This window comes from Rosa chinensis, chromosome 2, assembly GCF_002994745.2.
Source record: "Rosa chinensis cultivar Old Blush chromosome 2, RchiOBHm-V2, whole genome shotgun sequence".
Taxonomy (NCBI): Eukaryota; Viridiplantae; Streptophyta; class Magnoliopsida; order Rosales; family Rosaceae; genus Rosa; species Rosa chinensis.
In genome coordinates, this window is record NC_037089.1 from 64,141,091 (window position 1) to 64,212,074 (window position 70,984).

The following is a 70,984-nucleotide window of genomic DNA, read 5'->3' on the forward strand; positions in this document are numbered from 1 at the left end:
CCTTAATCTAATAGAAAAACACATATATCATTCAAGTGATTCGCAATATTACATAAATCATCAAGACAGTTATACATTACGTGATTCTGCGAAATGCTTCAACATTCTCTTTTAGCGTGAACTGGTCCTCAGCTCCCCCAGTATAGAAATCATAGTACATTTTTGGAAGGACTTGCTTAGCCAATTCTTGGAATTCATTGACATTTACAGGTTCAGATGCCATTTATCCCTGAAACCTAAACATTAATCAAACCTAATCATCAAGTTCCAGGCAATCTATCCCAGACAATATCACATGTTTATGTCAAAAACTACTGAAAGAGAACAGATCTCACTCGGTAACTCTCGAGTTTGATGAATCTTACCTGAACCATTCCATTGCAATCTTAAAATGAGCACTTTACAGAGAAATACAGGGAGATCGATAAAGAGTATATCAATCAGGTTGAATAAACATTCCCACAATTGACTTCTAGTTTACACTTTTGTTCTAAAGAAAACAGTGCAGAAATAAAAGCTTCAATTTTATACTTCATAACTAGCTCAAAACTAGCTGGGAACTTCTTCAAAACAATTAGAAAGAAATCATAATTACCATAAGTGGAATATAAGAGCGTTCATGCTCACATGGTTACCAAATAAGCTCAAATCAAACCAAAAGAAGCTACAAGATAGCTATGACAGAAGATTTAGAAAACCCAATATTCTTTTGTTCTTCAGAGATGAAAAGCCACTGTACCTTTCACAATATGATATTTCTTGATCAAATAAGTGTTGAATTTCAGATAGAAAACATACAATTATACCTTTTTTCTTTTTGTTTTTTTTGTGAGTGTGTTGTGGGGGTGATCAGTGTTGATATATTTTTTTTGTCACTGTTGATATGAAGTACTATATTTTGTGGGGACTGAGATAATTGAATCCAACTAGATCCTATCCAGAGCGAGTACTCGCTTTGAAATTTCAGAGCGAGGTTAGGGTTTAGGGTCACTTTTCGGTCGCATATCCACATCTCAACCGTTAAGTTTCTAGGTACTAATGTATAGATCATCTCTGCAAAATTTCAATGAAATTGATGGTCTTTAAGGTATCTAACTCGCTTAAACCAATGGACGAACTGAATCTGTCAAACATGAACCGTATTAGCTTTAAGGCTGTTATCAATACCTTAAACACTATCAATTTAGCTGAAATTTTGCAGAGATGATCTATACATTAGTACCTAAAAACTGAACGGTCGAGATGTGCATATGCGACCGAAAAGTGTCCCTAAACTCCAACCTCGCACTTTAATTTCAGAGTGAGGTTGGAGTTTAGGGTCACTTTTCGGTCGCATATCCACATCTTGACCGTTCAGTTTTTAGGTACTAATATATAGATCATCTCTACAAAATTTCAGCCAAATTGAAGGTCTTTAAGGTATCTAACTCACTTAAACCAATGAACGAACTGAATATGTCAAACCTGAACCGTACTAGCTTTAAGGCAGTTATCAATGCCTTAACGACTATCAATTTCGCTGAAATTTTGTAGAGATGATCTATACATTAGTACCTAAAAACTGAACGGTCGAGATGTAGATATGCAACCGAAAAATGACCATAAACTCCAACCTTGCACTTTAATTTCAGAGCGAGGCCTTGTTCTGGATAAGATATGTATATTAGATAAAAGTTAATCAAACACATTATGAGGTTCGAGACGGTATACTAAGTGCCCAAAATTAACCAATATGATATATAAATTTTGTTTAACAAGTAAATTAATGTTGGGAGCTTATTTCAGGTCTACATTTAACACATAGTACTTTTGGATAAACGTTTGCAGATTTCCCAAATTGGATAATGACTCCATTTCTTATTTTGATGCTTGAAGGAGTTAAAGCTGGGAGCGGAGTCTTTCACATTCTGTTCTCACGTGGCTCCTGGTAATATCCTTAACACTAGGACAGCCAGAGAGAGCCATAGTGAGCTCTAACTCATCCTTCAACATCTTCATGACCTTTCTCACCCCATTTTCTCCATTTGCTGCAAGGCCATAGATAACCGGCCTTCCAACCTGCACTAACACATTTACATTACAATTCTCGCAGGAAAAAATGTATAAAAAGATTGATAAGCTAGATGATTCAAACAGTAGTGGCATGGAGATCTTTACAAGGACGGCTTGTGCACCGAGGGCCAATGCCTTGAAGACATCAGTTCCTCGCCGTATTCCTCCATCAAAAAGAACAGGAACTTTCCCTCCAACAGCTTGAACCACCTGAAAAGATGATAGCAAACAGGTATATAAGCAAGCTTTCTTCTTACTTAATATTGGCACAATTTTTTGTCTTACAAGTTGCATCATGTAAATACAAGGATGTATAAACTCCAGATAGAGTGGCAGATTATAATCTCTACATAAACAAGAACAGAGAATATGCATAACACAACAACATTGGTCACGCAGTGAAAACCTCAATTGAGATCAAAAACACTGCGGGGCTCTAACTCTTGAGAACCCAATGATTCACTAATCAAAACAGATTACACATTAACTCTGGGATTGCAATGACTGCTGCAATCCTTACTGGACAGACACACCAGTTGTTTTACAAACTGTTTTCAACATGGAACAAAACAGAGCAACAAAGAGACGACTCTTTTACAACCAAATGATTGAAACTCAAAGCTGTTTCAATAATCAGAAGAACCACAGAACTTGTATATTTATACAAGAAAGAAATCAGCAAGAATGCTTCAGCTTGGTTCAAGTAAGATCACCAGATGTAGATGCACTTACTTTCATCTTAGACAGCAAAGACTTCATGATTGCATCGAGTGGACAGCAAGACGAGATGGGAACCAATTGCTTCCCACTTCCGTGTTCATGATTGGACAGCAAGGCGAGATCGAAATCAATACAGCTGCTTCCTCCTTTTCTTATTCTTTGACAACAAGGTTGTGAAGATGGAAAACGTAGCTGCTATTTTCTTCTTATTCTTTTTCGACCGTGAGGATGTGTAAAATGAAAGAGAGCACATGACTGAAAGGAAGAAGACTAAAAGAGAACCTGCAATTTTCTTCAGCTTTTGGTATTTTGAAGAACCGATCTGATTTTGATGTTCATGCTTAAAAAGCATGTCTCCCACCTCTCCTCTTTTCGAGTCTTTGCTTAGAGCAACAGAAACCAAAGATAGCAAGCTTTCTCTTGGTTCACGCCTTGACAGCAAGACCACTATATGATGTTTAATTAATCCTCCATGCTGTTGAGGCTCTTTGACCGCATTATCTTCATAAAGTAATTAAAACAATTTATGCATGTTTGGTCTCCGAGTGCATGATGAAAAAGCAAAGCAACACACATGCTTTCAACAACTTTTCTCAAGGAATTAAATAAAGTACTTTTGAACTTCACACATGGTTAATGTGGTAGAGTTTTGTGGCCGGTGGAATGCCAATACTTTAATACTAACAATCTCCCCCTTTGGCATTCCTAACCAAAACTCTACATCGCTGACAAGCTCCCCCTCAAGAAGTACTTGGAGAATCCTTAGTTCCTGAAACATTTTTTTTTTCACTCAACAAGAAGTGCAAACATTAGTTCAACCCATTAACATGTCTAGCAATATTGTCCTTAACAAAGATCATGATCCCAAACAACTTTCTCCCCCTTTTTGGGATAGGGATGCCAAAGGTCGAGTGCGCAGCGGAAGCTATGTAGAAGAAAGATTACTATATTCCGAATCAGATAGAGCACATCAAAATGTCTTAAGTACCGGAACTCCCCCTCAATTTATCATGTTATGAAGAATTCAATAATGAAATGCAAACACACAATGAGTGGGTTCATATCCAAGAGTTAAGAACAGATTCAATTTGCATAGCTTTTCAGACAAGAGTACGACCACAAATCCTTAATCATGAAAGCAACAAGATAAGGTCACATGAGTAAACCATTTTTGACAACCACAAGGTAAACTGGAAGATGATCGAGTATTCTATACCTTTGTAGTGTGAGTGAACATAACTCAAAGTGGAGTGTGTAGCATCATTAGAATCCTTGAAATCAGAACACACACACGACGAGAATAAATGAACCACATAGATATTCCCCCTTATATCTCCGTGTGGGCACAATTTTTTTTTTTAATTTTTCTTTTGCCTTTTCACACAACATCAAGTTTTGCACAAGTAAACTAAGACTCATGTAACGAGTTTTATGCCAGCAGCTCCCAAGTCAGATGACTTTAGGGTACTAGATGTAACAAGGACATCCCAAAGGACATATCAACTCGAGTCAATAATTTTACATTCCACCGGGGTGGCCAAACCATTCCCTTTTCTTCCCAAAACCTCATATCGTTCGTCACGACCAAGACCTGTTTACTTTGGGAATAGCCTGGCCATGCTCCAAAAATATTATACCTTTTTAGCGAGGAGCAATAATAACATTTTAACAACTTCGTATGTGTGAACTAAGAACAAGTCAACCAAAAATGTTACTTACCACCACAAGGAGTATGTGTGCATGTGATCATACAAAGTGATAGAGAATATTTTGATCATGCTCAAGATTACAGAGTGATGTAAGAATAAGTTCAAAACATGCTAATCATCTCATCACACTCATATTTAAGGAAGGGAGTAGAAACCTTATCAATCTAAGTTCAAATGAAACTGATAGACACTACGGGATACAAACCACACATGCAATCAATGCACCTATACAAATATGTCAAACAATGTGAATGCATGCCAAGATATAGTTAAATCAGGGGAGAGTTGCAGAACTTAGAACACCAATTGCGCTTCTAAGTGATTCAAAACGAGCAGTATCCAAGGGTTTGGTGAATAAATCAGCTAATTGATGCTCAGTTGGAACAAATGCTAATTCAAGTAAATTCCTTTCAACCAAATCTCGAATAAAATGATATCTCATGTCAATGTGCTTAGTGCGTGAGTGTTGCACTGGATTCTTGGAAATATTTATAGCACTTGAGTTATCACATAAGATAGTCAACTTACCTTGAGAAAACCCATAATCTCGAAGCATTTGCTTCATCCAAAGCATTTGAGTACAACAGCTTCCTGCAGCTACATATTCGGCTTCAGCTGTGGAGAGAGATATACAGTTTTGCTTTTTGCTATGCCAGGCTACCATGTTGTTTCCAATGAAAAAGCAACCTCCAGAAGTGCTTTTTCGATCCTTCAAATTTCCTCCCCAATCTGCATCAGAATACCCAGCAATCTCAATATTAGAATCAAATGTAAAATAGACACCACAAGTGGCAGTGCCTGAGACATATCTTATGATACGCTTAACAGCTTCCAAATGAGATTCTTTAGGATTTGCCTGAAAACGAGCACAAACTCCTACACTATAAGATATGTCAGGTCTACTAGCAGTGAGATACAGTAGGCTACCAATCATACTTCTGTAAAGAGTTTGATCAACAGACTTACCTGTTAGATCCTCAGTAAGTTTGACACTTGTACTCATAGGATTTGTCACAGCTTTGGCATATTCAAGTCCAAATTTCTTAACAAGATTCTCAGCATATTTAGTTTGACATAGGAACATACCTGTCTTCAGTTGACGAACTTGAAGTCCAAGAAAGTAATTTAGCTCTCCACACATGCTCATCTCAAATTCACTTTCCATGATGTTAGTGAATTCTTTAACATAAGAATCAGAAGTGGAGCCAAATATGATATCATCAACATAAACTTGTGCAATCATGACATGTTTGTTGTCTCTTTTAATAAACAAAGTTTTATCAATTGAACCTTGAATATATCCTTTGCTTACTAGATGAGTAGACAAACGCTCATACCAGGCTCTTGGAGCCTGTTTCAATCCATACAGGGCCCTTTTGAGTTTGTACACATGATCAGGATTGCTAGGATCTTTGAATCCTTGAGGCTGTTCAACATATACTTCTTCTTGTAACACACCATTTAGAAAGGCACTTTTAACATCCATTTGATATAATGTAAAGTGAAGATGACAAGCAATTGCAAGAAGAAGTCTAACAGATTCAAGTCTAGCAACAGGAGCAAAAGTTTCATCAAAATCAAGTCCTTCAACTTGTTTATATCCTTGGGCAACAAGTCTAGCTTTGTTCCTAGTAACATTACCATGCTCATCACTCTTATTCCGAAAAATCCATTTTGTACCTATTACATTGAATTCACTGAGCCTAGGCACAAGATACCACACATCATTCCTAGCAAATTGATTCAATTCATCATGCATGGCATTTATCCATTCATCATCATTCAAGGCCTCCTTAACATTCTTTGGTTCAATAAGTGACACAAAACCACAATGAGAAATTATGTTAATGTTCACTTCATTTTCAGTCAAGAAGCATGCAAGAGCAGAATCAGTACTAACCTTGGTTGCAACTTGTCTGCGGGTTTGAATCCCTTCATGTACGTTCCCAATGACGTCCTGAGTAGAATGATCTTTTTGAACTTGCTTGAAGCCCGTTCTTAGAACTGGTGGATGATCAAAAATAGGATCATTTGAGGAATCATCCGTTTCTTCATTCAGTCCCACATTTACTCGGCTTCCTGAGGGTTGATCCTCATCTGGATTAACCTGAACATTACTCACAGCACAATCATCAATAGATACATTATAGGATTCCATTACAGACATGGTTCGCTTGTTGTACACCCTGTAAGCTCTACTATCCAAAGAATAACCAAGAAATATGCCTTTATCGCTCCTAGCATCAAATTTACCAAGATATTCTCTATCTCTATAAATATAGCAAGGAGATCCAAAAACACGAAGATGACTTACATTGGGTTTCTTACCTTTCCATAGCTCATATGGAGTTTTGTTAGTACCTGGTCTCAAGAATGCACGGTTTGCAGTATAGCAAGCAGTGCTAATCGCTTCGGCCCAAAGGTTTGGAGTAAGTCCAGCTGAGTGTAGCATCACTCTTCCCATGTCTAGCAATACCCTGTTCTTTCTCTCAACTACACCATTCTGTTGTGGGGTAATTGGAGCTGAAAACTCATGTGAAATTCCATACTCAAGAAAAAAATTAGCAAACAAAGCATTCTTAAATTCAGTTCCATTATCAGTCCTAACTCTAACAATGCATAAGTTTGAGGAATGTTTTTCATTTGTTATTCTTTTACACAATCCCTTAAAGCTTTCAAAAGTATCACTCTTCTCTCTAAGGAAATTCACCCAAGTAAAACGTGATAAATCATCAACTACAACCAAAATGTATTTCTTACCACCCATGCTTTCGGTTTGTGAAGGTCCAACAAGGTCCATATGCATAAGTTCCAATGGATGAGTTGTAGTGGATGAATTAATTGCTCCATGTGAGGCACGAGTTTGCTTACCTACCTTGCAACCATCACACATCTTGTCTGGCTTACCACTCAGAAAAGGCATACCTCTTACACTTTCCTTGTGTGAGAGTTTCAGCAAGTCTTGAAAGTTTACATGCCCCAGACGCCTATGCCAAAGTTCAAGAACATCATCCGATGTCTTGGCTTTCAAACATGTCTGCACTTCAACAGATTTATTAGCACGTACATGATAACAATTATCTTTTGAACGCAAACCACCCATAATATTTTTGCCATTGTTATCAGTTACAATACATCTTGTTTTATTAAAATTTACATCCTCATAATCATCGGTTAATTGACTAACACTTATGAGATTTGCATGAAGCCCTTCAACAAACAAGACATTTTGGAGATTAGGAATACCTGGTGTATTTACCGTTCCCTTACCCATTACCTTGGCCTTTTTCCCATCTCCAAACGTGACTGATCCGGTTGTGAATTCGCTTGAAAAAGACACAAACCAACTCTTTTCACCGGTCATATGTCTTGAGCACCCACTATCAACATACCAGACATCACCTTTCTTATCAGCGAGTGCAGTCAAGGCCACGAGACAAGTAGCTTCCACATATTCAAATTCATTTCTAGAGCTGCAAGAGGAAAGCAAACACGTGGCATCAATGTATTCAGAAGGTATGTCACAATTATCAATCTTAGCTGAGAAGCATTTGGGTCCTTTCTTGACCCAAGTTGATTTTGTCTTTGTTTCCAGATCCACGGGGATTGAAGCCAGCTTTGCAATCCTGGCGATTAGATTCAGACCTTCTTTCAACTCAGCTTGCAATGAGGCATGTGAGTTAATACCCATCGTTTTCCTCTGATTTTGAGTAACACTACGAAGCATATTGCACCTAGGACGTATGTGTCCTAATTTTCCACAATAATGACAAGTAGGAACAAAAAATTTTGAGTTATGAGTATACCTGGGCTGACGCACAGAGGTGTGCATGTCAGAACTTACCGAAAAACCTTTCTGATGTGATTGAATGGCTTCATGAGGTTCTGGTCTTACAGTCAATTTGGTGGCAGACTTGTTGTCACTAGTGCTTTGTGCCTGACTTGAGAAATTTTCACCTCCCACACTTTTTACAAACACCAAGGGTTTGCAGGACTCACCATTATAACCTAATCCTTCTTTATTACCATGAGCTTTGCCAATTCCCATCATCTTAGAAACCTTTTCTGACCCTATAGAGAATTTGTTGAAACTTTCCTTGACTTTAAGTAGCTCATCCTGCAATTTCTCATTTTCAAAAGTTAGTGAAACATTTAAACTACACTGAGCTTTGACTTCAACCTGCAAGATTTTAATTTTGTTAATAAGATCATCATGCTCCTTGTCCCAATCTTGACTCTTGACCTCATTCTGCGAAACTTGAATCTTATCAACGAAGTTAGAACGTTCTTTGTCCCATTCTCTTAAAGAATTTTCAAATTTTTGCTCAAGTTTTTCTTTTTCCAATCTTAAGAATGTAATTTCTTCTTCAAGTTTGTAATTTTTTCGAAGAACAATTTTTGAAGCATCATACAATTGCTTACACTTTTTATTAGTTTCTTCATCAAGATCCTCATCTTCTAAATCAGAATTATCAGACAAATCAGTATGAATAGAGGAAGTAAGAGCAAGATTTACCTCTTCAGAATCCGATTGAGATCCTTCATCACTATCACTCCATGTGGATTTTAAAGCTTTGTTATCACGTGAATTATATCTCCTGTTACCACAGTTAGCAGCAATATGTCCAATTCCACCACATTCATAACATTTAGGTTTGTCAGGAAAACTTTTCTTTTGAGCAATTTTGACAAATTTTGAATTTTTGTCAAAACGATTATCAGATATTTGACCTCTTTTTGAGTCAGAAAAGTTCTTTGAATTATTTCCAGAAGAGTTTTTATATTTCAGAAAGTTTTTGAACTCTTTTGTTAATAAAGCTAAATCCACAGAATTATCAATAATATCATCTTTATTTTAACGGAAGAAAAAGCAACATCTTTTACCTTTTTATTCGGTTTGAGTCTCATCTCAAAAGTTTTGAGATTTCCCACCAGTTCATCAAGAGAGTAGATATCTAGATCCTGAGCCTCCTCAATAGCAATTTGTTTGGCCTGGAATTTTGGAGGAAGAGATCTAAGAAACTTCTTGACAATTCGGTGCTCCTCAACTGGATCATCCAAGCTCCGACATTGACTAGTTACATTGAGAAGCCGAGCATGAAAGTCGTCAATTGATTCATCTTCAGCCATTGACATATTCTCAAATTCCAAGACTAGCCGTTGAAGTTTCTGCCCTCTAACTTTTTTATTTCCTTCATAGGTGACTTGGAGAAGATCCCATGCTTGTTTGGCAGTGTCACAGTGGCTAATTCTCATTCTCTCATTCTTGGATAGAGCTGTGAATAATGAATTTCGTGCCTTGAAATCACAATTTCTGTCACGAACCTCCTCCTCAGTCCATTCCTTTCTAGGCTTAGGAATTCTTGTAGAACTCACATCTGCTTCTTTCTTGGAGTCTTCTGCCTTGGTTGGATGTTCCCAACCAATTTCCACTATATTCCACATATTTTCATCTTGAGAGTAGAGAAACGCCCTCATCATAATCTTCCATTGTGAGTAATCTTCTCCATCAAACAAAGGTGGACAATTAATGGAGCTAGAGGCTCTGTCACGTTGATGTTCCATCCTTGATCACGGATCAACTAAAACTCTTTAGAACCCGCTCTGATGCCAATGGTAAATACAAGGATGTATAAACTCCAGATAGAGTGGCAGATTATAATCTCTACATAAACAAGAACAGAGAATATGCATAACACAACAACATTGGTCACGCAGTGAAAACCTCAATTGAGATCAAAAACACTGCGGGGCTCTAACTCTTGAGAACCCAATGATTCACTAATCAAAACAGATTACACATTAACTCTGGGATTGCAATGACTGCTGCAATCCTTACTGGACAGACACACCAGTTGTTTTACAAACTGTTTTCAACATGGAACAAAACAGAGCAACAAAGAGACGACTCTTTTACAACCAAATGATTGAAACTCAAAGCTGTTTCAATAATCAGAAGAACCACAGAACTTGTATATTTATACAAGAAAGAAATCAGCAAGAATGCTTCAGCTTGGTTCAAGTAAGATCACCAGATGTAGATGCACTTACTTTCATCTTAGACAGCAAAGACTTCATGATTGCATCGAGTGGACAGCAAGACGAGATGGGAACCAATTGCTTCCCACTTCCGTGTTCATGATTGGACAGCAAGGCGAGATCGAAATCAATACAGCTGCTTCCTCCTTTTCTTATTCTTTGACAACAAGGTTGTGAAGATGGAAAACGTAGCTGCTATTTTCTTCTTATTCTTTTTCGACCGTGAGGATGTGTAAAATGAAAGAGAGCACATGACTGAAAGGAAGAAGACTAAAAGAGAACCTGCAATTTTCTTCAGCTTTTGGTATTTTGAAGAACCGATCTGATTTTGATGTTCATGCTTAAAAAGCATGTCTCCCACCTCTCCTCTTTTCGAGTCTTTGCTTAGAGCAACAGAAACCAAAGATAGCAAGCTTTCTCTTGGTTCACGCCTTGACAGCAAGACCACTATATGATGTTTAATTAATCCTCCATGCTGTTGAGGCTCTTTGACCGCATTATCTTCATAAAGTAATTAAAACAATTTATGCATGTTTGGTCTCCGAGTGCATGATGAAAAAGCAAAGCAACACACATGCTTTCAACAACTTTTCTCAAGGAATTAAATAAAGTACTTTTGAACTTCACACATGGTTAATGTGGTAGAGTTTTGTGGCCGGTGGAATGCCAATACTTTAATACTAACACATCAGCAATATAAATCAATTAGGGAAAAGAGTCCCCACCTCTTCCAGGACAGAAATAGTGGCCGGTGTGTAGTCTAGTTGTCGTGCTCCATGATTAGAGACAACAATCCCGGCAACACCAACTTCCACAGCCTTTCTTGCTGAAATGGTAGAACATTAAATTTTCGAAGGGCTTAGTCGAACTAATTTATCCCATTTACTATTAGGACTTGTCAAGTTATAGTCATGAAATGAATTGAAAGTCAATGTTTCCTAGACCTTTTCCCTTTATACGTTTACTATACTTTTCCTTCAGAAGTTGATATTTACAGAGGGTAATTAAAGATATATAGCCACAGATACCAAGAGATGGAGCCTTAATTAGTTGATCTTACCATCTTCATGAGTGAGGATACCCTTGACTAGAATTGGCAAGTTTGTAATAGATTTTAACCATCCTATTACGTCCTGCATATATTGTTCCAAACCAGGAATTCAAGAATAAGAATCGGTAACGTAGGCACTTCAAAAAGTTAAAACAAAACAAAATCTGAATGAATCATGCATCTTTGTAGTGGAGTCGTATGAAAGGTAAAGAGAAGCCTGATGAGTCCATGACCTATAATCTAGAAGCATAAGAGCATATGATCAGTAGGGTATGCTGACTTATACCTCCCAGCACAAAGAATCATCATAGACCGCTCTGACATAAGCTTCCAAGTTGGATCCTTCATCCTGCAGAGTAAGTGTGCATGCATATAAATAAACATGCATGTATAATGTATTAGAAAGAAATATTAGGCAATGCCATTTCTCTTTAGAATGATTCTTGCATATAACATAATGAAAATTTTAAAGTTAACTATACAACTCACAGAGTCTAGTTCAGTTGATATTAGGCCTTCGAAGTTTTTCAATTGAGTTGAAATCATTCTGCGAAAACATTAATTTGTCACCATTCGATGAATCATATAGGATTTCCAGAACAATATTTGACATGATTTGAAATTTAGAGAAAAAGAACAAAACAAAATAGGAAGATGCTTACTTGTTCTTTATGTCTGCCTCTCTTCTACCAAGTCTGGGAGCATCGACAGTTAGTACAATAGCCTTGTACCCATTTTTTTCAGCTCTTTGAACTATCTGATCAGATATATCCCGTCTCTTGAAAACCTGTACCATTAGAAGAAATTTGCTATAAATAAATGATTGACAAGTGAACTGAAATGAGCTCAGGAGCGAATAAGTACATATAATTGGAAGAACCGAACAGCATTGCAGCTCGAAGCAACCTCCTCCACAGTGCAGGTAGAAGAGTAGGACAAAATCTATCAAGGAAAACACTACCATTCAAACACCTAACTCCAGTTACATGTGAATTCAATAAATTTGATATAAATACCATTATAGTGTTGGATGCAGCTGCAGCTCTAGCAGTAGCCACCTCTCCTGAAAGAGCAGGTAAAAACTTAATGTCTGAAATTCACCAATCTTAACTGAAACTCTTGTGAGACAAATTAGACCTTCAGGGTGTGCTAACTGATGCCTAGAAGTAGGAGCAATCATTATAGGCGCTGAGATTTTGTAACCCAATACAGTGGTTGACATATCGATCCTGCTAACATCTACCAGAACTCTAGGCCTTAATCTGATAGAAAAACACATATATTATTCAAGTGATTCGCAATATTACATAAATCATCAAGACAGTTATACATTACGTGATTCTGCGAAATGCTTCAACATTCTCTTTTAGCGTGAACTGGTCCTCAGCTCCCCCAGTATAGAAATCATAGTACATTTTTGGAAGGACTTGCTTAGCCAATTCTTGGAATTCATTGACATTTACAGGTTCAGATGCCATTTATCCCTGAAACCTAAACATTAATCAAACCTAATCATCAAGTTCCAGGCAATCTATCCTAGACAATATCACATATTTATGTCAAGAACTACTGAAAGAGAACAGATTTCACTCGGTAACTCTCGAGTTTGATGAATCTTACCTGATCCATTCAATTGCAATCTTAAAATGAGCACTTTACAGAGAAATACAGGGAGATCGATAAAGAGTATATCAATCAGGTTGAATAAACATTCCCACAATTGACTTCTAGTTTACACTTTTGTTCTGAAGAAAACAGTGCAGAAATAAAAGCTTCAATTTTATACTTCATAACTAGATCAAAACTAGCTGGGAACTTCTTCAAAACAATTAGAAAGAAATCATAATTACCATAAGAAGTGGAATATAAGAGCGTTCATGCTCACATGGTTACCAAATAAGCTCAAATCAAACCAAAAACAAGCTACAAGATAGCTATGACAGAAGATTTAGAAAACCCAATATTCTTTTGTTCTTCAGAGATGAAAAGCCACTGTACCTTTCACAATCTGATAGTTCTTGATCAAATAAGTGTTGAATTTCAGATAGAAAACATACAATTATACCTTTTTTCTTTTTGTTTTTTTGTGAGTGTTGTGGGGGTGATCAGTGTTTATATATATTTTTTTGTCACTGTTGATATGAAGTACTATATTTTGTGGGGACTGAGATAATTGAATCCAACCAGTATTTGAATAATTGAATCCAACCATGTCTGACACATGTAGGCTTTGGCATGACCGTTTGGGACACCCAGGTCGTGACATGATGATCTGTATACTAGACTTTACACTGGCATCCTTTCGTCAAAACGAAGAGAAGTAAGAATCAAAAATTGATTCAAGGAGATGCACTTGCGCTTCACGGCACCACCACTGTGCAACACCGGCTGGCAATGGTCGGCGCTGCCTACCCCCTGCGGCCTAAAGGTCGCTTTGACGCCACACATGCATTTTTGACTCCTCTTTCTAGTTCTTAAGTCAATTGTGACTTTGTAGCTCAACCAAAATCCTCATTTGTTGCTTCTAAAGCCCATTTTCGTTCCGCAAAGCCTACTCTTTAGCAAAATTAAGATCGAGACCATCCTATGCAAAGGACACTAAAGAAAATATTCCATTCTTGTAAAGAATCCAAGGTGATATTTGTGGACCTATTCAACCACCTTGCAGACCATTTCGATATTTTATGGTGTTGGTTGATGCATTGACACGCTGGTCACATGTCATGCTTCTGTCCACAAAGAACGCTGCATTTGCTAAACTCCTAGCACAAATTATTAAGTTAAGAGCTCACCACCCTGATCATCCTGTTAAGTTAATACGTCTTGACAATGCTGGGGAGTTTACATCGCAGAAGCTTCCATTAAAAGACTTCAAATGGTTGCTAAGGCATTAGTTATGTGCACCAATCTCCTTGTTTCTGCTTAGGGCTATGCAATATTGCATGCAACTGTGCTTATTCGTCTGAGGTCCACTGCCACTCAACACTTTTCTGCGTCCTAGATGGTGACTGAGTATAAGCCTGATGTCTCACACTTACGCATATTTAAGTGTGCAGTTTATGTGCCAATTGCGCCGCCACAGCGTACCAAAATGTGTCCTCAAAGACGATTGGGCATTTATGTTGGATATGATTATCCAACTATTATCCGTTATTTAGAACCCTTAATAGGCGATCTCTTTACCGCTAGATTTTCGGATTGTTACTTTGATAAGACAGTCTTCCCATCGTTAGGGGGAGATAAGAACAAGAATGTTCAACATGAACGATAGGAATTGTCGTGGTCTGTCCGTACATGAGACAATGAATAGGGATTCTATTATCCTTGATGATGCCTTTGCATATTCTGTTGCAAAAAGGATTATAGAACATGATGATATCGAACCTCGCTCCGTTGAAGAATGTCAACAAATAGCAGATTGGCCTAAATGGAAAGATGCGATCCAACCTGAATTAGATTCACTAACAAAGAGACAGGTTTAGGCATATAATGCTAACATACCCAAGTGTAAAGCCTATTGGACCTAAATGAGTCTTTGTTAGAAAGCGTAATGAGAAAAATGAGCTTGTTAGATACAAAGTCCCCCTTATGGCACAATGTTTCTCACATCGCCCTGGAATCGACTATGAGGACACATATTCTCCCGTAATGAACGTTCTAACGTTCTGCTGCCTTGTCAGTTTGGTAGTTTCCTAAAAACTTGACATGTAGCATATGGATGTGGTTACAACATATCTCTATGAGGATCTAGATTCAAAGATATATATGAAGGTTCCAGATGGACTTCAACTACCCAAATCAAGTGGCTCTAAACCACGGAATGCGTTTTCAATAAGATTAAAACACTCATTATATGGATTGAAACAATCCGGATGGATATGGTATAATCGTCTAAGTGACCACTTGATTGGGAAGGGATAGTCAACAATGAAATATGCCTATGCGTGTTCATTAAAAGGACAAGTTCTGGATTTGCAATTATAGCAGTTTATGTTGATGACATGAACCTAATTGGAACTCTAGATGAGTTGAAGGAAACTGCTAAGTATTTGAAATTCGAATTTGAGATGAAAGATCTTGGGAAAACATGGTTTTGTCTCTGATTAGAACTCGAGCACCGTAGTTATGGGATTTTGATCCATCAGTTAGTATATACTCAGAAATTACTAAGGCGCTTTAATAATGATAAAGTAAAGTCTTTGAGTACTCCTATGATTGGCCGTAGTTTTGAACCTGGAAAGGATTCGTTTTGTCCAAAGGATAAGGACGAAGACTTGCTAGAGGCCAAAATGCCCTATCTAAGTGCAATAGGCGCATTATTGTACTTAGTTCAATGCACAAGACTAGACATCTCATTCGCAATGAACTTGTTAGCTAGACATAGCTCTGCGCCAACTCACCGCCATTGGATTGGTGTAAAAACAATATTTCGATACTTAAAGGGTACGATTGATATGGGCTTGTTTTATCCCTAAAGAGAGAAGATGAATGATAGAAGAATGAGATCAGACTCCATTGGCCCAAATGCCATCTTCCATGGCGCCTTGACAGGAAAAACCGCCGGTGCCAGCACCATTGCCGTCCATAATGGCCGGCGTCACCCTCCTCCCCTCCATCAAAACGATGGTGATGTTTTGACGGGTTTTGATGATGCATGGTACCTCTCTGAACCTCAAAAAGGTCACTCACAAACTGGTTATGTCTTTATCATGGGAAGCACAACGATATCTTGGAGGTCTACAAAACAGACTCTTGTGTCGCTACTTCCTCAAATCATGTAGAGATTATTGCTTTACATGAAACTGTGCGAGAGTGGATATGACTAAAGTCTATAATTAGACATATTAGAGGAACTTGTGGTTTGAAGTCTACCAAGGATGAACCTACATGCATTTATGAGGATAATGTAGCTTGTATTGAACAAATGAAGTTAGCTTTCATCAAGGGCGACAACACCAAGCATATATGACGTTCTTTTATAATTAGCAACAACAAGCACTTCTAAAGATTGAAGTGAATCAAATCCGATCAGAGGATAATGTAGCAGACTTGTTCACTAAGTCGTTACCTAAATCCACCTTTGAGAAATATGTGAAGAGCATCAGATTGAGAAAGTTATTCGAACTCCTATGATTGTAGCAATCAGAGGGACATGTCGACATCAGGGGGAGCCATGATGTCTACATGTTTGATCTTGGGGAGTGAAAGACGTGTTGTACTCGTTTTCTCCTCCTCGAGGTTGTTTTTGTCCCACAAGATTTTTATTACTCGAGCAAGGTTTTTAACGAGGCAACATTTGAAGCATCATCACCAAGTTTGAGCGGCACAAGGGGAAGTGTTGAAGGATGTTGACTTTAGTGTGCCTTGTCAAACTAGAAACTACATATAGTTGTAATAGGAGAGAATTCCCAATTCAAGTTAGAATAGAAATCCTTGTACTCCAAGAAATTATACTTTGAAATCCCTATCTATAGGGCTCTTATTATCAATGAATAGACACATAATTCTCTCATCAATCTCTCTTACATCCGACTTTCTAAAACATTCTTCATGTTATGTAACCCCCGAGTCATGCGCCACTGAAGCTCGTTTCACCTTCTCTTCAATCCTCATGAATATTCCATATCAGAGTGAATTCCAATGCATGCGATCATTTCGTTAGGCTAGGTTGCACTCTTTTCATTTTTTCAGGAGTTTGAGGACTATATTATATGTCAGGCCTTAGGCATCCAGTTTGGTCCTATGTTATACCGTCTCGAAGTTTGCAATGAGAAAAAGCAGAGAGAAAAACAAGTATGTTACCATAAATCCTAAATTTCAACCTGACTTTAAAGATTACGGACAATGGGAAGTATTGATCGATTTACCCAATTGCAGCTATAAGGCATGGAGTGGCGGCATGCTAAGTTTTGTTCATAACTCTGTGATCAAGTGTCCAACCTATGTCATAGTGTCTCCAAGCTTGCAACGAGAAGAACAGGGGAGAAAAGTAAGCTCGTTACCACCAGACTTGTATATCGGCCTTCAATGTCTTGGAGATCAATTGTTCAGTAAATTTGTCTTCTGACTACTATAAATTGAGTGGAATTATATATATATATATATATATAAAAGAAAAAAGATAAAGAAAAGTTAATCAAACACATTATGAGCTTCGAGACAGTATACTAAGTGCCCGAAATTAACTAATATGATGTATATAATTTGTTTGACAAGTTTGTTGAAGAATGTTGATATTTAGTGTGCCTTGTCAAATTAGGATTAGTTCTATAGTTGTACTAGGAGATATTTCCTACTCTGAGTTAGAATATGAATCCTTGTACTCCAAGATTATGTACTTTGCAATCCCTATATATAGGGCTCTTATTATCAATGAATATACACAATTCTCTCCTCAATCTCTCTTGAATCTCATATCCTAAAACTCGTTATTAGCACAAGCCCTAACCCTGAAATCAAAAACCCAAAACCAGAAAATTCCCCAACATTAGCCTTGCCAAGCACCTAGCTCGTGCTAGCCCGCCTGCCTTTGCAGCCATCTCAGCCAGACTTGCCAACCATCCTTTGGCCAAGCAATCCAGCCATTCTCGGTCAGCCACAAACCAGCCCGAGTCCAGCCAGCCCAGCCAAGCATCAACAGCCCTCGGCCAAGACCAGCAACACCTCCGACCAAGCCTAGCAATTTCCGGCCACCTTTTCTCACAACTCCAAAGCTCAAGAAACAATTTTTCAAGCTCCGACTTTAAAACAAGTAAGTTTTTAAGATTAAAGTTCCTGTTTTCTGTCTTTAATCTTCTTCTTCTTTTTCCTCTGGGACTTGCAACCTCCCTTCTTCTACATCCCACCTTTCTGTAACGTGGGTTCGATTCTTTGAAAAGAGGAACCATGTGGATTCATGCTATATACGAACTAAGAGCGTTCGTAAGACTTCGGACTAAGAGCGTCCGTAAGCATCGATTTATGATCATATAAACATCATTGTTGGGTTCTAATCCAAATATTCTTGGAAATCGATTTCTTGGTAGCATAGCTCGGAAATCTTATTAATATTAGTTGTCGTGGAAGCTTTGACTCCGAAACTAATCTATTTCTCCTTCTTATTTTCAGGATGTCGAAACCGAAGCTCGATTTTCCTATGCTTGATTCAACTGGCTCAGAATACCACAGTTGGGTCATAGATGTTGAGAACCATCTCACTTCGAAAGGGATCCTACCCATAATTTAGGCACCAAACCCTGAGCTCATATTCGAGCGTACGGCTACAAACAATGCCACTGCCCTCATCATGATGCTACACCACATGGACTAATCACTCTGATCGGAGTACATGGCGATCAAGGATGCTAGAGAACTATGGGTGGCGCTACAAGAGCGTTTTGGTAATGTCCATGATTCTCTTCTCCCTGACTTGAAGGTTCAATGGAGCAATCTACGATTCGCCGATTTCAAGTTCGTATCTGAATATCATTCAGAAGCTCTACACCTGAAATCCATGTTGGTCTGTGGACAACATGTCATAGAGCAAGAGATAATTGAGAAAACTCTCTCCACCTTCCACGTCTCAACACTTTTGGTATCAAAGCAATACAGAGGTGAGTACAATGCTGGACGGATCACGAGGTTTCATTAGCTAATTTATGTCATGTCTGTAGCTGAGAAACATGATAACATCCTCGTGAAGAATTATAATTCAAGGCCTGTTGGAACTAAGACTCTTAGGCTATGTTTGGTATGGCTGTTCTTTGAGAAAAAGCTGGCTTCTGCTTATTTCTGAGAATAAGTAGCTGAAAAGCAAAGTAGCTGAGTGTTTGGTAAACTGGCTTTTTATAAGTGCTGTCAGTGGGAAAAGCAGTGACAAAGTGTTTGGTAAACTCAAACTGGCTTGTGCTTTTTGTTTGTGGAATGACCAAATTGGACATGAGAGATTATTATGCTTTGATTGTTTGGTAATACAATGTTGTTCAAGTGCTTTTGTTATTATTTTTTGTACTCTAGGCTACATCTTTTCCCTTCTTCTCCACAACAGAAATATAAGGACTCTTTTGCCACACAGATTAATGACTTCAAATTTTCCTTCCGGACCTTTTGCGCAAGGGTCCTAAGGTTTTCTACGAAAATAATTATAACAACAAATCTATTAGTGGGTCATTATGTATAATTTTGATAACTTTCAATATTAATTGACTATTTCTCTAAAAAAAAAAAAAGGTCTATAAGTTACTTTGAATAAAATAAAAGAAAAGTATATAGGGTCACCAAAATAAAAACAAATAGCCAAAAGAAAAAATGATAAGAACCTGATATTATGGAACGGAAAAATGATCATACCCATTACCGTGTGACTAATTTGACTAGCAAAGCATTAAAATGACTAATAAAGTAAAATTCAGTTTGGATTACAATCCCACAGAAAAGCTAATTGAGTTGATATCATTTAAACTCTAGAATCACATATATCATTTAAACTCTAGAATCACATGATCCAGACTAAGCAACATGCTATGCACCGTCGGCCAGCCAGTACACAGCAACACATCTCCTCCTGCTTCACTTTTTGCAAGTCTCATTATCCGCTGATATTGGCAGTAAACCAAAACAAACATGGATGTCAATATAGAGGAATGCCACCACCAGAATACTCAACCTCCTGAAAATTGGACAAAAAAAAAATGTTAAAAAAGCTATCCAACAGCTAGGAGAAAGCCATCAAGAATGACAACCTAATGCCGCGAAACATTTCAAAGAAGCTTTTTTCTGGCAGAAAATATAATCTCGTCACCCTCCCACAAAGAGAGAGTTAGATGCCAGACACCTAAAATTCAGTTCACATCCCTCAGGAATGGAACAAAGACCACCTTCCAGACACCAAGTGCCAAACCCCCCAAATTAAGGGTAATGAAGAGCAACTTTGGGCCAAGAAGATCCACTTTAATTTGCTGTCCTTGTAGGGCTCAAAACCTGCATAACCAAATTAAAAAACACGACATCAATTAACCCAACACCATATGCACATCGATTATGCAGCAATGCAGAGGGCAAGTACAGTATAGGATTTCACGTATCTAAGGCTATCCAACATGGAATTCTACCCAGTCATATGGAATGATGGCTAATGGAAAAGCAGCAACTGTTGAACAAGAAAAGAAATGAAAAGACCAGACGTCTTACCCTTTCCTACACCTTGTAAGGCACTTATGGGCTGCTAGAGAGCAAAAAATGTAATTCCAATGCTGAACAAATGGACGGTGTTCACCTCTCTAAATTATTTCATCCCTAGGCTCATGGCAGTAGGGCCCTGCAGAAAGACACAACCAGCAGATTCCTGCATCTTTCTACACATAAAGCAGATAAGCAAGACCCGGTCTTCTCTTTTGAATCATATGAAAGTATTAACTTGCTTTAACTCCTTTCCTATCTCGGTGGGAGCAATGTATACAATTTTCAGACAAAAGATGCCACAGGACTAGTGAAAATACGTATACGTTGGTATATGTCTTTAAGCGTTTTTATAATTGTGCATATCACTAGTGAACTAACCATTGAAAAACAAAACTAAATATAAAAGTGGAGATGCGTAAGGACCTAGATAAACATGTGATAGTGCAAACAAAAAGAAACCATGATCTTATATTACCGCAACCATTGAGCATCAGCCACATGAATCCAATATGAACTACAAACATCTAATTCCCATGGCAGTGATGGTTTGTAATCAACTCATTATTAAGTTAAGATGTAAAGTGAAATTTCTTATCCCTACAAATAGGTCTTGAAATCAAAGAGCAACGATTATCGGAAGAGACACCCTAATCAAACTGAGATTTATGGCCAAGTGTTTCTATCTTTCTGAGCATCTATTTGATTCGAATGTAAGGATTCTACTTTTTCTGATCTTTTTGAATTAGGAGGCAGCAGTGCTGTAGTGGTTTCTAGTAAGTTTTTGGATAATGAAGAATTGAGTTCATACTACTCTGTTTCTCTTTCTCCTTCTGTCTGTTACATCTCTCTATTAGAAATTATAAGTTGCTCCCGCCTCCTCCTTTTCCTTCATACCTAATATACTCTATAAGCTTCTCTTCCTTAATCCCTGTTCTTCAATTATACCAACTATCAATCTAATCAACAATCACAAACTAAATCCTTGAAAACCATACCTTGGATCCATTCCAATCAATCACCAGGATGCCAAAACCAATGGTAAACCAAATTCAAAACCAACAACAAAAAACGCATAAGAAAAACAATAGCAGAAAAATCAATCAGTAGGATCCCAAAACCAAAGGTAACCCAAAGCCTTAAAACGTACAAACCCATCTCAATTCAAAACCCACAACAACAATAAAAAACCCATAAGAAAAGCAATAGCAAGAAATCACTAAAGATCGAAATCTCAAATATGCATCAAAATCATCAAACTTTGAAACTGAAATAGATTAAAAACAAACCTAAATCAAATTTCCAAACAGCCTTACTTGATTGAGGCTTCGATTTCCAACCCGAAATCCTGATGAGAAGCTGCGTTAGAGGGAGAAAGATCGATGCGGCGGCGTCAGAGGGAGAGAGATCAGTTTCAGCATCCATGATGAGGGAGAGAGACTGATGCGGAGTGGGGATCATGGCAACGAGTAATTGCTTCAACCAAGGAAGGGTAAAGACCGGTATTATAGAAATTTCATTAATCTACAGTCATCAGTGCCACAGTGCTCTCTGGGCTTCTGGCTTCTAAAAGCTGGGTTGAGGCGGCTTCTGCTTTTTGACATAAGCCACAGCAGCTTATAGAAAAAGCTGGTCACAAGTTTGGTTACCAAACACTTATGGGTCTTCTGCTTATAAGTGGGGGAGCAAAAAAGCCCCCCCAAACACAGCCTTAGTCTAAGAGCGTTCATGTGGCGAATTATAATAACGCACCCAAAGGAGGACTCATCGAGCGGAACCCTAAAGTTAAGGGACAAAACAGACGTGTGGGTCCATATGACAGCCCTACAAAGGAAGGTAACCGCCAAACTGGAGCGGTAGCATATGGGAAAAACACCACATGTGGGAGAGGAAGGCACAGCGCCGCCGGCTATAAGCATGGCACCATCGTCCAACGTGGGCGCCAAAATGGCCCTTGTGCACAAGGTGCACCTCAATTAAGGGGAGGTAATCACAACGATGCATGCCATAGATGTGGATCTATTGAGCATTGGTTCAAGCAATGCAATGCAAGCAACAAGTTAGCTGCACAATACAAGGCATATAGGGACTTGAGAGAGCAAGAAGCCTATTTAGCTGAAGAAAGAGATGATGGTGATGAAAATGGCGTCAATCTTACCATAGCGGACTTCAAATCTGACAAAGAAGTGCACAAGGATGCCACAGATTTTGATTAGTGTAGTCCTTTTTATTTTCCAAGAATTATGTAATGGCAATTATGCCTTAATCAATAAAATGACATTTTGTATTAACTCTTTCTCACTAGGCTCATCCAAAATTAATTGTGATGTCTAGGAAAGGTTTGAACTGAGAGAACGGTTTTACAAGTGAGTGTAGCTCCACCAAAATCTCGCCTTACCTTACCTGGTCACAACCAAATTGGAGTTACCGAACGGATTGAGTGACTACAATTTGTCTAAGTTTGATTTTTATTTTGGATTAGATTTTGGTCAAGAAACTTTGATGTAATCATTGGCTAATATTAATAAAGTCTCTATTTATTTTGATTGAATGCCTTGGGACATATTTTAATTTCGAACTTTATTATTTTTCAGTATGTTTCCCAGAGTGCTACAATGCCTCGTGGATGGTGCAACTACACATACATTACTTCGAAATAGGCAATTGTTCCTATGGATGTCGCCTACTCAATATTCGGTGACTACAATGGTTGGATCATCCAAATTGATTCATGACAGAGGACCATGCTAATTTATGTTTCCAAATGGCATAAATAATGTCACCGAAGCTCTTTATGCTCCTAGGGCTGGACGAACCCTATTGAGTTTCAAAGATATAAGAGCCAATGGTTTTTATGTGGAAACACATTGTGAGAATGGACAAGAGTTCCTTTGCATCACCTCTAATGACTACAGACGTAAACGAGTCTTAGAGAAACTTATGTATCGCTCTAGTGGGTTGTATGCAACCACTATTCATATAATTGAGTCTAACTATGTCATAAGAGATGATTTATGGGATTCCGACATATATAGGCTTTGGCATGACCGTTTGAGACACCCAGGTCGTGATATGATGATCCGTGTATTATAGACTTCACACGGACGTCCATTCTTCAAAACAAAGAGATGTAAGAACCAAAAATTGGTTCGAAGAGCTACACCTGTGCCTCACGGAGCCATGACTGTGCAGAACCGGTAACACATGGCCTACGCCGCCTACCCCCTGCAACCACTACATGGCGTTGACGCCATACACCCTAATTCGACTTCTCTTGTTACTTCTAAAGTCAATTGTTGCTTCATGGCTCAATCAAAATCCTAATTGGTTGCTTCTAAAACCCATATTCCGTTTTGCAAAGTCTGCTCTTTAGCAAAATTAGGATCGAGACCATCCTATGCAAAGGACACAAAAGAAAATATTCAATTCTTACAAAGAATCTAAGGTGATATATGTAGACCAATTCAACCACCTTACGGACCATTTAGATATTTTATGGTGTTGGTTGATATATCGACACGCTGATCACATATCATACTCTTATATACAAGGAACGCTGCATTTGCTAAACTCCTAGCACAAATTATTAAGTTACGGGCTCACCACCCTGATCATCCTATTAAGTCCATAAGACTTGACAATGCTAGGAAGTTTACATAAAAAACTTTTGATGATTATTGCATGTCTATTGGGATTGAAGTTGAACATCCAGTTCCTCATGTTCACACCCAAAAATGTTCTCGCAGAACCTACCATTAAACGACTACAAATGGTTGCTAGAGCATTGGTAATGCGCACCAATCTCCCTATATCTACTTGGGGATATGCAATATTGCATGCAGCTGTGCTTATTCGTCTGAGACCCACTGCCACTCAACCCTTTTTTGCGTCCCAGATGGTTACTGGGTATGAGCCTGATGTCTCACACTTATGCATATTTGGGTGTACAGTTTATGTGCCAATTGCGCCGCCACAGTGCACCAAAATGGGTCCTAAAAGACGATTAGGCATTTATGTTGGATATGACTCCCCAACTATTATCCACTACTTAGAACCCTTGATAGACGATCTCTTTACCGCTAGATTTGCGGATTGTCACTTTGATGAGACAATTTTCCTGTCGTTAGGGGGAGATAAGAACATAAACATTCAATAGGAACGACATGAATTGTCGTGGTCTGTCCCCACTTTGTCTCATCTTGATCTCCGAACCGCACAGTCCAAAATTGAAGTGCGGAGAATTCTCGAAGTTCAAAACGTAGCAGATTCGATGCCGGATGTGTTTTCTGATATCGTTAAAGTGACGAGATCACACATACTTGCTGCAAACATGCCTGCAAGGATTGATGTCCTTAAAAATAGAGGAGATGGCGCTGTCCCTAGTGTTATTGGGCATGGCACCGCCGCCCACATTGGTGATGGCGCAGTGGCTTAGGCCAGGCTCCCTGCAAGGAAGTGAGGGATACCCAAAGGTTCGATGGATTCTCGCCCAAGAAAGAATGCGAGTTTGGCACAAAATAATCTATTAATTATCGATATTAATAATCCGTCTCATGAGAATATTCCAGATTATGGTTATGTCCAAGAGACATCATTGGGGGACGCTCCAATGTTAGAACCAATTCCAGAGAATAGAGAGATCTCCATGAATTACACTAGTATACATGAGACAATGAATAGAAACTCTATTTCTATTGATGATGCCTTTGCATATTCTGTTACAAAAGGAATTATAGAGTATGATAATATCGATCCTCGCTCAGTTGAAGAATGTCAACGAAGAGCGAATTGGCCTAAATGGAAAGATGCGATCTAAGCTGAATTAGATTCACTAGTAAAGAGACAGGTATTTGGGCCTATAACGCAGACACCCCCAAGTGTAAAGCCTGTTGGCCATAAATGAGTCTTTGTTAGAAAGTGTAATGAGAAAAATGAGGTTGTTAGATACAAAGCCCGCCTTATGGTGTAAGGTTTCTCACAACACCCTGGAATTGACTACGAGGAGACATATTCTCCTGTAATGGACGTTATAACGTTCTGCTACCTTGTCAGTTTGGTAGTTTCCGAAAAACTTGACATGCAGCTTATGGATGTGGTTACAGCATATCTCGATGAGGATCTAGATTCAGAGATATACATGAAGGTTCAAGATGGACTTCAATTACCCAAATCAAGTGGCTCTAAACCACGGAGCGCGTTTTCAATAAGATTAAAATGCTCACTATATGGATTAAAACAATCTGGACGGATGTGGTATAACCGTCTAAGTGACTACTTGATTGGGAAGGGATATATTAACAATGAAATATGCCCATGCGTGTTCATTAAAATGACAAGTTCAGGATTTGCAATTACAGCAGTTTATGTTAATTGACATGAACCTGATTGGAACTCTAGATGAGTTAAAGGAATCCACTAAATACTTGAAATCTGAATTTGAGCTGAAAGATCTTGGGAAAACACGGTTTTGTCTCGGATTAGAACTCGAGCACCGTAGTGATGGGATTTTGATCCATCAGTCTGCTTATACTCAGAAAATTCTAAGGCACTTTAATGAAGATAAAGCAAAGCCTGTGAGTACTCCCATGATTAGTCATAGTCTTCAGCCTGAAAAAGATCCATTCCATCCAAAGAATGAGGACGAAGAATTACTAGAGGCCGAAGTGCCCTATCTAAGTGCAATAGCCGCATTATTGTATTTAGCTCCATGCACAAGACCGGACATCTCATTCGCAGTGAACTTGTTAACTTGACATAGTTCTGCGCCAACACGCCGCCATTGGATTGGTGTAAAGATAATCTTTCATTATTTAAAGGGTACGATTGATATGGGTTTGTTTTATCCCTACAGAGAGAAGAGAATTGACGGAAGTTTGGGATCGGACCCATAAGGAAAAACGCCGTCATCCATGATAGTGTGACTGGCCATATCGCCAGTGCTGCCGCCGTACATGGTGGCAGGCGTTCTCCGTCTCCCTTCCATCAAAATGAAAGTGATGTTTTGATGGGTTTTGCTGATGAAGGGTACCTCTCTGACCCTTACAAAGGTCGATCCCAAACGGGTTATGTTTTTACCATGGGAGCACCGCTATATCTTGGAGGTCTAGAAAATAGACCCTTGTTGCTATTTCCTTGAATCATGCTGAGATTATTGCTCTACATGAAGATGTGCGTGAATGCATATGGCTAAGGTCTGTAGTTAGACAAATTCGAGGAACTTGTGGTTTGAAGTCTACCACAGATGAACCTAGCAACTTGTACTGAACAAATGAAGTTAGGTTTCATCAAGGGCGATAATACCAAGCATATATCACTTAAGTTCTTTTATAATCAGCAACAACAATCACTTCTAAAGATTGAAGTGAATCAGATCCGATTAGAGGATAATGTAGCGGACTTATTTACTAAGTCGTTACCTAAATCCACCTTCGAGAAACATTTAAAGAGCATCGGATGGAGAAGGTTATCCGAACTCCCACGATTATAGTAATTAGGGGGAGATGTCGACATCAGGGGGAGGTATGATGTCTATATGTTCGATCTCGAAGAGTGAAGGACATGTTGTACTTTTATCTCCTCCTCGAGGTTGTTTTTGTCCCACAAGGTTTTTATTACACAAGCAATGTTTTTAACGAGGCAACGATCAAAGCGTCACCACCAAGTTTAAGAGGCACAAGAGGGAGTGTTGAAGAATGTTGATATTTAGTGTGCCTTGTCAAACTAGGATTAGTTCTATAGTTGTAATAGGAGAGATTTCCTACTCCGAGTTAGAATAGGAATCATTGTACTCCAAGATTATGTACTTTGTAATCCCTATATATAGGGCTCCTATTATCAATGAACATACACAATTCTCTCCTCAATCTCTCTTGAATCTCATATCCTAAAACAAAGTTAATTAATGTCGGGAGGTTATTTACTTTTGGATAAACATTTGCACATTTCCCAAATTGGATAATGACTCCATCTCTTATTTTGATGCTTGAAGGAGTTAAAGATGGGAGCGGAGTCTATCACATTCTGTTCTCACGTGGCTCCTGGTAATATCCTTAACACTAGGACAGCCAGAGAGAGCCATAGTGAGCTCTAACTCATCCTTCAACATCTTCATAACCTTTCTCACCCCATCTTCTCCATTTGCTGCAAGGCCATAGATAATAGGTCTTCCAACCTGCACTAACACATTTACATTACAATTCTCGCAGGAAAAAAATGTATAAATAGATTGATAAGGAAGATGATTCAAACAGTAGTGGCATGGAGATCTTTACAAGGACGGCTTGTGCACCGAGGGCTAATGCCTTGAAGACATCAGTTCCTCGCCGTATTCCTCCATAAAAAAGAACAGGAACTTTCCTTCCAACAGCTTGAACCACTTGAAAAGATGATAGCAAACAGGCACACACCAATAACTAACATGAAGAAGCAAGTTTTCTTCTTACTTCAAATTGGTACAAATTTGTGTTTTACAAGTTGCATCAGCAATATAAATCGATTAGGGAAAAGAGTCCCACCTCTTCCAGGTAAGAAATAGTGGCCGGAGTGTAGTCTAGTTGTCGTGCTCCGTGATTAGAGACAACAATCCCGGCAACACCAACTTCCACATCCTTTCTTGCTGAAATGGTAGAACATAAAATTTTCGAAGGGCTTAGTCGAGCTAATTTGTCCAATTTACTATTATGAGTCGTCAAGTTACAGTCATGAAATGAATTGAAAGTCAATGTTTCCTAGACCTTGTTCCTTTATACGTTTACTATACTTTTCCTTCACTAGTTGATATTTATAGAAGGTAAAGATATACAGTCACAGATACCAAGAGATGGAGCCTTAATTAGTTGATCTTACCATCTTCATGACTGAGTATACCCTTGACTAGAATTGGCAAGTTTGTAATATATTTTAACCATCCTATTACGTCCTGCAGATATTGTTCCAGACCAGGAATTCAATAATAAGAACCGGTAACATAGGCACTTCAAAAAGTTGAAACAAAAGAAAATCTATATGAATCATGCATCTTTGTAGTGGAGTCGTATGAAAGGTAAAGAGAAGCCTCATGAGTCTATGACCTATAATCTAGAAGCATAAGAGCATATGATCAGTAGAGTATGCCGACTTATACCTCCCAGCACAAAGATGTAAAACTAAATTACAAATCAAGCTCACACACATATACATGTTCAACATGAACTTCAGAAGATTAAACACATACCATTGATGTCCAAGGTTGAAGCCATTGTAGCAGCTGCAGAAATTAAGAATGAAGACGAGGTTGAAGTCTTCTGCTATTCACCAACTAAAGCTTCTGAATGGGCAGAACACAATGCTTGCAAGAACCGGTGGTGATAACAGGGACCCCATCCTCTTATTTATACAAGTACTAATCCTAGGAATCCTCCCATAAAGGTTTTCCTTAAGAATTAAGTCTTGTATCTAAGAATCCTAATGCATCACAGTTTAGGACTTTCTTGTAGTCCAAATAATGGATTCCTAATCCAATGCTAAATACACTATCACATTAGATATCTAGGTTGATTCTTTTCCAGATCCATGTTGTATTCAACTTAATGTTTTAAGGTTTCCTAGTTGCTTTAGGATAACTTGTGATGAGTCCACTTTTGAAATAACAATCTCCCACTTGGACTATCACTGGTTATCAAGGACAACCAAAACTTAATAACATCAACTCTTTTACAACCAACTGAAGTGTGCACCAGAATAAGGAAAAGTCTCAAAATCCATTCAGCATGGTCAAAATGCAGTAGCTTATGTAGAGCAAGGAAAAACATACACTTTAACAAAAATGCAGCACTTCTAGACCACTAACATAAGCTCCTGCAATTCACATATGCTATTAAAAACAAAATGATGCAGTATATGAACATCGTGTATTACCAGAAGATCATATACCTGAATGGTCCAACTGAATGTTTCAAAATGAAACTCAAGCATGAACTGAAAACACTGATGGTCTTAATGCTTGTACTGTAAACTGAAGGAACATGTTCACTGAAATTACAAGACCATCTGATATCAACGTAAATCAAGAACACAAAAAATAAAATGTCACAGAAAGTTTAAATACAATTTCCGCAACACAAAACTGAATGAAATACCTCAAGAATTTTATTGATAATCAAAATTCAATAATACATAAAGTTGTGATGATGAATAAACTGAAAATCACAATTACCAAAAATTTACAAGAACTCAGAAAATACAAAACTCATAAAATTTACTCTTACTAAATAGGCTCCCACTGAACTCAAGAACTTAAACTAGGTAAAACACCAATGTTCTCAATATGCTTCTTGAAGGCAGCCACTGACAATGCTTTGGTGAAGGGATCTGCAAGCTGAGAGTCTGTGCTTATACTCAATACTGAAATTTCACCATGGTTGACTCTCTCTCTCACACTGTAATACTTGAGGTCAATATGCTTTGAGTTATTTGACCTTTTACTGTTTTTATTGAAGAACACAGCTGCCTCATTGTCACAATGAATTACAAGAGCATAAGAAACTATATGACTTAAAATCCTAGTTTGCATCAAGATATTTCTAATCCATAGCCCTTCACACATCCCTTCATATACTACAATGAACTCTGCCTGCATTGTGGATGTTGTCACTAACGTTTGTTTCATGGTTTTCCAAGCTACAACCCCTCTTGCAAGCATAAAAACATATCCAAAAGTCGATTTCTTGGAATCAGGATAATTTCCTGCAAAGTCTGAGTCTGTGTATCCTACAAGCTTCAACTTCTCCACTTGTCTATACACAATCATGTGGTTTTTAGTCCTCTGCAAGTATCTGAGTACTTTCTTTCCAGCTACCCAGTGTTCATGACCTGGATTAGACTGAAATCTGGAAAGAATGCCAACCGCAAAAGATAAATCAGGCCTAGTGCAGACCTGAGCATACATGAGACTTCCAACAAGCCTTGCATAAGGCTTAGACTCCATATCTACTTTTTCTACTTCATTCTTTGGACTTTTTTTCTTAGTGAGCTTATCTCCCTTAGACATTGGAACCTCCCCTCATGCACAAGTCTTCATGCCAAATCTTTTCAGAATTTTGGCAATATAGCTTTGCTGGGATAAACCTAGCAGCCCTTGTGCTCTATCTCTCTTAATTTCTATTCCTAGTACATATGATGGCTCACCTAAATCTTTCATGTCAAAATTCTTTGACAGAAAGGCTTTAGTTTCTTTAAGTAGCTTTAAATTGCTACTGGCCAACAAAATGTCATCAACATAAAGTACCAGAAATATAAATTGGTTTCCAGATGTTTTGAGATAAACACACTTATCCACTAAATTCTCAGTGAATCCAAAAGAAGAAATTACATAGTCAAACTTTTTATACCACTGTGTAGAGGCCTATTTTAAACCATAAATAGATTTTCTTAACTTGCAGACTAAGTTTTCAGTTCCAGGCTCAATAAATCCTTCTGGCTGCTTCATGTAAATAATAACCTCATCGAGTTCTCCATTTAGGAAGGTTGTCTTAACATCCATCTGGTGTAGCTCCATATCAAACTGAGCTACAAGTGCCAAAATAATCCTAAAGGAGTCTTCAGTTGAAACTGGGGAAAAGTTTCAGTAAAGTCAATACCCTCATTCTGTGTGAACCCTTGGCAACTAACCTAGCTTTATGTCTCTTAACATTCCTAGTTGCATCTCTCTTGGTTTTAAACACCCATTTGCAGCCTATAGCCTTTTGTTTGGGGTCAGGTGTCACTAAATCCCAAACTGCATTTTTGTTCATGGAGTCAATTTCAGCTTCCATAGCTTGTTTCCATTCATTTGACTGACTGCTTTCAATAGTTTGATTGAAAGTAACTGGATCATTGTCATCTGCAAGATCAATTTCAAATTCATGTTCTTGCAAATAAACAATGTAATCAGAATCTTCCCCCCCATAAGTTGGTTTCCTTGCTCTATGAGACCTTCTTAAATGGGGATTTTCATTTTGGTGTTGTTCTGTAGGCTGATCTTGAGGTTCTACAAAATGCATTCCTTGATCAAAAAGTTGATCTTGTGCATTTTAAGTTTCTGGAACACTAATGGCTACTTGTGTATCATGAACTATAGGCAATATACTTTCAGAATGCTCATTATCCCCAATTTCTTCAAATTCTGAAGATAAATCTTCAAAACTTGTATTGTAAATTTTCTCATCCAAGAATTTTACTTGATGTGTTTCAAAAATTCTTGGTGAGTGTTGAGCTCCATAAAGCCTGAAACCCTTAGATTTTTCACGGTAGCCTATAAAATAGCAGCTTACAGTTTTAGGATCAAGCTTGTTAATGTTTGGATTGTAAACTCTAGCTTCTGCAGGGTGTAACGTCCCGTATCTTAATTTATCCGTTTACTAGTCATTTGGACGGTAAACGACAACCACTTTCACTTTTTACGTTGTTTCGATACTTTTAGTGGTCCTAAAAGTTGACTTTTTGTTCGGGTCAAAATTTGAGAAAATGTTCTTCATGAAAGTTGTAGAGGACGTTAAACCGAGCGTGTGCATATGTGGTACGTAAAAATCGGAGTCCGTATACGAAAGTTATGGCCAAAATACTAAAGTTACTATTTATAATAAGTTTCTATAAATAGCCGAGTTACTATGGTAAGTTTTTATTTTCGGAAACTTACCGAGCTCTCTCTCTTCTCTCTCCCCGATTCTGTCATCCACTCCGACCTCTTCACCGTCTTCCGGCCATAACTCCTTCATCAAGCGACGGATTTTGACTTATAAGATGTCGTTGGAAAGCTCTCTTCCCTCTCTTCATTTCTATGATGGTTTGGTGATTGATACTGGACTGTGGAGGGTGCAGAAATGAGAAGAAGAGGACGGTTACTGTAGAAGATCGGGATTTCCATCAATTTCCGGCAATTTCGGCCGTCTCCGGCCACCAAACTAGCGTCGAATGTTCGTTTTTTGTCAAGGATCATTTCGCCCCTATCCTTGAGCCACGATTTGCAGTGTGGAGGTCGAATCGACGATTTCAAATTCTGGGGTTCTTGGGTTTTTCTGGAAAATTTCACCGGCCAAATTGGAACCCTTCAAGGTAAAAGTGGAACTTGTTGTAGTTGTGAAAAATGTTGGGTCTGTTGAGTAGGTGGTGCTGCCAAAATTTGGTGGCCATCGGAGGTGGTGGCTTCCGGCAGGTGGGGCCCACGCGCTGCCACTGTTGGTGGAGCGTGGAAGCGTGTAAGGCAGTGTTTCAATTCCAGTTTTTAGCCCATTAAATTGTAGAAATGTTGTAGAGCTTGTATGCGAAGTTTGGTGAATTTTGGAGGAGTTTGGAATTGTTTGTGATTTTCTGAAGTTCGGAGTTTTGTGATTGAATTGTGGGAAATTCCGGCCGTCGGATTTCACTCATTTTCGTTGTGGAATATGTAACTTGAGGAATTGGTGTTGTGGGTGTGATTTGGGTTGAATTTGAGAAGTAATGGAGATTGGGATTTTCGAGGTTTCGTTTAGGTTCGTAATTATTTATTCAGATTGTCATTTACGGAAATATAATTGTATACAGGACGATGTCACGAGTTACGGCTAGATGAAAGAACTCGTTTGCGTGGTCGCCCAATAGTACTGTGAGTGGACCTTTGCCTTTAAATATGGATGCATGCAAATGTTTTTCCCAAATTAATTATTTAATTATTTAATCCATGTTATTATATTTTGCTTTCGGGAAATTATTGTTGATTTGTCTTGATTTGTTTTGGGAAATGAATTAGTGACTTAAATTATTGTTTTAATTTATCGAGCATATTAAACGGATTTAAATATTTTTATTACTATGTCAATTGGATTTTCGAATTGAAGTTGTTATGCTCGATTTTGAATTTGTGATTTATGCGAAATTTTGTTGAAGTAATTTTCCGAGGTGATTTCCGGAATTAATTATATTTCTATTCGTTGTTTTGAGATTTTTGGAAAGATTTTCGAAATGGGATTTCGATGAAGTTATTTCTTATTTATCTATCGACTTTCAGTTTTGGCATTGGGAATGCCTTGATGATGATCTAACTATTCTTTTAGCGTGTGGGACACGCTGTTAATTTATGTGACTTTTAACGAGAATTTCCGGGTACGGTTGGGAATCGTACCCGTGTTTTCTTTATTCGCGGGACTTATATGGAAGCCTTATAGATTTACTGGATTTGAATGGTTTTTATCCGCCATACCTGGGTCGCCATATTTTATTGCTAGCTAGCCTATTAGTACTCCTTCCTACTTACTATGTGTTCGTGGGTGAGTAGAGCAGAGCATGGGATGCTCCGGAGTGGGCAGAACACAATGCATGCAAGAACAGGTGGTGAGTACCTCCCAGCACAAAGATGTAAAACTAAATTACAAATCAAGCTCACACGCATATACATGTTCAACAAGAACTTCAGAAGATTAAACACATACCATTGATGTCCAAGGTTGAAGCCATTGTAGCAGCTGCAGAAATCAAGAATGAAGACGAGGTTGAAGTCTTTTGCTATTCACCAACGTACTAAAGCTTCTGAATGGGCAGAACACAATGCTTGCAAGAACCGGTGGTGATAACAGGGACCCCAGCCTCTTATTTATACAAGTACTAATCCTAGGAATCCTCCCATAAAAGTTTTCCTTAAGAATTAAGTCTTGTATCTAAGAATCCTAATGCATCACAGTTTAGGACTTTTTTGTAGTCCAAATAATGAATTCCTAATCCAATGCTAAATACACTATCACATTAGATATCTAGGTTGATTCTTTTCCAGATCCATGTTTGTAGATACCTCTACTAGTGAGACTAGTTTGCTATCTCACCAAGCATAATTAACACCCTCTTTGGGACACCCACAAGCCATGGTGAGGCCCAACCGCTACTTGCATCTTGTAGCCCTATGTTCAAGCTACGCTACGGTATCCGGAAGTCGCAAATCCGTCGCCGGGAAGCCACCTTTCCGGCCTTGCCAAGTGGCCTTCACAAACATGCTTCAAGACTAGAATAGTGGGTTCTTGTCCCACATCTAAGAAAATGTAAATGAGGGAGCCTCCTTCCCCTATAAAAGGAACTCTCCTCCCACTTAAAGACCATTCCATTCCATCTCAACTCCACTACACACTTTGTAATCATGTTAGGCCGCAAGGCTCAACGCACATAGTTAAACATTCAAGTGGACGTAGTTTCCCGCTAAGGCGGGGAACGAACCACTATACATCTTGTGTCGTTCTCTCTCTCTCTCTCTCTCTCTCTCTCTTTATTTATAGCTAACTAGAGATCCCACGGATCACTAACGTTAACATTGGCGCCGTCTGTGGGAAGCCAACACAAAGGCTTCGTCACCTACCACGAACTTTGACCCGAAAATGTCGAGTCGACGCTCATTCAAACATCAAATTGGGGCCGGTCAACGCCCGGTGGAGGTGGTCAACGCCCATAGGGTCCGGTCAACGCCCAGTCAACGCCCAACATGGCCGGTCAACGCCCAGCCGGTCCGGTCAACGCCCGGCGGAGCAGGTCAACGCACATCAAGGCTTGGTCAACGCTGAACCTCCAAAAAAAAAAAAAAAAAAAATTCTCAGGACACCCAGAAAACTTCTCTGGGCACCCCTCCAATTTTCAAATTTCCCGCCAGACTTCATCTCCGCTGAACTCTCCTCCGCTGACCATCTTGACCCACCGTGCAAGACCTCCTCCGCTAAGCTTCATCAGCGGGAAACTTCTCCGTTAGGCTTCGTCAGCCGGAAACAAGGCTCCGCTAGATATCCATCAGCGGCACCGCTGACCTTCACCGCTAGGAGCCACCGCTGGCTAAGGCGCCAAAGCTCCGCTGAACACCAACTGTGCACCGCCAAACTATGATCAGTGGGACTTTTTCCGCTCATCAGTGGGAAAAAAAAAGCCTTCTGAGCTTCTGTTGGCGGCAGTGGCGGAGCTTCGTTGGCGGCATATTCTTCCGCCCATATCCTTCAGCGGTAACACCAGTCTCCATCACCGCCGAGACCCATCACTGCAATCCTCCACTACTCACACTGGGTTTCACCTTTCACCGCTGACCGAGGTTCACCGAGCTTCACCCATCACCGCCGAACTCCACACGATTTGTCCAGCTCCGCTTCTTGCCTTGTCACACCGCCAACAAGAATTGCAACTTTGCTTCCTCTTGTCGCACCGCCAAGTTTCTTCAGCAAGACAGCATCAGCGGCATCCCAGCACCGCTAACATCCATCTATGCTCCGCTAGCCATCCATCAAAGCCCCGATACCCAACCATCAGCGGGATCGATACCCAGCGCCTCCAATGTGCAGCAGCTCCGCCGAGCTCCACTCCCGCTAGCCAAGGCTCCGTCAACCACCAAAGGCTACAGCCGGGCAAAGCTACCGCTAGCCATGTTCAGCGGAACATGCACCGGAACTTCAATTTTCCTGGCGGAGGTCATCACCCAGGGATTGATCAGCACCTTCGATATAGCTAAAAGCCTTCTGACAAAAAACTGGAAAACAGATAAGCTTCTTTCGGTGATAAAAAGCTAATGCATATACATATATATTCATCTAAAGGCACCTGCACAATTAAGTGGCTAACATATACACAACGTGTCCAGTTGTCCTTATTTCATGGCCCAGCACGTGATGCATTTGCTTGCACATTCAATTATCATTGACCAAGCATATATAATATTTTACTTGCAAAGGTTGACAGATCACTAGGTGCAACACATATGAACATCTCTTGCACATGCCATGCATTTAAAATCTGCAGCTTTATGGTCTACATGCATATCCCTATATATGCATGCATATATCCCTATATATGTACACATTATAAAGCCGAGCTTACATGCTGGTACACTGGTAAATTCATGTCTCCATGAGACCATAACTAGTGCATGACTGCATGTCCAAATTATATGCTTATAAGCCTATTTGCTTATAATATTGCCATACGTTGGTACATGGCTATCCTGTTAAGCACATATCAGACACACCTTGGCAATTGTTAAAAGCACAATCGTTGGACATTTCCACTATGTGCAACGCACACAACCACATAACTATAACCAAAACGTGCCGTCTGCACATTCAGTTTTTGGTAATTAAAAAGCCAAAATAGCTTTTGTGGGTAGGAACTTGTACACACGCACACATATACATATATATATATATATATATATATATATATATATATATATATATAGGCTATTGCGTGCGTTTACCAAGCTGATTCTTGTCACTTGGGCCATATACATTTACATGTAAAAACTACTATCACTGCCATGTTTCATTTTGCTTATACACTTTGCTTTAAATTTCATCAAAGTACACATGCAAAATATACATGCAAAATACTAGTATTGATTTTTCAAATCTACATATTAATCACCTATTTTGTTTCAAGGAAATTCAACTATTCCCATCAACCATGCAAACTGCAACCACGCATTGACGTACATTATCGGAGTACTTTATCCGCCACAAGCAATGAATCTCAAATCGGCATAAGATAAGTCACTTTATCTTATCTTTTACGCTCTTTCAATTTGAGCTACCGCCATGCCAATACCATGCTTTTACTAATTCTAAGCATGCTTATAGAATATCACACTTGATATGCTTTTACATGCTTCCGTAAACTTTTTAGCATGCCAACAACATTTCGTAGATTTGGCAACACTTTCTAGACCTCACATGCTAGATATGCCATGCTTCACATACCGATCTCAATGACCCTTTAGCATATCTACAAAAAATGCAAAAATGATATTACCATCCACATTACAAGTAAATGCTATACACATATGCCATGCTTCTATTTTAAATGCAAAATTAAATAAGTATGGGAAACTCAAACAAAATTTTATTACTTGCTCTATGTGTTTATCATTTTTCAACCAACCGCCAAGCGGTAAGGCTACGCCTCATAATGACAATGACCGCTACGCGGCATTGCAGTCAAGTTTCTCATTTGAGAAAACAGTAAGGGACTAGTTAACACAGCCTACGGCAGCCATTGATCCGGCAGTTAACCCCGACGCTTGGGTACCAAAGATTGGGCTCGCTACCCAACACCCTCTGCTCCGCGCAGCTCCCCTCATCAAACAATTTTCCGACCATCCGGAGGTCTATAGCCAGGAGTGGGGGACTCCTCGCAGGGCCTAGCAGGGGCCCACCCGAAAGGGCAAAAGTGTTCGCTCCAACCAATTCTAGATGGACGACGCACTCGCACTAATTATGCTTGATATACGGCACAAAGCTACGCTTTGGTATCAACCCGCAGGAGCACCCTCCTTGACTGGGGACTTCGGGGACTTGTACATACAGCCCAGCATAATTAGCAACGGCCACGCTCATGCCCCAGGGCATCACCATCGAGCTACCCGTTAATGCCTCATGGCAACGACAGGCTTCCGCGTCCGCGCACGTGCCTCAACGGCCCCGCCAGGCTTCCGCGCACGTGCCCCAGCGGCCCCGCCAGGCTTCCGCGTCCGCTCATGTGCCTCAGCGGCCCCGCCCGGCTTTTGCGCTCGTGCCCCAGCGGCACCACCGAGCTTTTCGCGCTCGCCCCCCACTTGCACCACCGAGCTTTTCGCGCTCGTGCCTCAGCGGTAACCTTTGAGCTTTCGCGCTCGTGCCTCAGCGGCACCGCCAGACTCTCGCTCTCGTGCCTCAGCGGCACCGCCAGGCTTTCACGCTCATGCCTTCCCGGCACCCACGAGCTTCCCGCTCATGCCTTCGCGGCACCCCCGAGCTTCCGCTCATGAGCTTCCCGCTCACGCCTTCGCGGCACCCTTGAGCTTCCGCTCACGAGCTTCCCGCTCATGCCTTCCCGGCATCCCCGAGCTTCCGCTCACGAGCTTACTGCTCATGCCTTCGCGGCAACCCACGAGCTTCCCGCTCATGCCTTCCCGGCACCCCGAGCTTCCCGCTCATGCCTTCCCGGCAACCCTTGAGCTTCCGCTCACGAGCTTCCGCTCATGCCTTCCCGGCACCCCGAGCTTCCCGCTCATGCCTTCCCGGCACCCCGAGCTTCCCGCTCATGCCTTCCCGGCACCCCCGAGCTTCCCGCTCATGCCTTCCCGGCACCCCCGAGCTTCCCGCTCATGCCTTCCCGGCAACCCTTGAGCTTCCGCTCACGAGCTTCCGCTCATGCCTTCCCCGCATCACCGAGCTTCCGCTCATGCCTTCCCGGCAACCCACGAGCTTCCGCTCATGCCTTCCCGGCACCCCGAGCTTCCCGCTCATGCCTTCCCGGCACCCCCGAGCTTCCCGCTCATGCCTTCCCGGCAACCCTTGAGCTTCCGCTCATGCCTTCCCGGCACCCCGAGCTTCCCGCTCATGCCTTCCCGGCACCCCCGAGCTTCCCGCTCATGCCTTCCCGGCACCCCGAGCTTCCCGCTCATGCCTTCCCGGCACCCCCGAGCTCCCCGCTCATGCCTTCCCGGCAACCCTTGAGCTTCCGCTCACGAGCTTCCCGCTCATGCCTTCCCGGCACCCCGAGCTTCCGCTCATGCCTTCCCGGCAACCCCGAGTGTTTCGCTCATGACTGCCCGACAATCCTCGAGCTTTACACTCATGTCTACTCGACACACCACACGTTAATGGAACATTGAATTCTTCTACCATTTGTCGCTTGTGACAAATCGAATTCTTTTCACGTTCCATTAATACGAGCGACAACCAAACAAACACAAACGTTCAAGCATTCAACACTCACGAATTACAAACGCTTACCTCCGCAACGCTCGTGCAACTTACATTTATCATATGCAATCCATATGCTCGCACGACCATGTATCACGCACCTCATACATTCGTATATGCCAACGCATACCCATACAACTCACATTTGTTGCCCAACGCAACGAGCATTCTACGTATGCCTGTTTTTTGTCTTTGTTGTGCAGGTTAACGAGTCCCTTCTTGCTTACGGAGTTCGGGGACTTGTAGGGGCTCCGTACCGCCCGGTTACTTATGCTTGGTGACATCATGTGTATAACTCCCCAACCAAGAAGCTCCTCTTACTTGGGGACTTCGGGGACTTGTAGATACCTCTACTAGTGAGACTAGTTTGCTATCTCACCAAGCATAATTAACACCCTCTTTGGGACACCCACAAGCCATGGTGAGGCCCAACCACTACTTGCATCTTGTAGCCCTATGTTCAAGCTACGCTACGGTATCCGGAAGTCGCAAATCCGTCGCCGGGAAGCCACCTTTCCGGCCTTGCCAAGTGGCCTTCACAAACATGCTTCAAGACTAGAATAGTGGGTTCTTGTCCCACATCTAAGAAAATGTAAATGAGGGAGCCTCCTTCCCCTATAAAAGGAACTCTCCTCCCACTTAAAGACCATTCCATTCCATCTCAACTCCACTACACACTTTGTAATCATGTTAGGCCGCAAGGCTCAACGCACATAGTTAAACATTCAAGTGGACGTAGTTTCCCGCTAAGGCGGGGAACGAACCACTATACATCTTGTGTCGTTCTCTCTCTCTCTCTCTCTCTCTCTCTCTTTATTTATAGCTAACTAGAGATCCCACGGATCACTAACGTTAACAATGTTGTATTCAACTTAATGTTTTAATGGTTTCCTAGTTGCTTTAGGATAACTTGTGATGAGTCCATTTTTGATCTAACAAAAGAATCATCACAGGACGCTCTGACAAAAGCTTCCAAGTTGGATCCTTCATCCTGCAAAGTGTGCATGCATATAAATAAACATGCATGTATTAGAAAGAAATAATAGGCAATACCATTTCTCTCTAGAATGATTCTTGCATATAACATCATGAAAATTTTAATGTTAACTATACAACTCACAGAGTCTAGTTCAGTTGATATTAGGCCTTCGAAGTTTTTCAACTGAGGTGCAGTCATTCTGCGAAAACATTTGTCACCGTTCGATGCATCATATAGGATTTCCAGAACAATATTTGACATGATTTGAAATTTAGAGAAAAAGAACAAAACAAAATGGGAAGATACTTTCTTGTTCTTTATGTCTGCCTCTCTTCTACCAAGTCTGGGAACATCGACAGTTAGGACAATAGCCTTGTACCCATTTTTGAACTATCTGAGCCGATATATCTCGTCTCTTGTAAACCTGTACCATAAGAAGAAATTTGCTATAAATAAATGATTGACAAGTGAACTGAAATGAGCTCAGGAGTGAATAAGTACATATAATTGCAAGAACCGAACATCATTTCAGCTCGAAGCAACCTCCTCCACAGTGCAGGTAGACACAATTCAAACATCTAACTCCAGTTACATGTGAATTCAATAAATTTGATATAAATACCATTATAGTATAGTGTTGGATGCAGCTGCTGCTCTAAAAGTAGCCACCTCTCCTGAAAGAGCAAGTAAAAACTTAATGTCTGAAATTCACCAATCTTAACTGAAACTCTTGTGAGACAAATTAGACCTTCAGGGTGTGCTAACTGATGCCTAGAAGTAGGAGCAATCATTATAGGCGCTGAGATTTTGTAACCCAATACAGTGGTTGACATATCGATCCAGCTAACATTTGCCAGAACTCTAGGCCTTAATCTGATAGAAAAACACATATATCATTCAAGTGATTCGCATTTTTACATAAATCATCAAGACAGTTATACATTACATAATTCTGCAAAATGCTTCAACATTCTCTTTTAGCGTGAACCGGTCCTCAGCTCCCCCAGTATAGAAATCATAGTACATTTTTGGAAGGACTTGCTTATCCAATTCTTGGAATTCGTTGACATTTACGGGTTCAGATGCCATTTATCCCTAAAACCTAAACATTAATCAAACCTAATCATCAAGTTCTAGGCAATCTATCCTAGACAATATCACATATTTATGCGAAAAACTACTGAAAGAGAACAGATTTCACTCGGTAACTCTCGAGTTTGATAAATCTTACCTGACCCATTCCATTGCAATCTTAAAATGACTACTTCACAGGGAAATACAGGGAGATCGGTAAAGAGTATATCAATCACGTTGAATAAACATTCCCACAACTGACTTCTAGTTTACACTTTTGTTCTAAAGAAAATAGTGCAGATATAAAAGCTTCAATTTTATACTTCATGACTAGCTCAAAAACAGCTGAGAACTTCTTCAAAACCATTAAAAAGAAAGCCTAATTACTATAAGAAAGTGGAATATTAGAGCGTTCATGATCATATGGTTACCAAATAAGCTCAAATTAAACCAAAAACAAGCTGCAAGATACCTATGACAGAAGACCCAATATTCTTTTGTTCTCCTGAGCTGAAAAGCCACTGTACCTTTCACAATCTGATATTTCTTGATCAAATGTTGAATTTCAGATAGAAAACATACAATTATACATTTTTTTTTTGAGTGTGTTGTGGGGAGTGATCAGTGTTGATATTAAGTACTATATTTTGTGGGGACTGAGATAAGCCAAGTTTGTGTCTTACTCGGGCTTTTATCATGAATAGGATCTGAGTTTTCTTAAACCAGACTCAAAATGATCAATACTTGCAGCAGGAAATCAAGATATTGTGTGCCTATCAAACCTAGGGTTAGGGTTTTCGGTTTCTGTGCTTCTCCCTGTCAACAAGATGTCTCCTGTTGATGCAATGGCTGCTAAACTAGCTGACAGGACCCGCCCCGAACTTCACCTTAAAATCCGGAGTGGCCCTGCGGGGCCCACTTTAGAAGAAATTTTACCAAAAATTTGACAGAACTTCCCCTAAAAATGGACAATCCAAAACCTGTAGAAAACATCTACACTTCTAAACCATCCATCCTTATTCTCCTGGAGCCACCCTGCTCCCTATATCACAACATCTCTCATTTCATAAATGATTCTGAATTTAAGAATATTAATCTCATAGGTTATCAGAGCAATCTAATATACAGGCGTACAAGAGAATAGAAAACAAGATAAATGACCGATGCTTTTATAATGCGGAAGCTATGACAGCTATGCCTCAACCCCATATACGCTCGACCTCAAGCTAAACTGGCCTGCAAACTGGGCATTTAAAACCGAAGGGCCCAGGGAAAAACATTTAAAAACCGTTAGAGTGAGTGGACGAAAAATAAGTAATTTCGAATGTATAAGTAAAACTTAATGTTTTCCCAAGTTATTCTCTAAAATCTCGCATGCAGTAACAATCTTGAAAACACTCTTAATCATCCTCTTTACTGAAATCTCAATCACGTAACAAGAACATCTTGAAACCTCTTAAAATCTCATCCTCAATCCTTATAAAAACATCCTTTTCATGAGGTTCGTTTGATGACTAGAAAGGACTGTTGTCTAGTCATCTCATGCCATCTACGAGGGACTGCCAAGCAGATGACGCATCAGAAGGAACTGCCAACTGGAATAGGAGGCGGTGGATAGAAGGGACTGCCAACTAGCCACAAGTAGTAGACGGGACTGCCGACTAACCACAGGTAGTAGACGGGACTGCCGACTAACTACCTCATGTCATCTGGAAGGGACTGCCAACCAGGTGACGTATCGGATGGGACTGCCAACCGGACTGTAGTCTGGAAGGGACTGCCAACCAGACTATTACCTAGAAGGGACTGCCAACTAGGTAAGATACGCATGCGCCAAAACTGGCCTCCTTAATAAACTGAATAGCCTCCTCAAGAAACTGAAAATAACCTCAAAATCTCAATAAATCCTCGAAAGCATAAAATCAAATACTCTGTAAATCAATAAATGCTTTCGGAAAGAAAACTCAATCTAACTTCAAGGCTGATAAGTACGGAGCTCAAAGCTCAATAAATCTCGATAATTCAATCATGCTCAAAAATTCGATGAAACATTCGTACTCGTGAATCCTCATAAAAACGGATATTCGAAATCCGTAATTCTCATAACATTTTCTGAATCAGTCACTTCTCGAAAATCATTCCTCAACTCAATAACTCATGAATTACTATCTCAAAAATCTACTAAAAGCCCTCGGGAAGGAATTTCAATACTAATCTCGTAATTCATAAATAAAACTCAATAAACTAAATCTCATAAAACCATAAAACTCAATAATTCAAATTATAAATTAAATCTCAATCGGAAAAATGCTAATATACTGCATGCACAATTAATTTAAAATAAATGTCCACTCACAGTACTATTTAGGCGACCACGCTACCGGTTTCGTACGTCGAGCAGTAGCTCGGCACGTCGCCCTGTACACAATTATAATTCGCGAATAACAATCCGGAAATTAAATACAATTCCCACATCAAATCCTCATAAATCAACATTTTCATTTCTTCTCCAATTTAACCCAAACTTCACCATTAGTACCAATTCATTAATTGAAGGTTTCTAGGGCAAAACTGAGAGAAATCCGATAGTGGAATTTCTCATAAACCAATAACCAAACTATTGAACTTCGGAAATTCTAATTAATATCCAAACCTCCTCCAATTTCCACCAAACACATAACCATAAATTCATAACAATATATACTAGTCAATGGACCAAAACAACTCACCAGGATCGGCCGGACGCGCCCTCAAGCACCTCCACAGGCAGCTGCGCCTGGCCCACGCGCCGCCGGTCAACCACCATATCTGGCTACCAAATTTTACCAGCATCAACAACTTAATATTCTAAGAATCTTTCATAACTGTGGCCAAGTCAGAAAATACCTCTAAGTGGGCGAACAATTAAGCAAACCGAAGTAGAGTAAAATGTTCTAATTATGCTTTCTTCCTCCACGCTGCAAATCGCTTCAAGATATTTGCGAAGCTTCAAGTACGCCTCAAGAAGCTTCTAAAAAGCCTGGCTTTGTCGCCGGAGGTGGCCAGAATTGAGGTCAACGGTCACTTGCTACAGTAAACTTCTCGGCCTTGGTGCGCCATTTTCCGACCAAGACGTCGTGATCTACCACCGTGGGGAGGTTGGGTACGGGCAGAGGAGTCCAACGGTGCCCGCCTCACGTTCCCAGGTGGCCGGAGGAGGAGGTTGCAGGGGTGAGGCCGAAGAGAGAGAGTGATGCGAGAGAAGAGAGAGAAAACGCGGGGAAGGAGAGAGAGAAAGAAAAAGAAAAGTTACCGGCCAACAGTAGAAATTCAAATATATACTACTTACTGTAAACAGTAACTTTCACATTTTCGCCTATAACTTTCGCATATGAACTCCGATTTTTACGTACCACATATGCACAAGCTCGGTTTAACGTCCACTACAACTTTCATGAAAGAAATTTTCTCAAATTTTGACCCGAACAAAAAGTAAACTTTTAGGGCCCCCTAAAATGTCAAAACGGAGCAAAAAATTAAATGTAAATGTCGTTTACCCATCGAAAGACTTGTAAACTGGTAAATTTAGGTTCGGGACGTCACACTAGCCTCCTCTCTTGCTCTTTCTGAAGGCAAGAGACAGATTGATTTGCGACCAACGCAGGGCAAGGGTTTGCGTCAAGCAAACGTATTCTTGGTGGGCAAGCTTCTCACTGCTCGGGATTTCAAGGTCAAGTCCTTTTTGGGGATGTTTCGCAATGCTTGGAGGGTTAATGGGTCGTTGCAGGTGGAGGAAGCAGAAGGGCAGAGGGTGCTCTTCATGCTGTCGGACCCGTCTGATTGTGGTCAGATCTGGCGGCGGGGGGGGGGGGCGCCGTGGGGATACAATCACGTGCCGATGGTGCTAGCATGGTATGATGGCATCATGCCAGTGGAGAAAGTGCCTCTGACCATGGCATCGTATTGGATAACTTTGCAGGGAAACCCACCGGCTTTCCAGTCTGAACGTGTCATGACTAGGATCGGTTATACGTTGGGGATTTCTAGGAAATTGATAAGAATGCGAAGAAAGTAGGGAAACTCTGGATTAGGGTTGAAATCCCATTGAACAAACCATTGCTTTTCAAGCGGTGGTACTTGGTGGAGGATGAGGTTGAGTTTCGATGCCAATTTCGATATGACAAGCTATTTGGGAGATGCTCAACTCGTGGACTTATCACACATGTGGGATTGCCTTGCTCTGGGCCAGCGCTAGAGGAGGAGGATGATGGAGATAAAAGTATTGTTCTGGGGGCCTAAACGGCGGCGCCGAAGGTGAATGTTAGGGGTGCGCCAGTGCAAGGAGTTCTGGTAGCAGCAAGTTCAATGCTGGTGTGAGTGCTAGGGTTCCAAACTCGTGCCCTCCTTTGGTATTTCGTACCCTAGATCCTATTTCGAGTGGAGAGCCATGCTTGAATGCCTTATTCCTGAGGCAAAAGCGGCAAGTTGTGGTGCGTGAGCTTCAAGAGACAGCAGGAACTCCAGAGCGCATAACTAGTAAGCGTTGGGAGCGAGAAGACAGCCTGATTATTTCTCCCAAGAAGCTGAAATTGAGTCTGGCTGTGGGCAAGAGAAATCTCATACTTGATTCTGAAAATCTTGGTCTGGATTAGGCACAGGAGGTGACCCATCCTGGGAATGTGAAGCGGAAAAGAGGAAGACCTATTAGCAGTGGGAATAAGTCGTCCTCTGGTGATAAGCAGAAGAATTTGAAGAATGGTGAGGGTAAACAGAAGAACAAGTCTCCAAAGAAGAAGCAGTTTGTGGGGAAACACTCCAACTCGAAAGGAAAGGAGGTAGCTCTTTTTTAAATTTCAGTAAGTGGGTTAAAGCTTATGTGAGAGTGAATGGACCTCTATGAGTCTTCTATGACGTTTCTAACTTCTTGCTTGTACTACAATTGCGTGCTTGGCAAGGAAGGGTTAGTTGAATGATTTCTTTTCCGTAGAGGGTGAGGTGTATACATTATTAGATAGACTTGCTTAAATGCGAGCTTCCCAGAGATTTTAATGATTTACTCTAGCTTAGATAGTTTAGTTCGGATTTTCTTGCCGAGTTTGTTTATGTAAATTATGGTAGACTCTAGCCTATTGCTTGTTAATCTAATGAAATCAACTTCTATTTCAAAAAAAAAAAAAAAAGACTCAAAATGATCAAGAGTGCTTATATTCAAACCTCTTAAATTGGCATTTAGACCTCCTCTTATTTTTAAACATTTTAAAATCCTATTTTGCCCCCTCTAAGTTAAAAAAAAAAAAATTCATTCTTTTTCTGTTTCTTCATTTCAGGTTGCATGCGCGCCTCTCTTCTACCCTATTTCTCTCTAACCTCTCGTTTCTTTCAACCCAGAAACAAGAGGTGTTTCTTATTTGTAGCTTATATAAAATTAATTCTCTCTAACCTAAAAATTAAGTGATTTTTTTTTCTTTTTCGCGGCATGCTTGAATTGAGGTATAGGATGATTGCTGGAACTCTTTCTTCCTAACACCTTATTCCTCTGGTCATTTTATTTAAATTATCAAACTCCAATGTAAACCAACCCCCCTTTAACCTATTGAATCATACCGGAGCAAAAGCAATATGCATGTAAGCTACCTAATCATAAAAGTCGATGTGTTTATTAAAGTTTGGATGAGCCAATTCATTGTTTATTTTGATCGCAATTTTGTCTTTGACCACCTAGTTAAAGAAATCATTGAATCCAATTATGTATCCGGATTCCTTTATTTTTCTTGAAGGTTGAAATCTTAAGAGAGAAGAGAGAGGAAGAAGAAAAGTTGTGGATAGAAAATAATAAAGGACTGAATTGGAAGTTTTATGGTAAAAAGTATTGAGGGAGGTCCAAATACTAATAGGTGAGGTGTGAATAGAACCACTCAATGATCAATTAGATACTTGAACTTTAAAAAGTAAAAACGTAACAATTAGGTACTTCCGTCAAGTTTTTGTTTATTCTCTGTTAATAGCAAGGGCAAATATGATATTTCATAATTTTTTCATATTGAATTCACTCGTGTACCTTCAAATGGGGCAATAACAAACTAACCCACTTTATTAAGATGGATCATTTTGGTTCGACTCGACTTTTGGATCCAACTGCCAAGTTGATAATCAGCGAAAAGAGCAGCTCAAAAACTCCAAGAAGTAATTATGGAAAACGCCAAGTTGATCTACTTCTTCCTCCATCATCATCTTCTTCTTCTTCCAATCTGCCATCATCATCATCTTTTTTTTTGGGTCTGAATCTACCATCATTATCTACAAAAAGAAAATTGTTTTAGGGAATCGATATTTGGGAGAGAATTTGCTATGTTTTCATTGATAATAGGGGTCTCTTTATATAAAGGATTACAAGCATAGAATCAGAGTTGTACATGGGAATATAATAGTAGAATGATTGGATATCTACTAAGATTCTCCGAGATTATCTCTAAGCGTAACTCTATTACAACTTGAGCAAGTAACCTAGAGTTTGGGCCAGACACATATTCTGGATTTACTTGAATACTCCCCCTTGTGTCGTCCAAACGTGGTGCTTCTCTTGTTGCCTCATTAAAAACCTTGCTGAGTAACAAAAACCTTGTGGGACAAAAATAACCTCGATCGAAGGGGAAAAAGAGCACAACACACCCTTCAAGTTTCGAGACCAAACATGTAGACATCTCCCCTTAATGTCTGCATCTCCTCCTAATGACTACAGTCATGGGAGTTTGGATAACTTCTGCAAACGATGCTACCAACATGTTTCTCGAAAGTGGATTTAGGCAATGACTTGGTGAACAAGTCTGCCACACTGTCCTCAAATCAAACCTAGTTCACTTTGATCTTGAGGAGAGTCTTGTTATTGTTGATTATGCTTGGTGTCGTCGCTTTTGATGTAGCCTTGCTTCATTTGTTCAATGCAAGCAGCATTATCCTCATAAATGCTCATAGGCTCATCTATGGTAGACTTCAAACCACAATTGTTTCAAACATGTGTAATTATGGATCCAATCCATATACATTCACGAACCATTTCGTCAAGAGCAATAATCTCTGCATGATTCAAAGATATAGCGACTAGGGTCTGTTTTGTAGACCTCTAAGATATCGCGGTCTTACCCAGAGTGAACACTTAACCAGTTTGGGAACGACCGTTGTGTGGGTCAGAGAGATACCCAGCATCAACAAAACCTTCCAAAACACTAATGTCGTTTTAGGATGGGGATAGATATTGCAGGCCAGTGTTGGTGGTGTTCCTGGTGTGTGATGGATCCGAATCCATCATCTCTCTGTAGGGATAGAACAAGCCCAGATCAATCGTACATCTCAAGTATCGAAAGATATCTCTTACACCTATCCAATGGCGTCACGTTGGCGCAGAGCTATACCTAATTAACAAGTTCACTGCAAATGAGATGTCCGGTCTTGTGCATTGAGTTAAGTACAATAATTTACCTATTGTACTCAAGTAAGGCACTTCTGCCTCTAGCTCATCTTTGTCATCATCCTTCGGACAAAGAGGATCCTTTTTAGGATTAAAACTACAGACGATCATAGGTGTGCTTGAAGGCTTGATCTTGTCAAAATGCCTAAGCATCCATCAACATGATGCTCAAGTTCCAAATCGAGACATAATCGTGTTCTCCCAAGATCCTTCATCTCAAACTCAGATTTCAAGTGTTCAGCGGGTTCCCTTAACTCCTTAAGGGCTTCCAATGACGATCATGTCTAACATGAACTGAGATAGAATCCAGAACTTATCTTAGAAACGCGAGGGCATTCACATATCCCTTCCCAATCAAGTAGTCACTTTAGTGAGTGTTTCAACCTCATTGCAAACGCTCTCCGTGGTCTAGAGCCACTTGACTTGGGTAAATGAAGTTCACCATGAACCTTCATGTATATTCAGTATCTAGATCCCCATAGAGATACGTAGTGACCACATTCATAAGCTGCATGTTCAGTTATTCAGAAACTACCAAATTGACAGAGTAGTGGGGTGCAATGACATCCATTACGAGAGAATATGTCTCATTGTCGATTCCAGGGCGTTTTGTGAGAAGCCTTGCCCCATAAGGCTAGATTACCATCTCTTTTTCTCCTCACGCTTTCCAACGAAGACCCATTAGTCAATAGGTTTTGTGTTAAGAGGTATTGGCATCACTGACTCTATAAACCTTCCTCTTCGTTAGAGAATCCAACTTAACTTGGATCGTATCTTTCTATTTAGGCCAAATTTCTCTACGTTGGCATTCATTCATCAACGGAGCCTGGTTCGTTATCATCGGACTCAACACACTCATGCGCAATGAAATGCATGAATACATCATTAACCATGATGGAGTTTCTATCCCACGTCTTATGTAAACTAGTGTAATTTTCAGAGCACTCTATATTATCAAGAATAGGTTCTGTCGTTGATCGAGGTGTCCCCCAACAATAAACATAATCTGGAACATTCTCATGAGACGGATTTTGAGTGTCGATGATCAAAAGATTGAGTTGTGCCAAAGTGTCCTTCGAATCCATGGGCCTCCCACGCATCTTAGCTGGGACCATGACCTGTAATGCCAGAGTGCCATTTTCTATGGCATTAGTGCCATGCCTACCTCCGTGTAGGGTGGCGCTACGTCCTCTGGTAGGGACGTCCATTCTTGCAGGCATGTTTGCAGCAGATATGTGTGATCTCGTCACTTTAACAGGGATCAAGATGAGATATAGTGGGGACAGACCACGACAATTCATGTCGTTCCTGTTGAACATCCGTGTTCTTATCTCCCCATAACGACGACAAGACTATCTTATCAAAGTAACAATCCACAAATCTAGCGGTAAGGAGATCGCCTAGCAAGGGTATTAAGTGGCGGACGATTGTTGGAGTCTCAAATTCAACTTAGTTGTCTATTTGTCTGTAAAGACCCATCATAGTGCGCTGTGGTGGCGCAAGAGGCACAAATATGACACACTCAAATATGCTTAAGTACGAGATACTGGTACCCAGTCACTGTCCACGTTGACCTCTTCGATTCCGCGTTAGCTTATTTTGATTGTTACCTTCCTCATTATAGGGGTCGTCAACGGGCCGGGCCGGGCTGGGCCTTGCCATATTTTTAAATAATTGCGGGCCGGGCCGGGCCGGGCTTTATTAAAAATCAAAGGATCCAAGCCCGTCCATATAAAGCGGGCCTTGCGGGCTTTTTCGGGCCGGGCCTTGCGGGCTTTATTTATAAATAAATATTTAAAGACACAAGTTTTTTTTTTTAATCAAGCTTTGGAAATTCAATGGATAATGATCAAATACAACCAAAGATAATAGATCTATATAACTATATTGTACCCAAAAAAATCTATATTTATATATAGATACTAATTTATTGATAAATAAATTTTTAAAGACACTAATTTTTTATAAACCTTTATTTATATATCATACACTCCAAAGAGCAACCCCTATCAATTCAAAGAAAATGGAAAAACAGACCGTTGGATGAGTTTATTACAATAAATTATGAGTATTGTAAAAAATTTAGCCAATTTCACCATATTTTAGAATCCGATCGGATTGGTCAACCGTAGTCACTTATATGTTTTATTGTTTGACCGATGGCGTGGCAACCGCGAAACGTGCTTATTTTTTCACATCACGTTTGTATATATTCCATCGATGGATGTGCTTGGACATAAGATAAAAAAAATTAATTTTAATTACAAACACATTGGTGTATACCAATTTTATTCCTTTAGTTGTATGACTTATACATTGCATTTAAATTGTTTAGGTTCATTCTAAAGCAACCATGAAGTAGAAAATGAATTCGGAGAAACCAACCGCTCGATGGAGAGATTGTAATGTTTTATGGTGATTGTAGAAAATCTAGCCAATTTCGTTATTGTTTCGAATTCGATCAACTAGGTCAAACGTAGTTACTCTTATAAACCTATATTTATATATCATACACTCCAAAGAGCAACCCCTATCAATTCAAAGAAAATGAAAAAACCGACCGTTGGATGAGTTTATTACAATAAATTATGCGTGTGGTAAAAAATTTAGCCAATTTCACCATATTTTCGAATCCGATCGGATTGGTCAACCGTAGTCACTTATATGTTTTATTGGTTGACCGATGGCGTTGCAACCGCGAAACGTGCTTATTTTTTCACATCACGTTTGTATATATTCCATCGATGGATGTGCGTGGACATAAGATAAAAAAAATTAATTTTAATTACAAACACATTGGTGTATACCAATTTTATTCCTTTAGTTGTATGACTTATACATTGCATTTAAATTGTTTAGGTTCATTCTAAAGCAACCATGAAGTAGAAAATGAATTCGGAGAAATCAACCGCTCGATGGAGAGATTGTAATGTTTTATGGTGATTGTAGAAAATCTAGCCAATTTCGTTCTTGTTTCGAATTCGATCAACTAGGTCAAACGTAGTTACTCTTATAAACCTATATTTATATATCATACACTCCAAAGAGCAACCCCTATCAATTCAAAGAAAATGGAAAAACCGACCGTTGGATGCGTTTATTACAATAAATTATGAGTGTGGTAAAAAATTTAGCCAATTTCACCATATTTTCGAATCCGATCGGATTGGTCAACCGTAGTCACTTATATGTTTTATTGGTTGACCGATGACGTTGCAACCGCGAAACGTGCTTATTTTTTCACATCACGTTTGTATATATTCCATCGATGGATGTGTGTGGACATAAGATAAAAAAAATTAATTTTAATTACAAACACATTGGTGTATACCAATTTTATTCCTTTAGTTGTATGACTTATACATTGCATTTAAATTGTTTAGGTTCATTCTAAAGCAACCATGAAGTAGAAAATGAATTCGGAGAAACCAACCGCTGGATGGAGAGATTGTAATGTTTTATGGTGGTTGTAGAAAATCTAGCCAATTTCGTTATTGTTTCGAATTCGATCAACTAGGTCAAACTTAGTTACTCTTATAAACCTATATTTATATATCATACACTCCAAAGAGCAACCCCTATCAATTTAAAGAAAATGGAAAAACCGACCGTTGGATGAGTTTATTACAATAAACTATGCGTGTGGTTAAAAATTTAGTCAATTTCACCATAGTTTTGAACCCGATCTAATTGGTCAACCGATTACCGATATGTAGAATATATATATATGCACATATTCTATATAGAATAATAGAAGTATAAGAACTTCCACACACACACACACACACACACACACATATATATATATATATATATCTCTATATATATTATTATATTATATATATAAACACACACACACACACACATATATATCTCTATATATATATATTATATATAAACAAACACACACACACACACACACACACACACACACACACATATCTATATATATATCCTCTATATAAACACACACACACACACACATATATATATATATATATATATATATCTCTATATATATATATTATATATATAAACACACACACATATATAAATATATATATATATACATATATATAAACACACACACATATATAAATATATATACATATATATAAACACACACACACACACACACACACATATATATATATAAACACACACAAATATAAACACACACACATATATAAATATATATACATATATATAAACACACACACACACACACACACACATATATATTTATAAACACACACACACATAACTACAAATATATATATATATATATAATATTTTACGGGCTTTTACGGGCCGGGCCTACGGGCCGGGCCGGGTTTTTGCGGGCTTTAGGCGGGCCGGCCCTCGGCCCACCAAGGCGGGCTTTTGCGGGTTTTTTGACGGGCCGGGCCGGGCTAAAAGCCCTCCGGGCCGGCGGGCCTCCATCGGCCCACTTGATCCGCGGGCTTTTTGATGAGGCCTACCTCATTAGAGTGAGAATAAGGACTAGAACGTCCATAATTGTCCCTAGATTTAGGGTTTCGCTTTTGGCCCCTTCCTTAGGGGCGCGACTATAATTGCACTCCGGAATATTTTATGTTCCCACGAGTCTCGAATTATAGTTCTTCACAAGGATGTTGTCATACTTTTCAGTGACATTCATGGCTCCAATGAGCTCATGAAACCTTGTGATCCATCCTGCAGTAACATCGATTCGATAGTTCTTAGCAACCATAAAAGTAGAAACAGGGAAGGTAGAGTGAATCCTCTCAATTAGCATCGCATCTATGATCTCTTTTCCATAGAATTTCATTAAGGATTTAATGCGAAGTGCTTCCGAGTTGTAGTCAAGAACTGACTTGAAATCACAGAAGCAGAGGCTATGCCATCTCACTTCTAGGTCAGGAAGCAGGGAGTTACGGAAGTTGCCAAATCTTTCTTCGAGTGAGACCCACAACTTTTTGGGGTCTTCTTCATTCATATACTTGTATTGGAGCGAATCATCCATATGACAAGTCATTAGGATGATGGCTTTCGCCTTATTGGCTTCCAAGGCTGCTATATTTGCTTCCAAAGCTTGAGCTTGCTCAATAGTATCCAGGATTCCTTCAGCCTTGAGATGCTAGCGGATATCACGAACCCACTTGTGATATTTAGAGCCAGTTGTTCCCAGTGGAACAAAGTCCAGTTTGTTCAGATTACTTATCCTGAAAAGAGAACAAGAAAAATGGTTAGTTTCGGAGTGGAAAAGCTACCACGAAAACAATAGAAACTTCTGAGCGTAATTGCTCCTAAAAAATTAGGAATTTCTAAGCGTAATCGATTCCAAGAAATTCAATTCCAAGAGGTATTGGATTAGATCGAAACAATGATGTATGTGGTCGATCATATATTCTCAACAAGCTCCAAGCTTGGAGATCTCAACAAACTCTAAGTTTGGAGATAGCACGAACCCCCACAGTTCGGCTTAGGTCTCCCCACGAAACAAGAAAGGGGGGGGGGTAGAAGAAGGGAGGTTGCAAGTCCCCGAGAAAATAAGAGAAATTGAAAAAACTCAAAAGGGGAACTTTTAGTAAAAAATACCTCGAAATAGTAGTCGGAAAGTGGAAAAAGACACCAGAAAGTGCCAGCGGTGGCCGCAAGGCTTACCGCTTAGGCAGGGGCTGCTGATGCTACCGCTGGCGAGGCTAACCATGTGCAAGGATGTACAAGGGTTGTCGCTGGCGAGGCTAACATTGTCGAGGGTTGCACATAGGCTTACAGGGCGTTGTAGGGAGTGGGCGAGGGCTGCCGGCAGATGCCGGCAGCTATCGAGGCTAGTGTATGTGTGGGCGCGCGGGTCTGCCGAGGCTAGTCATGCTGGGGCTGCCGTGACGATGCATGCAGAGGGCTATGGAGGCTTGTGCGAGCTGCTGCACAGGGGGGCTGAGGATCTGTCAAAGGCTGTTGGCAGGAGTCGCAGGCAGGCAAGGCTAACCTGCTGAAGGATGCGCAGAGGGCGTGCGAGGGCTGCGCGCAGGGCTGGAGCGAGGCTAACCCGGACAGTTCAGGAATTTCCGACGGCTGGTTCAAGTCGATTTCGACCGGTTCTGGTGGTGCCGGTTCTGGGTTCCTGGGATCGAGGGCTTCGATGTGTGGGGCGGTGGTTGCTAGGGTATGAAGGCTATGAAATTAGGGTTTCAGAGTTAGGGCTTCGTGCTAATAACGTGTTTTAGGGAATCAATATTTGGGAGAGAATTTGCTGTGTTTTCATTGATAATATGGGCCCTCTTTATATAGAGGATTACAAGCATAGAATCAGAGTTGTACATGGGAATATAATAGTAGAATGATTGGATATCTACTAAGATTCTCCGAGATTATCTCTAAGCGTAACCCTATTACAACTTGAGCAAGTAACCTAGAGTTTGGGCTAGACACATGTTCTGGATTTACTTAAACAAAAACAAAATAATTATAAATTAATAAATAAAAATCAAAGGAAAAAAAAAAGAGTCAATTTTCCCCCTCTTTGAAGTGCAAATTCATGACACAAGTTTATGTTTAACGGAGAGTTGACAGAAATATAACGGAAGTTCCTAATTGATATGTGTTTTCGAGTTCACATACTTTGACACTTTGAAAGTATAGGTATAGTAGTTTGTCCGGTTAAAAAAAATCTATACCTCATCCATGATAAAAACCCTTTGAAGAGGAACCTCCGTTCACTTGGACTCATACTGAGACTGTGCCATTATCAATGGGGAAAGGTACAGTATCATGATTTCATAGTGATGACAACGCAAAATGACATCATGTCTCATATATACATATATGCAGGAGGATTTCAGTTGAAGAGATGAACAATAGTCATTAGAAAATAGTTAAGAAAGAAGAATTCAAGAAGAAAAAATCAGAGAAAAAGAATGATCACCATCGACTTGATTCAAAAGTTGTTCACAAGTCACAAAGTAACAAAACAACATCAAAATTGAACCAATGTTCAATCACCATGTTTGTCTCTGGACCCCTAACTTGGGCATTACAAAGTTGGGTTATAGAACCTCCTTTCATTGTAATTCTCCCTCACTTCATGAAAAAATTGGGAGCTCTCTCCATCTTTACAAGGCCACCTCTCTTCCCTCCTTTCACTGTAACTCTCTCAATTCATGGGAAAATTTGCAGTTGTCTCCATAATAACATCTGCCCTGAGCATAATGACGGCACATCTGCTTTTGTCGTCGTGGACTAGTCGGAAGAGAGTGGTTCACGCTTGTCAATGACTGTTTTTGATAAGTCTTCTTTGGTGGTGGTGGTAACCCCATAAACTCACTATAACTATGCAATTTCATAACTGTGTCATAATTGCTAACCTTCAGGTGCTGAGAAGCTTGATTGAAGTGCCTATCTTGCATAACTGTATTATTTTTCATTTGAGGTTGAGTTGTCACTTTTCCACAATCGACAATCAATAAGCCTGACTGTGCATCTTGAGGTTGAGTTGCTGGTTTCTGTGAATGGTGAGTTTGAGCTGCTGCTTTAGTGGAATCAGTAGACAATCGCAGCTGCTGAGGTCCCATTTTTGTATTTCCTGGACCAAATGATTGATGAAGCATTGCGGGATAAACAAGTGGACAAGATTGATGAGGTTGAACAGATGATTTAAAAGTAGAGGCTGAGTTCAACTGAGACTGATTGTTTTTTTGCTCCTTTCTTGAAATCCTGAACAGAGAACTTAAGCTTGTAATGACGACAAGGCTAACAGAAGGATACTAGGAAAATTGACAGATCTGATAGATGTAAAAAACTAGTGTAACTTGCAATCTTATCCAGTACCTATTTGTCTTCAGAGTTTCTCTCATTTCCTTCTTTTGTACCCGTGCTTCTCTGTCAGACCTAGCAAGAGATCCCCTTGAGTGCTTTTCCATCAAAGCTTTCTGCCTCTCCCCGTCATCTTCCCACCTCTAAAGTGGAAAACAATATTTAAGCTGACCTGATAATGGTTTCAACCGGAATGGAAATTACATGGTGACAAAGGAATGGAAATTACTTGAGCAGACCTGTCTTAAGGTTTTCAACCGGTAAAGATTCCGACCCTTGATTAGGAGGGGATGAAGTGGAGGGAGTGGTTTCACCCCCTTGCTCCAGAGTACTTCAATCTGATCAGAATAGCAATGAAGAATGAAAACTTTAATGTACTCCCACTAATAATGTCTGTTCTTTAATTCGATCTAAAATAATTGGGAATGCATGTGCAGTCTTCTTCCTTTTTTTTCTTTGAATAAAACCATTAGATTCTTTGACTTACTGTAAATGTGTGCTGCTGTTTGGCAGCACCATAGCTTTCTTTCACAATCCGGCCTGTGACAATCCTTGTGCCACATGGAGGGCCTCTTCCACTCCTGGATGCTATGTCAAACCTGCAACAATAAACATTACGAATGGAAATATCAATATCCTGTGCAGAGCTGGTGATCATCAGATTCATAGTAATTTCTCATCTCAGGGAGAATCACAAAGTGACCATTTTTCGGATCGTTTCAGCAAATACATTGAATGCCACAAGATATCATGCACAGAATACATGGTTGTGTACATAAAACTTAGATGAAGGACTATTCTTAATCATATACCTAACAATTTCCACTTAGTCATATCTTCAACTAACAAAAGAAACAAAGAATACGCCAAAAAATAAGGCCTTACATTTCATAAACATTTTGTTCAAACATGACAACATCGCCGGTGCATGCATCACCTGCATAAGGCCACATATAAGAGGAATAAAAAGCAATTAAGAACAACACAATCTTAGTGAAGAAAACTTGCGGCATAAAATGCTTCTATAAAGAGGGGTTTATGAGGTAGGGAAACAATCATTTGTTTTCGGAACTTAGCAATTCGACCAATATGATAATGTGCAATTAGCAAGCATACCTTTGCAATTCAAAACAAAGCTAGATGCAGGGTACTTCTTCTCACCTCCACCATTCAAAATCCTGAACAACATAAACAAACTCGATAAAAAATTTGAGGGGAACAATATCATATCTCCAAAAGGATAGTAAAGTGAATGAAGTTACTCTAGATGCTCCTTAATCCGCTGAATGAGCGTGTCCTTATTGCCAGTCAGTCTCAACCCATTTTTCCTCAAGTAGAGCTTACATTGCTCCACTTTCAGTTTACCAATCTGTTCGTCTGCCACCAAACAATGACAGACAGAAATTTCATCAGTACATCATAAAAACTGAACATGACCATTTTTCCCATCATTTTGCTGTTATTAATGGGATATAAAGGATAAACACATATATATATGCATACACAATGGCAGCTTGTCTGCTCTTAGTGAATTTGCTCAAAATGGTTATTTAAAATTTAGAAAACTTAGCATGCATTGATTTAAAAAGTAAACATTTTTGGGGTCACGTACCTTGAATCATCTTTTGGACATGCTCATAGCTTTTAGCATCGTTCTGATTAAGCTCAGGCACAACCACCTCCTCCCCATCAAGGTCTGATTCAAGATCAAGAACCTCCACCATACTACAAATGCAGCAATACCCAATTCAATTCCAAGTCTTAAATCAAAGATTATTATCCTCAGAGTCATAAATTAAAGAACCCATTAACAAAAAAAAGAAAAAGAAGATGTTCAACTTCACTCACCGGGCCTTGGGTTTACTGTCGATGGAGAGGTTTGAGAAGTGGGTATGGATTTCTTCAAGAGTGCTGTAACTCGGGTCCTCAACCGAATCATCGGAATCGTATCCCGGGTCGGATCCTCCGCTTTCTGAGAAATCTTCACCCTTTTCAAGATATTGATGATGTTTGGATTGCTGGGTGACAGAAGCCATTGACGGTTTGTTACTTGGTCAATTCGTAATGGAGGGGAGAAGGTGGAAACTTTGTGAGGGGAGCAAAGATTTATGTGGGGGGAAAATCTCACAACTCACGACTAAAAGAGGGAAATTTATACGACCGTTGGGATTCTGTAAAACGGTAGAGAATATTAAGTTTGAAATCTTCTCTTTTTGGCAAGAAAAAATTTAAATTTGAGATTAGATCTAATATTGCCAATAGGACCTCGATCTTCCTTTGTTGTAATGGATAACGGATTCGTTACTTATAACGTATTAAGTTTGATGTTAGGATCCATTTGTCTTATCGGCCAGACTCTTTACATGTTTAATTTATGGGTCATTATTATGGTGCGGGCTTATTAGATTTTATGGCTATCTTATATAATTAGTCAGATATAATACAAGACTATTATGGAAGAATATTGAAGTTTTCATTTACTTATTTCCTTTTGTTTCCTTCTTTTACCATGTCATTTTCCGATTACAATCTCGGGAATCGTAACTTTTGATTTCCCTCAAATTTAGGTTTTTATTAAAACAAATTCTTTTTTCATCTTTTTCATCAACCCCATAAGGATGAATTACTGAGAAATGATAGAAAACATGGGTGAGGTAATGAATTGTATTTTCATGTTGGCTCATGATCATTTGATTTTAGTGATATAAATCTTTCAGGTTTTGAGTTTGACTCCTGAATAATTAGTTATTATGTAATATAAAAAAATGTATTTATGTCGGATATAAATTCACTTATTTTTATGCTCAATCATAATTCTTGGAGAAAATGAAGAATGTGGCTTTGACTTGTTTATGGTTCTCATAAAAAGAAGCTAGCGGTCCAACAATCTTGTCTTACGGAGAACATATGATCATCATATCTATGATCTTATAGAGGTTAGGATTGAAAACTACAAACGCATGGACTCACTTTCATATGTGTTTGGCTCCAAAATCAGTTGGTGTGCAAACTGTCTCTTTTGAGCTTGTGATTGCGCAGGCGTGCCAGCACCGCGGGGTGCAGTCGTTGGGGTAGTCCCTTTACCTGACTTCTTGTTCAAGCGCTGTGGACGAGGAGAGCACCAACCTCTCCACAGGGTTCTTCTCTAGCCTTTCGGGAAAGGACTTTTGCCTTACGGATAAGGACTTTGGGTGTGATCTCTTCGGTCACCAAAATCGATACTCAACGTTGTAGGTTGAGCAGAGCAATCACTGGGAAGTCTTGAGAAAGCACGGGGTTTGTTAAAGCGTATCTTTAGCTTCGCTGGGTTGCGAGGGCGTTACCCTTGCTTCGCTAGTAGTATCTGTTGTAGTAGCACTAACAGTCGACTCGGAGAGACTAGGACTGAGAGTACGGTCGCCGGGTCTCAACAGGGCTGAAGGTTTGCTCCGGGGAGGCTTTGTAATCGCTGGGATTGATTGATTCGAGAGAGGTCTTTAGCTTTGCCGCTTAACCCTGTATTTATACCCTTAGGGTTTCGACTGTTCCTTGCTTAGAAAGATTATTAATTGAAGTTTCCTATTCAATCTCTGCTACTCGATCCCAATAAGGTTTCGTTTTCCTTATGGATCACGGAATGGGTGAATCTATATCCCAAACCCAAGTAGGCTTTATTTTTGGGCCACAGGTATTGGCCCGCTGGCTTGAACCCACCAAAGGATCTTGCCAAAAATACTTTTGGGCTCAAACATTGCCCCCCAGGCCCCGAAATCATGCCCACAAAGATGTAACTGATTGAAGGGGACTAAAACGACGCGTCGGTTGCTCAAAACGATGTCATTAATGAAGGTCGCATCTTTTTATTTGCAAAACGCCTTTCTATCGTATCGTTTCCCTCACAAAATCCCTTATTTAAACCCACGGCCGCATAAGATCGGTCACATCAGAAACCCTTTCAGTCTCTTAAACCCAAAAAAACCCATTTCTTCGATATCTCCTCCGCAGAAACCCAGAAATGGCTCCCCCGAAGAAAATAGTCATCGATCAAGAGGAAGAGTTAAACAAAAAAATCGCCCATACTTGGGGAACCAACATCGGTACCCGCTTTCTTCTCCAAACAACCATCCATCGACCCTTGCTCCTTCGATTCTCCGACCACCAAACCGGACTGGGGCCAGCGGCAAAAGATGCTATTCTGGTCGACGCTATCGCTCTCTACGGCCTACCCGTCCGTCGACCCATTCCAGTCCTCCGAAGGACTCCTGGAGATTTTAGTAGCTGGGGCGCCCAGAACCATCGAGCCAAAATAGGGCATTGACCGTCCTCCATCAGCCCAGCATAGACTTCTTGGTATCGCAAAACGCGGGCGCGAGATCTAGCTCGCGGGAATGCAGCAGGTATCACGCATACTATTGATCTATGCTTCCATCTTCCGCGTGGCGGCAATCGCTCGCCGTTCGCGGCCTTTCTTTGTTTCTGGAATACCGCCACCAACACATTTGACTTTAGATTCGGTCAAATGAGCATCACCTTGCTAGATATTCTCGCCATCACCGGCTTGCCCATTGATGGTGAACCCTATTGACATGGTCAATTCGATTCTGTCAACTTCACCTCAACCATGGCCCAGCACGGTCGCAGCGCCCACAGTGGCGCCTACCCGCGATGGTTGGCGTATTATAGCCGGGAACACAACGCGACTGGCGGAATCGCTTTCCTGGAGTACTGGCTTTGCAAATTTATCTTCTGCACCTCTTCTTGCAAGCCCACTGGTACTTGGACTTTTCTAGCGACGGCCCTCTACAACGACCGCAACGTCGGGCTCGGGCAACCGGTACTAGGATCCCTCTACCGCATGTTATATCAAGCCACAATGCACCCATTCGAGACTAGCATGTCTGGCCCCTTTTGGATTCTGGATTTCTGGATCCAAACCTACTTTCCATTCTTCCGTCGCGATGACATCCCGCTACTTCCGCCGGCCGACCAACTCTTGGGTCGGTGGTTCAGCCGCGAGGAGGGAAGGTACTCATCCCCTCCTTACTCCGAGTGCTTTTCTTATCTGTACCTCCTAGATGAGATGCCATACTGCGATATAATTTTGGATAGAAGATTCCCACCTTTACTTGAATATGGCTTCCTTCCTGGAGATCCTCGCTACAGTGATCGCGCGTGCTTGGCTTTTCGCCGCGCGATCTCCTGCTCAGACATCAGGATCAGTGTCGAGGAACTCAGCTACGAGCTTTATGCTCCTAACCACTTTGCTCACCAATTCGACCTCGTCCAATTGGTGCTGTTTCCCCTGAATGACGCCTGGAACTACAACACTTCTTGGCGCAGATTCGGGCCCCCTCTCGGGCCTGTGCAGGCACAAAGTATGCTCGCGCTTGTTGATCTTCCTGACTGGGCTAGGGTTATTGATGCCGTGGATGGGACTGAAGAAGGATATGAAGACTGGTGGAAGGAGGTCTCCGTCAATTGCTGGGCTCAGAGGGATGACGAGCTCTTTGCAGACATCTTTGGAGAATTAGAAAACCCTTATCCTGCCGATGTTGAAATGCTCGCTCACTTCTCCGAGGACGCTACATGATCCCAGCCTCTTACAGCAACACAATCGACGCGAGCCCCTCGCCAAGCTCAAGCTGGAATCGTAATCCGCAAACCCCCTCTAGAGGTAAGTATCTTGATTCTTTCTTCTGTGTCTTTCTTCATTACTTTCTTTTCACTCACCCCTCACTGCATCAGGGAAATGCGCCACGTTCTGGCAGTCGCACAACCCGTGCTTCCCCGGCAGCTAGCCAGCCTGGGAAGCAGAAGACGGTGATCGTGGAGTCCGACGTTGAAGATTCATCTTCTGATAAAGACAATCCGCAAACCGTAATCACCCTTCTATTCTCAGGATTGTGTCTTCTCTATGAGTTAAGTTTAACTCTTTGATTCTGGCAGGTTGCCGCTGCTTTGGCCCGCAAGCGCAGCCTCTCGGACCCTCGTACTGACCCATGGTAAGAGGATGAACCCATCGCTGATCGACTGGTAAGAGACAGGAAACTCACACTAAAAATTATTCGCCTTTTAGCCCAATTCCTATAACTGTTTCGCTCGCATGTTCGTCGCCTGTCCTCCGGACATGCTGGGGAAGGCTCTTCGGCTGCTGGTGAGGGGACATCTGCCTCGCAGGCCCAAGCGCCCACGGATTCTGGTAATCTTCCAACTCCCGCCAATACTGCGAGCGATACACCAGTGGCCCCCATTCCGGTGCAGATTATAGACGACAGCTCGCCCGAATTGGAAGAAGGAACAGCCCCTTCAGACGTATCGCCTGAGGAACCGATTGCTGCACAACCCTTAGCACAAATAGCACCTGATTCAATTCCTGATGAGGCACCTCAAGAGTCTGCACCGACAACAATCCTGTACGAGCCTCCGGCCATAGAGGTACATTCGCTCCAAAGCAAAATGCCTTAGTCCTTGTTTATCTCGGTGCATTCTGATAATTCTTCCTTAACCACTGAGTCCTAGTCCTGCTGAGGGAGCAGCTATTGATGCAGAGGTACCTGTCGCTGATCCTGCTGAACTAGTTGGTGAGGATATGGTGATTCAATAACCTGCCCCCCATGCTCTTGAAGTGGGAGCAGGGGTAAATGCGGAACCAGAGCCGGAAGCGACCCCTATTATAGAGCCTCAGGAGGCCCACGTTGCGGCTGCTGATGCTCCACCGCTTGAGCCTCCTTCCAGACTGGAAAGGCTCGCTCGCGTACTCGAATTGGCCCCCCCAGGGGCTATAGATGAAGCGAGGGATGGGCTCAAAGACTCCTGAGCCCCGACATCTTACTACCGGGCGCGTCTGCCAGAGCTCAGGAATATTCGATGGTTCTTCACAGCGAGCGAACCATCACTGAGGCTGAGTTCACCGAGATATACAAGCTGCTACAAAACCTTCCTGAGCGGATTAATGAAAGAACAGCCGCAACTACACAAGCCAGGCAAGCTTAGGCCCACTATCGAGGCCTCGTGTAACAGACAGATGCTTCTCGCGACTTCCTGGGAGATAGGGTTATCCTCTTCAGAGACTTGCGAATTACGCAGAATCACCTCCTGACCCAAATCCAGGAACTTCAAGCCCAATTAACCACCGTGATGGCCCAACTCGAACATGAAGAGCCCTTGTTAGAGTAGCCCCTAGTGGCATTTGAAGCAATGTCTCAAAATTTAGCTTGGGCTCGCGAAGCAGCCCGACAAGCAGAACGAGCTGCTGTCGACACTAGTTTTCGTTTGGATGAACACCTATTTCGCTTGACCCATGCGGGCTGAAAACTTTAGGCCTCTTATGCTAGGCCCGTTTTGCTTTGTATGAACAATACTATAATTAGAATTTAATATTCAACCCACTTTATTTGGCCCAAATACTATTTTAAACTTAGGTAATTTATTACCTCTTTATTGATATCGAAACTGTCGAAAAGATAATCCCGAATTGGGCGGTTATCTCCTCGAAGACTGCTCCACTTCCCACGCGTTTTCAACTTCCTTCACTTCTGAGATTCTAGCATTCAATTCCATTGATTCTCTTCTTGATGGCGTTGAAAGTACTTCAACTGCCCATCACGCGTTTGAAATGACTGCCACAGGAGCTATAAATACCTGTACTTAGGGAAATCATGAAGCCAAGCAACCATGTCTTCTCCAGAGATAACTTCACGAGCCTTGCTATTGTTCCTTCAGTTTCTAAAATCTTCCTCCCATGATTTCACCCTTCGCCACAAATCCATAGGCTTCATGGCTTAATCTCAAAACCTGGGTAGGCCTCATGGCCTAATCTCAAGTCCAGTGGCATGTCTTTGGTTTTTGGGACTCTGGATGAACTCGCCAGTCTCAGTTAAACCGAAGAACACGTCATGCTCCTAACGCAGCAGGACCACATTTTGAGGAGTCTGTCTCCTCCGATTGTCCGCGTGGAGCAGGAGGCGGAGAGGCAGAAGACCACTTTGAGGCCTACCTTTCTTCCTCCGCGGTCTACCTCTGGGGCCCGACTACGAGGCTTCTGTTTTTCCCCAGGAGGTAGATGTGGTTGTGAGTCACGCTCGCTCTGGATACCATCTCCAACCCGGAGGATAACCTCCTGGGAAGGGTATGATGGATTATTCCCTTCCCGCTTTCTCCGGTACAGACAATAGCAGCGGCGACTCAGTTCGGAGGAGGATCTGGGTGGAGAGAGGAAGAGTGCCAGCTGTACTGCGCAGATCCTCTTGCCGCAACCAGATTCAACAACCTTTAAAATTTGTGTTTCTTCAGAATGTTTTCCAATGCCACATTTGGCCTTATAATCGCAAATGTAACCGTGTTGATCTGTTTTTGTATGCCTTTGGCCGCAAAGCCACTTTATGAATGAATGTTTCTTTGAGCATAATGCAAAAAATTGCCAAAAAATGGTCTCATGTATAATAATAAGGCCTCATGTATAGGCCCTTGTATACATTCTTAACACAATTTGTCAAGGATAGACAAGTATGAATATAAGCTTAAAATCCGATGAATACAAAAATAAAGCCTCATGCATAGGCTTAGGTAACTATGGCCTCAACTAAGGCTTGAATAATATAGAGAGTTGCCCCCCAATGTTCATTGGTGAAGCAGATACATGGGTCGAAGGCCACACGAAAAAGGCCTGAAAGGATACTGAGAGGTGAGGTGAACCGATGAAGATTATGGTTGCCCCTCAGTCTAGGAAGAAGGTTGATAAGGTGGATCCTCAAACTCCCAAACACTAGGGTAGTATTTCTTCAAAAAACGTTCATTGATTGGGTTGTGATCGACGTCTCTGAGGTGAAAAGCTCCGCGTTCTAAGATACGGTGAACGACAAAGGGTCCCTCCCGTCGCGGAGTCCACTTACCGCAGCCGGTTAACTTCTCGCCAAGGGGTAGAAAAGCTTTCCATACAAGTTCTCCTTCTTTATAACTACGACCACGCGTCCTCTTATCGTAGGCGCGGGCGATACGCTGTTTCTCCATTACCAAGTTATCCAAAGCCGCTAAGCGCTGCTCACTCAAATCTTCGTGTTCCTGCCACATTGCCTGAACGTAATCTTCACCGATCAAATGATGTTGGTCTTGTACGCGTAGAGAGTGTACGTTGATTTCCAAGGGTAGAATAGCATCGTGACCAAACAAAAGTGCATACGGTGTCGTAGCGGTGGGATTCTGCTTGGATGTACGTACGATAAGCCCAGAGTGTCTCATACAAAGTATCGTGCCACTGTCGATGGTTTTCCACCAGCATCTTTTTTAGCAGGGTAATAATAATCTTGTTACTGGCCTCCGCTTGACCATTGGACTGAGCATAATACGGAGTGCTGTGGAGGAACTGGATGCCAAAATCGTTGACAAGCTGCTCGACGGGACCTCCCATAAACTCTGCCCCCCGGTCTGAAACGAGCACCTCCGGGATCCCAAACCTGTAGAGAATGTTACGAAAAATGAACTGGCGGATGGTGTTACCAGAGGCCTCCTTTAAAGGCTCAGCTTCAACCCACTTGGTGAAGAAGTCAGTAGCCACGATGATGAATTTGTGTTGGAGAGAAGAATGAGGGTGGATCATCCCAATCAGGTCCAATGCCCAGCCGCGCGCCGGCCAAGGCTTAATGATAGGTTGCATGGGAATGTTGGGGACATGCTGGACCGGACCATGCGCTTGACAGTCTTCACATCCTTTGGCGAAAGCGATGCAATCCTTTAAAATGCTGGGCCAATAATAACCGTGTCGCCTAATGAGCCATCGCATCTTAGGTCCCTCCTGATGAGCTCTACATATCCCTGTGTGCGCTTCACTCATTAACCGTTTTGCTTCGCGGCCATAGACGCACCGGAAGTCTATGTCATCTTCCCCACGTTGTCGCAGCTCATCACCCTTGAGGAAGTAATTCAAGGCGAGAAAGCGCATTTTCTTGTCGGCTGTGGGGTCTGGTCGCTTGAGGTAATCGATCAGCAGGATGCGCCAATCAACATCAATAGGTTCGAGCACTGTGACCACGGGCTCGTCAAGGGGATCAGGCCTCGCGAGCCATGAAGGTAATGTGCGACGCTCGACTTTCAAAATACGCTCGCGAACCCCATACTTCAATGTAATTATTGTGGCCAGTTGAGCGAGCTCAATGGCCGCGAAATTGCGCTCGCGAGGAATATATTCCAAATCGGCGTCATCAAATTGATCCAGAAGCTCGATGGTGCGATTCAAATATGGCACGAGCAACCAGCTGACACATCTGTACTTTTCTTGAAGCTGATTTATCACAAGCTGAGAATCGCCGCGGACCTGAACATCCCTCACTCCTAGTTCCAACAAAACTTCAAGCCCGATAATAAGAGCCTCGTTGTACATTTAAACTCCAGTTGGAAGGAATAAGAAAAACGATCGCCCGCTGGGTTCTCCAGAACAATTCCTGCCCCTGCTAATGTTTCTGTTCTGGTGCCGTCAAAGAATAACACCCAGGGCTGCAAGGAGATTGTGGCTTGGTGCCATACCACGTACTCTGGGATACGCGCCAAATCTAGTCGCATCGCGGTGGCGGATGCTATCTCCAACTCCTTCGTTGCTGGTAGATCCAACATAGGATGATGTGCCAGAAAATCTGCGATGGTCTGCCCCTTTACAGCTTTTTGAGGTACATATTGCAACGAAAACTCTGAAAGGGCCAGTACCCACTTGCCAATACGGCCTCGCAAAATAGTCCGTGACAACACGTATTTGACCAAGTCAGTTTGACTGATGATGCAGGTAGTAAAGGATAACATGTAATGTCGCAGCTTGCATGCTGAGAAATACAAAGTCAGACACAGCTTCTCCATAGGGGTGTATCTTGTCTCGCAGTCCGTCAGTGTCCGGCTCAAGTAGAATATAGCATGCTCAATACCCCCTTCATCATCTTGAGCGAGCAAGCTGCCAATAGGAGCGTCGGCAGCTGATACATATAACTTTAATGGAAATTCGGGCCTTGGCGGAACAAGCACTGGTGGGCTCGCTAGGTAGTTCTTAATTCTCTCAAAAGCCTCTTGATGTTTAGGCTCCCAAACGAACTCATTCTGCCCCTGTAACTTCAGCAATGGCGAGAAAGGCTGGATTTTACCTGCCCAGTTAGAGATGAAACGTCTCAGGAAATTGATCTTACCCAACAGACGCTGTAATTCCTTCTTTGTTCGCGGAGGAGAGGCGTTGATGACTGCGTTCCCCTTATCTTCAGGAACTTCGATTCCTCGCTAATGGACGATGAATCCTAGGAAATCTCCTGCTTGGACCCCAAAAACGTATTTGGCGGGATTCATCTTAAGCTTGTGTCGTCGCATCCGCTCGAATACCTTCCTGAGATCTGCAATGTGATCCCCTATTTTCCGAGATTTCACAACTACATCATCGATGTAAACCTCTAGAATCTTCCCCAGGATATCATGGAAGATCAGGTTCATGGCTCTTTGATATATTGCGCCAGCATTCTTCAGTCCAAAAGGCATGACCACATATTCAAAAATGCCCCCGAATCCGGGACACCAAAAAGCGGTTTTATGCATGTCCTCCTCCGCAACCGGAATCTGGTGATATCCTGCAGTGCCATCCATGAAGGGCAACAATTCATGTCCTACGACGGCGTCTACTAACATGTCCGCGACCGGCATGGGGTAAACATCTTTGGGTGTAGCGAGATTAAGGTCTCTATAGTCCACACAGACCCTCATCTTGCCATTCTTCTTGTGAACAGGCACTATATTAGACAGCCACTGATTGTATTTGGCAACCTCGATAATGCCTGATTTATGCATTTTTTCGACCTCCACTTTGACGAGCACCTGAGTTTCTGCATTCATTCTTCGTGGTTCTTGCTTCACGGGCCTCTTGTCAGGGAGCGTTGGTAGCTGATGGGAAACCAACTCTGGTGACAGGCCGGGCATATCTTTATACTTCTTCGCAAAGCAATCTTTAAACTCTAGTAACAAATCGGCGAGCCTCTGTTTCTCGCTAGGCTCCAGATAAGCACTGATAGCCACTTCCATAGGCTCATCAATTGTTCCCAAATTAATCTTTTCGGTAGGATCTCTGACCTTAGGAGGTGTATCGTCCAGCGCTGTCGGAGCCAGCTGAATGTCTAAGTCGTCTTCTCGCTTGTGATCAGAGAGCTCTTCATTGACGACCTCCAAGGTCACAATTCGATCGTTAGCCTCTTTTTCCACCAAATATGATGATAGTCGCTTGTATATCGAGTGGAAGTCCTCTATCCCCTCTGCTGAGAGGTCATAATCCATTAATCAATCAAGGGTTTGGGCACAGCGTGGCCGGGCCTTTCTATGCCCTCTTTTGCCAGCGTAAGCCCCCACAGTGCCAATTCAGAGGTCGTCACCCCTGTGGGGCGGCCTTTATCATCGATGCCACTAACTTGTAATGGAGTGATAGGCTTCAAGTAGTACCTGGCATCTACATAGTTCGCGGAGACTGGGAATGGACGAGGATCCGCTTTGATTACCTCAGCTGTATCTGTCTCTCTGTTCCACATAACCAGCTCCTGATGAAGTGTCGATGGTACACAGTAACTCCTGTGGATCCAGTCTCTGCCCAAAATAGCACTATAGGCCGCATAACAGTCCGTTACAAAGAAAGCATACACCTCTTCTGTCGGGCCGACCTTAATGCGTAAGAACAATAATCCTAAGGTCTTCGTTACAGTTCCCGCGAATTTCTTGAGCGTAAGGGATGTGGATTGGATCTTCTCCCTCTTGATCCCAAGCAAGTGCATGGTCCTGGTAGTAACGACATTAACGGCGGCTCCTGTATCGATCATGATTTTACTAACTTTGGTACCGCCAACCTCTGCCGTGATGTATAGTGGTCTCATGTGCTAGACCATAGCTGGTGTTGGCTTGGCGAAGTTCATGGATGGTCCTTTGTTTGGAGCCTCCTCCGTTTCATGAGAGACAGTCTCTTCCACAGGCGCCGCGGCCGCTAATGTGACCTGCAATGGCTGCGCATTCTCTTCCTCGTTCTCCACACAGTCCTGAGCAGCGACCGGCAATGCATATCTCGCGGGGAGCATATAAACCATATTGCATGAGACGTCGGTCATATCTGTCTCCTCCGTGTCATCTTCCAGGTGAAGCTTAGGTTTTCCGACAAGGGTATCGGCCTGGAACTACTTGGCCAAACAATCTACCAATGATCACTCTGTGAGGCCCTTTACCTCGCATTGCCTATGGTCTTGTACAACGGAAGCCTGCTTAGGAGTTTCAGGTTTTGTGCGCTCTTCTGAGGCAGCGACGACTATGCTTTGGACTTTCTTGGGTCTCCACTGTAAGGTGTTAGCAGTCCTGTCCATGCCCCCCAGTCTCTAAAAGACTGAAGCTTTGGCTTCCGGTTCTTCGTGAAATAGCCCGCGCCTGATAGGTGGCCGCTGAGTCGGCGAGCGTTCCTTTCGTGCAATTGGAGGTGATCGCTCCTCAGAAATCCTGCAAAACACACTGGGCTTTGATGCCCTGTCAGTGAATCCGCTCGTTTGTTAAAGCTGCTGGGGGGTCTCAACAGTTTAGCAGCTAACGCCTCCATTTCTCTCTGATACTGTTCGGGTGATTTGACCAGTTGTGAAGGCTTAATCAGGCCCTGGTCCAGAGCCTCTAGCGCGCGCTTGGCTTCCCCAAACCGGCGCTGCAGTTTCCTCTTCTTAGAAGTGCTTATCTCCACAGCCTTCCTCTTTTCTCTAGTGTACCATCGTCCTTCCTTGATAGTGGCAGTCGGCGCTGGTGGGATATAAGGCTTGGTCAGCACGTCCCTACCCTTGGTCGCGATCTTCTCTTCATGCTTCTGCTCAGCCGCAGCCGCCTTCAGTTTCCTGAACAGATTGGAGTCCTTTGGGGATGGTGGTGACTCCATTTTCTCTCTTTCTCTCGGGCTAGAAGGCTGGTAGTTCCGCGATGACGAAGCCCACTTGACCTGCGGTAGGGAGCCAAAGCGAAATGTTTGCTCGACCTCTTCATGTGACACTTGAATGCTGCATTCTTCTTTGCATCGCGAGCATAAGACCACGGGCAAAGCCTGGCTGATTGATTTAGCTTTACCCTTCGCGGGTGTTTCGTCCACGGCAGACTTCTCACCCCTCTCCTTCGAGCTCAAATCCAAAGTCGGTTTCCTTTGCTGTTGTTTGGTCCAGTTCACATCGACCATGTTGATCCCAGTATCAAGGAAGGGATCTAGATCTACTAGCGCTGCTGCAGTGACCGGAGCTTCCACCTGCAAGCTGCCATTATTAAGCCATACCTGAATCTAGT

General features: G+C 41.2%; 5 protein-coding genes and 1 pseudogene across 35 annotated transcripts in view; all 6 read right to left on the minus strand.

Annotated features, from left to right (window-relative positions):
- Window positions 1–816, minus strand: part of LOC112183338 (peroxisomal (S)-2-hydroxy-acid oxidase GLO4) — a 3,123-nt gene extending 2,307 nt beyond the window's left edge. For 3 of the 9 annotated variants that reach the window (XM_040514339.1, XM_040514338.1, XM_040514334.1), the window contains exons 1-3: window positions 674–812; window positions 81–231; window positions 1–7 (exon numbers count right to left, since the gene is read on the minus strand). The exon at window positions 1–7 is cut by the window's left edge and continues 118 nt beyond it. In XM_040514339.1, the coding sequence (XP_040370273.1) occupies window positions 1–7; window positions 81–223 (150 nt within the window). In that variant the 5' untranslated portion in view covers window positions 224–231; window positions 674–812. Of the gene's footprint in view, window positions 8–75; window positions 237–365; window positions 583–673 lie in introns of those variants that run through there. The other 6 variants (XM_040514336.1, XM_024321684.2, XM_024321683.2 and 3 more) reach the window with 6 other exon arrangements.
- Window positions 817–1,702: 886 nt separating this feature from the next.
- LOC112183342 (peroxisomal (S)-2-hydroxy-acid oxidase GLO4) lies at window positions 1,703–13,644 on the minus strand. Of its 16 annotated transcripts, XM_040514332.1 has the most exons (12): window positions 13,504–13,644; window positions 12,907–13,057; window positions 12,709–12,833; window positions 12,588–12,634; window positions 12,436–12,513; window positions 12,234–12,358; window positions 12,061–12,118; window positions 11,858–11,920; window positions 11,581–11,653; window positions 11,246–11,346; window positions 2,158–2,262; window positions 1,703–2,058 (listed from the first exon to the last, which is right to left on the minus strand). In XM_040514332.1, the coding sequence occupies exons 2-12, from the start codon at window positions 13,047–13,049 to the stop codon at window positions 1,879–1,881; spliced, it is 1,098 nt and encodes a 365-aa protein (XP_040370266.1). In that variant the 5' UTR covers window positions 13,050–13,057; window positions 13,504–13,644; the 3' UTR covers window positions 1,703–1,878. The 16 variants fall into 16 exon arrangements, 11 of the variants coding, with proteins under 11 accessions (XP_040370266.1, XP_040370263.1, XP_040370261.1 ...); XR_005806291.1 differs by lacking the exons at window positions 1,703–2,058; window positions 2,158–2,262; window positions 11,246–11,346 and adding exons at window positions 9,911–10,047; window positions 10,533–11,021; XR_005806295.1 differs by lacking the exons at window positions 1,703–2,058; window positions 2,158–2,262; window positions 11,246–11,346 and adding exons at window positions 9,938–10,063; window positions 10,533–11,021.
- A 6,351-nt stretch (window positions 13,645–19,995) lies between these two features.
- LOC112183344 lies at window positions 19,996–22,437 on the minus strand. Of its 8 annotated transcripts, none has more exons than XR_005806298.1 (3): window positions 22,017–22,437; window positions 20,740–20,899; window positions 19,996–20,529 (listed from the first exon to the last, which is right to left on the minus strand). XR_005806298.1 is itself a non-coding variant. In XM_024321699.2 (3 exons), exons 1-3 carry the CDS (start codon window positions 22,186–22,188, stop codon window positions 20,119–20,121), a joined length of 375 nt encoding a protein of 124 aa, XP_024177467.1. In that variant the 5' UTR covers window positions 22,189–22,437; the 3' UTR covers window positions 19,996–20,118. The 8 variants fall into 8 exon arrangements, 1 of the variants encoding a protein (XP_024177467.1); XR_005806297.1 differs by having other exon boundaries at window positions 20,740–20,903; XR_005806300.1 differs by lacking the exon at window positions 22,017–22,437 and having other exon boundaries at window positions 19,996–20,218; window positions 20,427–20,529; window positions 20,740–21,579.
- Window positions 22,438–27,714: 5,277 nt separating this feature from the next.
- LOC112183341 lies at window positions 27,715–41,987 on the minus strand (annotated as a pseudogene).
- A 13,807-nt stretch (window positions 41,988–55,794) lies between these two features.
- LOC112189777 (zinc finger CCCH domain-containing protein 62) lies at window positions 55,795–58,944 on the minus strand. Its single transcript, XM_024329128.2, has 9 exons — window positions 58,556–58,944; window positions 58,320–58,432; window positions 57,970–58,084; window positions 57,824–57,885; window positions 57,593–57,644; window positions 57,195–57,306; window positions 56,947–57,045; window positions 56,723–56,850; window positions 55,795–56,608 (listed from the first exon to the last, which is right to left on the minus strand). The coding sequence occupies exons 1-9, from the start codon at window positions 58,741–58,743 to the stop codon at window positions 56,035–56,037; spliced, it is 1,443 nt and encodes a 480-aa protein (XP_024184896.1). The 5' UTR covers window positions 58,744–58,944; the 3' UTR covers window positions 55,795–56,034.
- A 5,618-nt stretch (window positions 58,945–64,562) lies between these two features.
- On the minus strand, window positions 64,563–68,974 carry LOC121051315. Its single transcript, XM_040513537.1, has 7 exons — window positions 68,522–68,974; window positions 68,036–68,422; window positions 67,849–67,936; window positions 67,205–67,806; window positions 65,865–67,049; window positions 65,578–65,746; window positions 64,563–65,032 (listed from the first exon to the last, which is right to left on the minus strand). The coding sequence occupies exons 1-7, from the start codon at window positions 68,972–68,974 to the stop codon at window positions 64,563–64,565; spliced, it is 3,354 nt and encodes a 1,117-aa protein (XP_040369471.1).
- Between the last annotated feature and the right edge of the window lie 2,010 nt (window positions 68,975–70,984).

What these genes read in the sequence shown, in the direction of transcription:
- LOC112183342 (XM_040514323.1), bottom strand. Translation starts at nt 10,046, where the DNA reads ATGGAACATCAACGTGACAGAGCCTCTAGCTCCATTAATTGTCCACCT. An exon ending in GACTCAAACCGAATAAAAAG is followed by an intron (nt 8,599 to 9,365) that starts GTAAAAGATGTT and finishes GAGAAATTGCAG; the next exon opens with GATGAGCTACTTAAAGTCAA.
- LOC112183344 (XM_024321699.2), bottom strand. Translation starts at nt 22,188, where the DNA reads ATGATCCCCACTCCGCATCAGTCTCTCTCCCTCATCATGGATGCTGAA. An exon ending in TGTTTGGAAATTTGATTTAG is followed by an intron (nt 20,530 to 22,016) that starts GTTTGTTTTTAA and finishes TTGGTTATGCAG; the next exon opens with GTTTTGAGCCCTACAAGGAC. An exon ending in TGGCACTTGGTGTCTGGAAG is followed by an intron (nt 20,219 to 20,426) that starts GTGGTCTTTGTT and finishes TCCAATTTTCAG; the next exon opens with GAGGTTGAGTATTCTGGTGG.
- LOC112189777 (XM_024329128.2), bottom strand. Translation starts at nt 58,743, where the DNA reads ATGGCTTCTGTCACCCAGCAATCCAAACATCATCAATATCTTGAAAAG. An exon ending in TGTCCAAAAGATGATTCAAG is followed by an intron (nt 58,085 to 58,319) that starts GTACGTGACCCC and finishes GTTTGGTGGCAG; the next exon opens with ACGAACAGATTGGTAAACTG. An exon ending in GGTTGAAAACCTTAAGACAG is followed by an intron (nt 56,851 to 56,946) that starts GTCTGCTCAAGT and finishes TTTCCACTTTAG; the next exon opens with AGGTGGGAAGATGACGGGGA.
- LOC121051315 (XM_040513537.1), bottom strand. Translation starts at nt 68,974, where the DNA reads ATGGATTATGACCTCTCAGCAGAGGGGATAGAGGACTTCCACTCGATA. An exon ending in CGCGTATCCCAGAGTACGTG is followed by an intron (nt 67,050 to 67,204) that starts GTATGGCACCAA and finishes ATGTACAACGAG; the next exon opens with GCTCTTATTATCGGGCTTGA. An exon ending in CGAGAAGTTAACCGGCTGCG is followed by an intron (nt 65,033 to 65,577) that starts GTAAGTGGACTC and finishes ATACAAAAACAG; the next exon opens with ATCAACACGGTTACATTTGC.